At 40.0% G+C, this 70,932-nt stretch overlaps 2 protein-coding genes across 3 annotated transcripts; both read left to right on the top strand.

Moving 5' to 3' along the window:
• The first annotated feature begins 13,485 nt into the window (after positions 1–13,485).
• On the top strand, positions 13,486–19,656 carry PRXL2A (peroxiredoxin like 2A). The gene is made up of 5 exons (XM_061373785.1): positions 13,486–13,698; positions 14,073–14,164; positions 17,720–17,860; positions 18,887–19,051; positions 19,190–19,656. Exons 1-5 carry the CDS (start codon positions 13,521–13,523, stop codon positions 19,286–19,288), a joined length of 675 nt encoding a protein of 224 aa, XP_061229769.1. The 5' UTR covers positions 13,486–13,520; the 3' UTR covers positions 19,289–19,656.
• Positions 19,657–27,304: 7,648 nt separating this feature from the next.
• Positions 27,305–68,401, top strand: TSPAN14 (tetraspanin 14). 2 transcript variants are annotated; one of them, XM_061373784.1, is made up of 10 exons: positions 27,305–27,811; positions 39,155–39,316; positions 44,989–45,086; positions 53,814–53,864; positions 58,333–58,479; positions 59,359–59,529; positions 61,664–61,789; positions 63,347–63,391; positions 63,872–63,991; positions 65,750–68,401. In XM_061373784.1, exons 3-10 carry the CDS (start codon positions 45,006–45,008, stop codon positions 65,819–65,821), a joined length of 813 nt encoding a protein of 270 aa, XP_061229768.1. In that variant the 5' UTR covers positions 27,305–27,811; positions 39,155–39,316; positions 44,989–45,005; the 3' UTR covers positions 65,822–68,401. The 2 variants fall into 2 exon arrangements, with proteins under 2 accessions (XP_061229768.1, XP_061229767.1); XM_061373783.1 differs by lacking the exon at positions 39,155–39,316 and having other exon boundaries at positions 27,306–27,811.
• The last annotated feature ends 2,531 nt before the right edge of the window (positions 68,402–70,932 follow it).

The raw sequence follows: 70,932 nt of genomic DNA, 5'->3' as shown, positions 1-70,932 counted from the left end.
TTTCTGTTTCACTAGCCTCCCTATTTAGTATTTAGGGTATTGCTCATCTGGCTTGGTAGATCTTTTTTTCACCTGTGTTCTCCCAGCTGAAGTGACTTTCATTCATATCCCATAAATCTTTTAGGCTTATAATCTGTGTTTTAACTACACATGAAAAGCTGTAATTTAATAAGGATTTCACTAACTCTGCTTTTCATCAGTCATCTTTTCTTCAAATTTAGCTAACCAGAGCCCCTGCAGGTTCTCCATTATTAGAACAATAGCTGGCATAGGCAGGAAAGCACTTGCCAAATCATCTCAGGGTGCTAACTTGGTGTTCTGTGAGTGTTCTTGGATCATAATAGTAAAACCGCAGGAATGGGGAATGACATGGTTCATTTCCTGAAGAGTTGTGGCTTGAAATGCAATTAGCTGTACCACTCCCCCTTTTACTTGTCTAAGCAACCTCCTTTCCCTTCCAAAAGTCTGAATTTTAAGCCCAACCTGCAAGATACATGAACAATCCTGGATTTAAAAATGCTGTTTTGGTAGCACAGCATACCAGATAGTGACCTGGGAAGTTTTCAACATCACAAGTGCCCTATTTCACAGTACCCGTTAATCTGTCCCACTGTCAACAGCTTATCACCCAAATACAAATTTAGTTAAATCAAGAGCAGGAAACAAAATGCAATAAAACTATGTTTGTTGTTAATTTAACAAAATGGTGTATCCACAAAGTACTTGTTTTACCCCCTACGCAATCATGGTAAATATGTGCTACACTTAAGTTTGACAATTTATACAGTGGTGAAAATGACAAGTGGATGTGAGCAAAATGTGTGGAGAAAATGCTTCAAAGCAAATACACGTTACTAAAGGTAATATTGGGGTTGTTTGTTTTTTGTGTTGGTTTGGGGTTATTTTTGTTTTGGATTTGGTTTTGGGTTTTGGGTAAAAGGAAAACTATCTACATACCTTAAACCAATTACTAGTTTTGACAAGCTGTATCTAATGAACAAAATATCTAGGCAAAATCCATATGAAGTCTTTGTGAACTTGTAATTCTGGCTTGGTGACTAAACCTGTATCGCCAAAGAGTGGCACAGGCTATAACTTCGTTCTAGGAAGACAGGCTAATCATAAGTTAATTGGGTATTCTGCTGGATGTGTCACAGGAAGTCCTTCACATTCCCATTAAAGGCACATAAACGCATATATTTAAGGAACTAGAACGTGCAGAAGTGATGCCATGGACTTACATGTACCGTGTTCAGTAGAATTTTTTTGTTAAATTTATCTACATGATTCATGCCCTTGTCAGCTGTCATTGAAGAGCAACTTAGAGTTGTTCATTGCGGATAGTTGGCTATTATGCATTAGGTGCTTTGTTATGTTGCTCTTTCTTTCAGGTTAATGTGGTAAAAGTTAAGTAAAGGTTGTAGATGTCAGCGTGGACAGTGTATCTGTGGTGCTGAGCACAACCTCCTAAAAAGAAAGTTAATTAAGTGGAAACCATACACTAAAAATAAGAAATACATAGTCTGTGACCCTAGGTTGTTACGTTGCATAAAGACCAAGAATAAATGATAACAGAAATTATCGATAGGCAGTGTTGTAACTGTGTGATAATAAACAACTAAATGAATAAGTGTAATTTATATTTGCTTAAGCAAAAGAAACTTGCACAGATAAATAGTTCAGCATAATGAGAGGATAAAGAGCTTAACTTTAAGGCTATGGTTACAGTGTGGCAGTAGCTCTACTAGATAAGCAGTTTACTGTGCCCAACTACTCACAGTATCACAGTATCACAGTATGTTAGAGATTGGAAGGGACCTCAAAAGATCATCTAGTCCAATCCCCCTGCCGGAGCAGGAACACCTAGATAAGGTTACACAGGAACGTGTCCAGGTGGGTTTTGAATGTCTCCAAACAAGGAGATTCCACAACCTCCCTGGGCAGCCTGTTCCAGTGTTCCGTCACCCTCACTGAGAAGAAGTTTCTTCTCAGGTTTAAGTGGAACCTCTTGTGCTCCAATTTGTACCCATTACCCCTTGTCCTTTCATTGTTTGCCACTGAGAAGAGCCTGGCTCCATCCTCGTGACACTCCCCCTTTATATATTTATATACACTAATAAGGTCACCCCTCAGTCTCCTCCAAACTATAGAGACCCAGCTCCCTCAGTCTTTCCTCATAAGGGAGATGCTCCACTCCCTTAATCATCTTAGTTGCCCTGCGCTGGACTCTCTCCAGCAGGTCCCTGTCCTTTTTAAACTGAGGGGCCCAGAACTGGACACAATATTCCAGATGAGGTCTCACCAGGCCAGAGTAGAGGGGGAGGAGGACCTCTCTCGACCTACTAACCACCCCCCTTCTAATACAACCCAGGATGCCATTGGCCTTCTTGGCCACAAGGGCACAGTGTCGGCTCATGGTCACCCTGTCGTCCACCAGGACCCCCAGGTCCCTCTCCCCTACACTGCTCTCTTAACAGGTCGTTCCCCAGCCTATACTGGAACCTGGGGTTGTTTTTGCCCAGATGCAGGACTCTACACTTTCCCTTGTTATATTTCATCAAGTTATTCCCCGCCCAGCTCTCCAGCCTGTCCAGGTCCCTCTGGATGGCAGCACAGCCTTCTGGCGTGTCGGCCACCCCTCCCAGCTTAGTGTCATCAGCAAACTTGCTGATAGTACACTCAATTCCCTCATCTAAATCGTTGATGAATATATTAAATAATACTGGTCCCAGTACCGACCCTTGAGGCACTCCACTAGATACAGGCCTCCAACTAGACTCCGCCCCATAGACTACAACTCTCTGGCTTCTCTCCTTCAGCCAGTTCACAGTCCACCTCACTACCCGATACTCATTGCCACCTTACCATCAGATGCTGGAACGCTTGTTTGCTGGTTTATCTATTTGATTTCTAGCCAAGTTCTGTAAAAATGACCTAAATCAGCATCAACACTGAATCACAGGGTCGTTTGGTTATTCTGACCTGGATGTTCTTCTCACAGGAGAGCTCATGGATTTTTTTTCTCTCAGATTTTAAATACTAAGGGCAGCTTATCTGCTTCTGGAGAACGTAAAATTTCTTACAGAGGGCCTAGTTTTCTTCCTTAGTGCTTCAACAAATAATTCCGAGTAACAGCTAAATCAACCAGTAAATTGACAGGTTACAAATTGGTCAGCTTCAAGTTTTACATGCTTACATAAGAAAGTATTTACACCAGTTTTTCTAGCTACATACGACCAACTTGGTGAGACACGTGTCCAGGTGACACACCTGGACACGTTCCTGTGTAGCCTTATCTAGGTGTTCCTGCTCCGGCAGGGGGATTGGACTAGATGATCTTTTAAGGTCCCTTCCAATCTCTTAACATACTGTGATACTGTGATATGTTATCTGAGTATAGAAACTAACTGTTAACAGAGAATGCAGGACACTATTTAGTTGTAACACCAGTGCCTTGTCCTTACTAAATGACTTGTATAGACTGCAAGATGCATAACAACAATTGGAGTCTGTAGAAATAAATGAATCATGACAGTTTTGCCCCAACAACTTGAAAGAGAAATAGCCTAAAAACATGGGTGTCTGGATTTTAATGGAAGCCATGTACTAGTTGCAGGCAGTCAGCCAGAACTGCTACAGAATGACTGTTTGACACCCTGATTGCGCAAGTATGCAGTTACGGCTTTTTTGGTGCTATCAATATGGGTATTTAGGGATGTTCAGGAGCCTGTTCTTGCTTATAGAGCCTGAAGCTTGATCACTATTCCAGTGGCTTAAATAGGCATTTAAAATAATTCTCTTTACCAGGCCTCAGTGTCCTACCTGGTATGAGAAACTAAAAAATTGAACTAGAGTAACAGTATAGGTAGCACTGCAGTAAATGGGACAAAGGAAAACTATAAGCCCCTGAGATTCAAGTTTGCTTTAATTACACTTCAGCTATAAAGATACTAAAGACTGAAGGACAGACAGAGGAACTAATGACTTCATCTGCTGTTTCCAGAGGCTTTGGTTATCTATTGTTGTAAATGGTAGGCTTTTCTGTGATTCAGTGTTTATTTACCTATTGCCAAAAGAGATTTGTATAAGAATCTGTATCCCCTTTAAAAAGACTTACTAATTCTTTCTTCCTGTTCTTCTCTAGTTGGAGGATGTTGCACCAGTCTGTTCTTGGGGTTCCACTGTAAACCGGTCATCCAGATGAAACTAATTTCAAAAGACCTATAGAGGTTCTTTGGCTTCTTCCACGACTGCCACACCCTGATCTTACTGAAAATAAATCCAAGGTGCTCTGTCCAGGTCCTCTGTCTGGCTGTAGGCAGACTGGTGCTTTTATTTCCTGAGAATCAGGATGAGGTTGAAAACACCACCACACCAGTACATACTGCTGTAGAGCCTCCAAACAAGCGATGACCTTTGTCTGGCCTTGTTGAAACTTACGACAGTCTTTATCTGTGTAGATGCACCCTTTGAAACACATGGGTTAAAATGTCAAGCTTTATTTTTGTATATCTGAATCCAATCTTACTGGTTCAACGCTGAAAAATTAGTCTAGAAGTCCTTCTGTAGACATAGGGCCTAGATCCTGCCTTAGCTGACCACTGTTTGTTTCCTATTTGCTTTTGAGTTCTCCCATTTCCTAATAGAAAAGACTGTTTAATATATGCCATTTGTCTAACAGTGCCCTTGGTCTAAAGCTGATCTATAGAAGCATGATCCAACAAGAAATAGAAATAATTAACTTCTGAAATAACACACAGCTTTGTCATTCTGTACATGAATTGAAAGTTTTGTAATGCTAGATCATGTTTTAGCATAGAGATAGAGTGTGTGCTGGGTGACCTATGCACGGGCATGCTAGAGAAGCTTAATTAACTGGTAGACAAGCAGTTTCAGACTGATACTATTCAGTTTAACTGTTACAAAACTGAATTATGAAAGCAGGAAGAGAAGGGGTCAGTGTGCTTTTTAAGAACAATATGCAAAACCTGAGAAGATTAAATATTGGTGCCTGTTGCTCTGCGACGTGGTTTTTTTTCATGTGTTAGGAACTTATTTTTAATTTTATTTTTTAACAGGAAAAAAATACGTGAATACCATCTGAATAGGTGTATGGAAAACTAAACTAGTACATAGATCACATAATATGATCTTACTGAGAAGGGGAAAAACAGATACCCAAGGAAGTCAAATTCCCATTCATCTTTCCTGCTATAATCTCGCTACCTTTCTAAAGCAGTGAAGGCGAAAGTCATCTAATAAGGACAGAATAATTGCTGCTGCAACTCCAGTTGTATAACACTCACTTTTCATGGAAAGCAAGCCTTTCTGGCAACGTAGGAAGAGAAGGTTAGATTTCAGTATTTTCATGACGTTTGTTTTATTTTGAATTCTGCATCTACTAGAAATGTATGTGCATTCAAGTGACTTCACTGCCATGTGAAGTAGGAAGGATATTCTTGGATGAATCCAGATGTGCAGGCTCAGACAACAGGGACTAATCAAGTCAGAGCCACTTCTGTGATTAACTGTGTATTGTTCTTGTGATGACCTCCTAGCCAGAGCAAAGAATAAAGATCTTTTCACCTTGTGATAGGTGGTTTTTTTCCCCCTGAGGAATACTGGCAACCTTTGGATTGCAAAGGCCAACTGCCAGGTTTGGAGGTATAATGTGCATAAGTATTATTAAGAAAAAAGTTTGGGGTTTTTGTTTTGTGTTCTTACCATGGCAACAAAAGTAATGGAGCTGCAATTCTACCATAGCCAAATGTTCACAGCTGGAGCAACAACCGTTACAGAATTCAGAAGAAAGGAATGTTGACAGTCTGCATAAATTAAAGGTTTAATTACCTGATGATGGCTGACAAAATTTGTCAATCTTTTTTTGTCATAATGTTTTTTCTGAAGACTGCTGTATCACAGTGGCAAAGATGCATACATTCTAACGCTGATTGCATTTCAAAGCCAGTGAGAAAGCCACTTCAGTGTATTATGGTTCATACTGACAGAGAACCTTCCCCCACTGGTTAAAAAATAGAGAAAATGTTGGCTTTCATGTATTTCCAAGGAAAAGAAGCAGCCCCAAACCCTACAGTCCTCCTAGATTTTCCAGCTTTTTCAAGTAGTCTGGTAATGCTATTTCTGCCATGAAATTTCCTGAGGTTCTTTTTTAATTGCTGGGAAGTGTTTAAGTGCTGGGACTTAAGTACTTTTTATAATCCATTTGATTTCTAAAAGCATGTTAGATAAAAGCACAGCTACCACAATTTTGGGCAAAAAGACCCAAAATCTTTTCTCTGCAACTGCCTGAGGCCCTGGCATTTAGGCAAACGGTAAGCGTCATGATACAGCTCTGTCCCGCAGAACTCCTGTTCCTGTGTCTTCCCAGCTGTGCAGGGCCACTATGCACTCCTGTAGGAGCAGGACAGCATGGAATGAGCAGCCAGCGTCTGGGAAGCGGCATAGTCTTGTGCTCCAAGGCAACTGCAAGGTGATAAATTCTGGTGCATCACAGCACACGTGGCGTGTTGCCTCTAGTTTGATCTGTGCTGTATCAGAACTGTGATGCTCTCCTTGCTTCTGATTAGCAGAGAACTTGTTTTGTGGTAAGATTCGTCAAAATAAACAAGCTCTGTGCTAAACAGAAACTGTAAATAAAGGGTAAACCAAGCAGGTCTAACCAGAGTGGCTGGTGACTCCCAGTGAAGAGAGATAAGAAAGGGTGATTTGATCTAGGTAATCTTGGGACATGGTGAAAGCCAGTGGCTCTGTGTTGTTTGGAATGTAGATTGTCCAGTATCATCAGAGGTTGTGTATGTTCTCCTGAGCTGCTGTTTCGTTACTGCAGAGTGTGCTGTCATTGCCACTACCATTTTTGTTTGGTATTTTAAGCGCCAGCTTAACAGGAGACCTCAAGAAATAGTCCTACGGTAGTGAAGATGGGTCCTCTAAGCTTCTGGCTGGCGTGGTGCCCAATGACCACAAGCAACTGAAGAGTGTGTTCATAAAACGATGTTGCGACATGTTTGTTCTTGGCTGGCTTATCTGAGCAAGTATATTCTTGAATGTAATGCATATGTAAGCATTTTAAGTGCCCCACTAATCAGACTACTTGAATGATAAGCTCACTGCATTCTCTTGCTTAAGTCTTTAGTGTTTGAGTTTTCTTTCTTTTGAGGGGGTGGGTGGGGGTGCTTTTTCACATATTTCCCCCCTCCCTCCCCCAGTATGTTTAAGCACTCTATCTTGTAATATATTTCCTTTCTTCGCTTAGCCAGAAGCTAAACCAAAATCCCAATGAGGGGGAAAGTGGCTCCCGGGAGGGGACAGAAGGTATTTTATTCATTCCCATCCGTAAGAACGGGATAACGCCCCTCAGCGCGGCAGCTCTGTCGCAGCCCGAGCAGCGCAGGGCACGCAACCGGCGGACGCCCTCCGAAGGTCACGCAGCTCTGCGCGGTGGGGCGCGTGCCTGCATGCCGCATGTGCCCTGCGGCGGGCACGGTGCCGGTAGCGGCGTAGGGGTGTCATACTGTGAGTGAGTGCGGGGCCTGGGGAGGGGGGAGGCGGGCGGCGGGCGGGCGTCCGGAGGGGAGGAGCGCGGGAGCCGGTGCTGCACAGGCCGCTGGGCCGGGCTGTCTCCGCAGTAACACAGGGCCTGCCCGCTGTCCCTGCTTGGCGGGCGGCTGCGCTCGCCATCCCCTCTGGTCTGTTCGCCGTGCGCACTGGGGCGTCTGGCTCCCTAATGCGGCGGGGAAGAGGCGGCGGCGATTCGTTATTCTTGAGAAATGAGGGGCTGGGGCGGCCGCGGGCTGCGCCGGGGGAGGTGAGGAGCTTCCCACCCGCGGGCTGCTGCTGCTCTGCATCTGCCGCTTCCCTCGGCGTTTTGGGAGCTGAAATTCACCTTATGCCTGTCCTTCTGGTTTAATATATTGGTTGATCCTTGCATCCTCATGTAACTTCACCTGCATGTAAGTGGGCACAAGATAGGCAAAGACGAAGAGACTTAGTCTCGTGTCATTCTTAGTGCATTTGGTGCAATCTTGTGTGTGACCACACTGCTCAGACTTAAGAAGTCCACAGGAACTTCAGGCTGCTTGAAGTACCGGTTTGGAGTCCTCCAAGCCTTCTCTTTTAGAACCACAGGGACAATGTTGCTATCAGACCTGGCTCAGCAGACAACAGGGTGAACTAGGTTGTGAGGAAATTGTTCTCAACTGGGTCTATCTACTCAGATGCACGTGTTACACCCTCATGCAAGTACTAAGAATCTGAAAAGATGGAAAATAATTCTTAATTTAAACTTGAATCTGCAGGCGTTGTGGTTGGATTGGAGCAGGAGAGTCAGCTTGCAGCCTTGTGGGTCGCTGTGTTATTGGTGAATATGGATTTGTGTTTTTAGTGGGTCTGTTGGCATTCCTCTTCCTCCTCTATCTCTGCAGGCTGCCACAGCATGCAGCTTTTCTGCTCTGGATCCCCAGCAGCAAGTTTAGCCTGTATTAGCTTCTTTCTGAAAGAAAGCTTCTTACTAAAGCTGGTAACTGAGCACAGAATATCTATTAGCTTCACCTAGCAACTTTTTGCTACTTATTCCTATCTCCATGGTCTCTCCATTTTGCTGGTTGAGCACAGATCTGAATTTTCCTATACATGATATTTAGCTGCCTGTTCCCTCTGAATACATCTAGGGAGTTGGAAGATTTACATGGTATTGTGCCAGAGCTCTTTGTTCTACCTTGCTCAAAAGAAAAGGGTTGTTGAGATGTTGGGCATCTTTAAAACAGCCTCAGAACGGGGGAGATTATTTGGGTTAACAACTAACTTGCTTTCAAAGGAAGGAGTATGGTTTGCCTGCTTGACACATCAACTTTTTCTTCAGCTAAGGCCAAGCACAGCATTGCACTGAATTCAGTAATGAAACAATGCATAGAGTGGGAAGAAACCTAAAAAGGGAGCTGTTATTCTTGACACAAGGAATGGTTTGTTACAGGACCTTTACAATGGCGAAAATAAAAAATCCCTCATGTTGTGAAAATGACTTATATCCATGCGATCAGAAATTTTAGGAGGCTTCTTTATGCATCAGTCTTGGCACGTGAAGAACACAATTTAGGTCAGAAGGGGCCTCTGAAGTTTCTTCAGTCAAATCCCCAACTAAAGCAGGGCTAATTTTAGAGATTGGTCAGGATGCTGTGTTTTGTAATCCTTACTGGTATTTAAAAGCTCATGAAATCTTGATGAGCATGTTACCAGGTTATTGTAAATGTTCTTTATAGGAGTGAGATTACAAAGATATTTGTAATCACATGACTCATTTTTGGGGGAAATGTCTCATAAAAAAATAATCAGCTCAACTTGTTTGGCATATGCAAGTTGTGACAAAGCTCTCAAAGTTTTTTAGGCTTGGTATGCAGTAACTTGGGGAGGATGGGAATGAGAGAGAAGGGAAGAATAAGCAATGGTCAAAGTTGTTTTAGATCAGGGTATACATGCTAGTGCAGTCCAGCTTATGAGAGTCCCCACTGTTTCCATGTCTGCTCAGCTGTCTTTTAAGGAAAAGTATGTAAGTAAATCTCTGTGCTACCCCGAGTTTTATTGACAACTCAAAAACCCAGACTTCCCTTCTTTTTCTTTTTCTTTTTTTTTTTTTTTTTTAACACAGCTGCAATGGGTCATGTTTACACTGCTAAAATAAATGTTTAAGGATAGCTGTCCTCTTAATGACAATTTTTTCTCTGGTTGTGGGTGGGAAGGAAATGAGACATGTAGAAAACCATGTTTTAACTGGTCTTCTTGACACACAGTGAAGACCATCAACTGGCACTTATAACAGGATTAAGACTAAGCTTGTTTAAATTCTGGTTAGCTGAGTCTTGATAGACCAGAATGTAACTCACTGTTATCTTGGAGATCTCAGATCTCTTCTGGTCACACAAAAACACACAAAAATATGTTTTCCCTTTTTCTTTGGCCTCTGCTCTCTGAAACCTCACTCCGTTTTGGAGGTTTTAGCAGAGCTGAGAGCTTGCAGGTCTGATAATTCAGAGAGAATGATGTTCTTTAGTGAAGGGATGTTGCCACTAAAGCAGGTAACTGAGCATAGAAACGCTGGGTTAATTCACCATATAGCCTCTGTATTGAAACTTTTTTCTCATGTTGTGCATTGTGATAGCTTTTTAACTGTTTCCAAGGTTGGTTGTATTGTTTTGACATGCAGTGTACAGGGTGGAGGGTAAAAGTAGAACAGGCTGAACCACAGGGAAAATACTACTTGCAAAAATGCATAGTTCCACAGAAAAGTGCAGTTTTAACATGCAGATCTTAATGTTCAGTGGTAAGTTCCCAGTTTCAGAAAAGTTTTCTGTAACTCCTGTTCCCTGTACCCACCCACCCATAAAGAGGGTAACCATGTGTTCAGTTTTAAGGAAAAAGATGAATGATTAAGATACCTTTAAAACAATCTTGCCTTGGGCTGCCGCAGGGTGACTGTGGCACATTCAGCTGAAAGAGTGGAGACCCAGATCCTGGCTACAAAGCAAAGGCTCCAGAGCTGGACTTCTGCCTAGTCCTGCCCACTTGCCACACGTGATATCAGTTTTTCTTCTCTCCTGCCGGAGCTTGCAGTCACAGGGGGAACTGGTGGTGGCTGATGCTGCTTGGGTTCTGGTGAGTGCATGCACCTAAATGATAAAGGCTTACGGGATGCTCGGTTGTATCTTCTTGTTGTGGGTTGTCTTTTGATGTTTAAAAACTCATAGAGTTTGATCACAAGGCAGTAGCATTTGTTTTTTTAAGGTGGGGTGGAGGTTTGTAAAGTTAATTTAAGCTTCACATTTCCTTAATAAACAGTAACTAAGCAGAAATGAGGCTGCTAGCTGCAAATGTGCAGTTGTTTTCTATTTAATCTCTTCACTTGGCGTTCAGTGATGTAGATGTGTTAGGCCAGGTCTTGTTAGCAAATGTTTTAATAGTCCTGGCTGTGGCCTCCCATATGTATTGTTCAAAATGGCTTGCTATGGTGTTTGCTTAGCAGGGAAGGAATTTCAGTATCATGTACAGCTGCTTCAAACATTCCCCCTATGTATTTAAATAGCAAAATATTCACTTATTTGAATAGGGTTGGGTTTTTTTTGTCACTGAGTAGAGTCCAAAGCATTTAGCTAAACTAAAGAGGTATGTTAACTAAGCTTAATGATCTCTCTATCAACTACAACTGAGAAGAAGTTGGCTTTTAGCGGTGCTAATAACAATTAACAAAACAAAAAAAAAAAGGTATGTGAGAAATACTTATTAATCAATTACTACACATTTGGCAACATTTTTGTACACATATGACATGCACAAGAGATTAATACTTGTTTTTACACCACCGCCACCCCCCTTTCTTCTTGTAACAGAGAGAAATAGAGAAAACCGATAGAGAAAACTCAATAGAAATAGAAAAAAACAATAGAGAAAACTCAATAGTGAAAACCAGCTCTTGACCTGGTAAGATTCGGATCCAAAGAATAGTTGGATAATCAGACTCTGGGAGGGAAAAGGGCTATATAGCCTTTTGGGTATGTCACAGAGTCTTTTAAGTCTTAAAGATATTGCTGCATTACAGCAGTACGTTTTTAGTTACATTTTGGTCTTTCCAAAGTCTGGGGTCAGGATGGTCTCTTATATCAGTAAGGGGCAAATATAAAAAAATTTGTTATTACAGTAGGACTTTATGTTTGAAGAAAGCATGTAGAGAAAGCAGATATGGTCAAGGAAGCTTTTCCTTGATTAAAAATAAGTGGTGGAGTGGGGTAAAATCTGTTCCTTTATCTGCTTTATGTTTGTGTAAACTGGCCTTGTTTCCTGCTTGGGACCATGGATTACTCACGTTTCTAGATACTGTGATACTGCCTTCCTTGGAACCAAGTGTGCTAGTAAAAGAACAAAGTGGTCTTTTTTTCCAAATGTTTTCTAGCTATTTCTGCAGAAAGGCAGTTGGTTATATTTGTTTATCAGTAGTATTCTGGAGCCAGTTTTAACGATGGAAAGGGATTTTCTCCCAGAAAATTCTGTACACAAAAGTGAGGAGCTACTCCTAGTTCTTATTTTCTGAATTCTGGCAACAGCTAGCTGTGGGTGTAAAGATTATGTGTGTCTCTGGTTTTATTGCCAGTCAATAGTTCCAATGTATTTTCTTATATTTATGAGAGAGAAAAACCTTTTTCTATACAAAACCATATACAGAGGGCAATATTTACCAAAAGTCTATCAGGGAATAGGGTTTTGCGGATGACTGGAAAAAAAAGTGATTCTCTGTATTACATAATACTAAAGTTGTGTGACTGCAAATCTACAGCCCTTTGTAACACATAACTGTTGCAATAAGCGTGAAGTGACTCCTTATACTGCCAAAACTCCAATGACTCTTGTGCCAATTACGGCTCAGAGCTGGATCTTGAATTTTGTCCATGAGGCAGGGCTAAGTGTGCTTTCTTGAATCCTCATAACTGATACAGCCTCACTGGAAGGAGGCTGTCAGCCCCTACCAGGCTTGTGAAACATGCAAGGGTCAGGATTTGGCTGGGGGGGGGATTTGTGAATGGATGGTGGTTAAATAAAATTGCCACCAAATTAGTCACTGGTAACAAGCAGCAGTGTTTGTACTGTCAGACTTGAGCATGCATATTTAATGGTTTCTGTCTCAGTGTTACCACTTCTAACCAAAGTTGTTTGTTCCTGATGTCATTTCTGCTTTAGCAAGAGTGGGAATTGGTCAGTATATAGAAGATGCTGTCCGGTGCATGTTTGTAATGTTGGAGCACAGCATCTAATAAAGTGGTTGCAAGACTACGTATTTCTGTCTGCAGGCAAGACTGATGAGCTCTCATACTGGCTTGATGCCTGCTTTGGTTCTAGGATGAAATTGTAGGGAACAGAAAAGGTTACCAGTTACAGTGAACCAGATACAGATTTTGTTTGTTGGTTGTTTTTGTTTTTTTTTAAGTCTTCTGTGGCGTAGTTGTAAAGTTCACTGTTTAATATAGATTGGGTGTGTATGAACATTTAATCTTACAAATACTTCTATTTTGAAAGATACCACTGTCTTAGTGTAATAATTTATGTTACTGGCTAACATTTTGTTAGATGGTCTGTGGTCTCATTGCAAGGGGTGTTGGCCTAGATGACCTTTGAAGGTTCCTTGCAACCCAAACTATGATTCTGTGGTTTATGACGCACATACACTTCAATCATCTTTCTCTTCATTGCATTTGAGCACTTTAATCATTAATATTTCTGTAATTCTGGTAGCAGGAAAAGGGAAGAATATCTTGTTAATAGTTTTGATGTGGGTCAGGCACAGAACTGGAATGTTATCTTGCTCTTCTAAAATTCAGTTCAGTACAAGAATGCACAGATCATCTCCAATCAAACCAAAAATATCAGTGTGAGCTGTTAGTTGTTGTTTTAATCCAGTTCCCCGTTGTCTGGCATTATTGGTGCCCAATGTTAGAGCTGTTTTCTTCTTTCTTTTTCCAGAAATGTCCTTCCTGCCTGACTTGGGAATCTTCACCATGGGCATGTGGTCTATTGGTCTTGGAGCTCTTGGTGCAGCTGTGACAGGGATCGTCATTGCTAACACTGATTTTTTTTTGTCCAAACCAGAAAAAGCTACGTTGGAGTTTTTAGAGGGGATAGAGCTAAAATCTTTGGGATCAGGTAAGATTCTGGATGTTTCAGTCCACATTCCTTTATAATTTGGTTTTTATAAGAACCTTTGTAAGGAAGAGAACCTTTGATGGAAGAGGTTTTCTTAGTCTTTTCTTGTTATGACACATAGTTGGTGTCTTTGATAGCTGATAATTTTGGTGAAGGAAAAGCAACTAAAGCTTACTTCTGGATGAAACGTGACATGCTTCTAAAAATCAATAAAAGAATAATACCCTGATATGCATACAGATTTATTTTTTTTCTGATAGAACTGTTTGAATGTGGAATTCCCTGCAGTGCTTTTTGTTGGTCCTTATAGCATTAGTCATTATATGCAAGAATGGCTGATATTATTGTTGATGCTGTTTCTCCTGTATACACAGAACAAAGGACATTCAAAGCAGGTGAACTATGGAGGAAAAATGGTGCAGTGATCATGGCTGTGCGAAGACCTGGATGTTTTTTGTGCAGAGAGGTAATTGTTGGGCTTAGGAATTAATTAGGAAGAGTTGAACTCTACTTGCATAGATACCTTTAAATAAAGGGACAGGGTGAATAGGACAGATACATATGAATTATATGAAAGGGCTTGTTTCCTAGCCCAAACAAGTCACCACCTAACAGCATACTTAGTTTTCTTTGCAGCTGATTTGTATAGCCTGATTTGTATAATTTATGTAGCTGATTTGTATAGATCCTGAAATTTTCCTTCTGAAGGCAATGGCTGCATCATTTTTACATCTGTCAGGGACCTAGCCAATGATAATTATAAAGGAAGACTACACAAAATCCAGCTAGTAATGAGTCTTACGAGCTAGTTGTATTCCCTATGTCCAAAATAAACCTCCATGAGCCTCTTTGAGTCTCTGGTCAAAAGTAGCCTAGGACTAGACTGGCAAAAAGCCATTGTATAAACTTCGTCAGCAAAAAGATGTGCATACCTGGGAGTCCCTCACTGTTCTGGATGCTGAATGTGAGGCAAGATGGTGAAGAGTCTGACGACAAGGAGTTACTGTTCGTAACAAGGAGGGTTTGGAAACAAAATCTGATCCTTAAGTTGGCATTAGGCTCCTTGGGTGGAGGTGGGAGAAGACACTTAAAATATGATTTGAATGTACCATGTGCCTGGGAAGAGCCATAACTTGCACCTTGGCCATTATTTTTCTCATAGCTATGGGGTTAAAAAATAGCTGTTACGTTGTTACTCACTATGACATGGAGTAGTTAATGTTGCAACCTCTTAATTAAGGGATCTGCTCCTATCAGTGGGAACTGCTTAAGTATATGTACAGTTCGTGGAAGGTCAAATATTAAAGTCCTTTGCTGTCAGAACAGGTGTAGCGTAGGCAGGCAGAGAACACACTATGTGCCTGACTGTGCCTTTCACATACAGTCAGACAGGAATTCATTCAGGTTTTGGGGTTTTTTTTTTAATACTACCTTCCTAAGTAGAAATAAAGTGCCAATTCAGGGAACTGTGGGTTGTTGTTATTTTTGTTTGTTTGCTTGTTTCGGGAAAATATTGAGGCGAGAAATTTAATTTTTCTAGTTCTTTTTCTTGGTTCAAAACTTCAAATTTTTAAGAGAGGCAGTCATTCGATCAGCTAATTAGGGCAAATAATTGTATTTTAACCATGAGACTGTTTAAAAAAACTTTTAAATTGCCTAAACTGAAGTTATTTTTGATTGTGGTGTGTTCAAAGCATTTGGGTGAGTTAACTCTCACCTTTCTCCTAAGAAAAAGTTAGCCAGTTCAGTCTGCTATTTGTTTTGGTCCATTAATATTTCTCCATAGTGTTAAAACTGCTGCTTTCTCCACTGTCACTGACTGAGCTGATGGAATGGTTCTATGTAGTGGCTTGCCATATCTGTTAACCTGCAGGAAGTAGGCTGGCTTGGGTTGTTTGGGTTTTTTTGCAAGAACCAAGGTACAGTTGGTTCCCACTATCTTACACCTTGGAAAGGATATTGAACTTTGGCCTTGTTGACAGCACCAAGAACAAATATATGCTTCCCTGGACACAGGGGCAGCATGTAAAGTTGCCATTCTACCTCACAGATCACCAACCTAATCTCAGTGGTGAGGACACACATCCTTTATCCACTGCAGAGGATGTCACAAGTCCTTTTGGATCATTGAGAATTGAGGCTTGTAGACTTAAGAAATACAGTCTTTTATCTTTATCATCTGCATCCTAACTCATCTGCTTTATTTTTTATTTTTTTTTTTAACATAAGACTATATTTAACAGAACTGCACTTCTGTATCTCATAGTCTGGATCCAGCCATGCAGTGATCCAGTGCTCCAGTCATTGTGAAAGTGCTGTGGGCTTGCTAAATATTGTAGGTATCAGCTCAAGCAGTCTAAAGTAGTGAAGAGCCTTAGTTAAACTATTAGAGGGATCAGCTGAAATGGGAATTGTTCTTTTGGGTTGCCCCTGCCTCAGTGGAAAGAGAAACTTTTGCTAGGTTGTGCTTGTCCACTTTTTGCAAAAGCAAGATAACAGTTTCACAGACCAGATGAAATGGTCATAGTCCTGTGGTAAGGCTGTACAGCTGTTACGTGATATATTTGCCCACAAAACCAGACTTTTTTGGCTTTTTCTTCTCCAAAAGGCTAATCAGGGTTTGATGGTATTGCTGTCTCTCCAGAGACAGTCATTTCAGGGCACCCCTGTACTAGCCTGGAATGTCAGTTCTCAGAAATGTTACGTCACAATATAAATCTTTTTTGTTTTGTTGGTTACAAGATTTTTGAATTATATAAAAAAATCCCAGACAAAATTGTTCTGTTGTTACTAATGCGCCTTTTAGGAAGATCATCAGGCATTTTGTTGAGAGAAATCAGAAAGTTATTACCAGATCTCTAAGAAGAGAAACAAGGGAAAAGATCTGCGTGTGTAAGCAATGATCCTTTAATTCTCACCACTCACTACTCTGTTTGCTTGTGATGCTGATGAATGCTTATCCATTTCCTCTGAAAAGACAGAGTACTGAACTAACTGCAAAGCTGCCTTTACCCTTTCAGCTACTGATGTCTTTCTCCAATGTCTTTTCTCCTATCTGTCTGCTACTTGGTAAATTCTAGATGTCCTGCAAGCCTTTGAGTTAAGACATTTTGGTTAGGTGGCTGAGTGTGTTCATGTCAGCTGCATAAATTTTTTACAAGTGTGGAGTGCTTTGTGGGAGTTTTGTCTAGTAAAAATGACCTTTCTCCACTGGAGATTATAGAATGGTTTGGGTTGAAAGACACCTCAAAGATCAGCTAGTTCCACCCCCCTTCTATAGGCAGGGACACCTACTAGATGAAATGAAACAAATTTATAATCTACAGTCTCATCTGTTGGAAACCTCAGAGGTCTTTGTATAAACTGTGGGATCTGGCATTCCTTCAGCAGAACAAGAAGTCCAGCAGATGAATGTTGACACCTTGCACTCACACACCAGAAGCAGCATTATTGCTTCTCGGATACTGAAGGTGGCTAAAGAAATTCTCTGATTATTTTCACGATCTAGAAAGGATAGTGCATCTTCACTCCATTACTTAATCTGCACTTGCATAGCCTGCTTCTGCATAGAGCCCTCAAAATAGCGTGCAAAAAGGGCCTGATAATGATGGCTATTTGGAAAAAAGGATTGGAAATTCTGGCCTGGGAAGGTTAAGTGATGTGTAGGCAGTACCTTTTTAATGTTCTGTAAACACTTGAAAAGATAGTTGAAGTCCTAGCACAGGCAAGGTATACCTACAGCTTTGAGTTAAAAATACGTTTTCTCCAGGATTTTAGTATTTTATCCAGTAAATGCTCAAAAAAATCTCCTTACTCCATGCTTACTGAATAAAATTTTACTAAATCTAATGAAGACCTGCCTGTGAGTAAAGCTAGCTTAAAAGTCTGATTTATAGGTCTGTTTCTGTTTTGTGCCTCAAGCTAGAACTTATGTATGTTTCTGATGTCCTTGAAATTCAAGGTGAAGCTTTCAATTTCCATTTACTGCCTAAAATGTTTGGGTTTTTTTTTCCTTTCTTAGGAGGCTTCTGAGCTCTCCTCTCTGAAACCTCAACTGTCAAAATTGGGTGTCCCTCTCTATGCTGTTGTGAAAGAGAAGATAGGGACTGAAGTGGAGGATTTTCAACCTTATTTCAAAGGAGAAATCTTTCTGGATGAAAAGGTATAGTTAAGCTGGTGTTCTCCTTTTGTTTAAAAACAAACTTGTGAATGTCCTTTTTGAAGAGCTTGTATAAATAATAGAGATGGAATGTGGTCTGAATGAGAAAAGATTGAGTAGCATTGTAGTTTAAGAAGTTTTAAGAAGTTTAAGTAGTTCAAGAAGTTAATTAGTTCTGCTTTTATGTATATATATCCTGCTCAGCTTACAAAATCACCTGTAGCTATGCACTGACAACATGCTTTTGCAGTATTGTTCCTCCCCTCCCCTTTAACAGGTAAACAAGATGGCATATTATTTAGTCCTTTCTTCCACTGGCAGTGTGACATTTGTGGTGTATGAATCAAGGTCTGAACATAATAAACATAATTAATTCCTGATATACAGGCCAAATTGCAGTGATATGGCTTGTCCCAGTACAGCAGCACATGCTTTATTCCTAATTTCATATCCTTCAAAACTACGGCCCTGCTTATTCCTTAACCGAGAAGATGCATTCAGAAATCATTTGGCTTCTGAAGGAAAAAGAATATGTAATACTCAAATCAATAGCAGATATGTTAATCGTCCCTCCACATTCTGCCTGTGTGAAAAATCAGGCTGATTTAAAAAAAATAATCAACCAGATTCACAAAACGGAAACCCCAGACAAAACAGGTGGTGATAAAAGTTTCAGGACTTGTACCCCTACTAGGATTTTTATTGTCATACTTCAAAAATAAAAAAGATGTTTATCACAAAGCACCCTTTTTGTCAGCAACAGGGATGTAGATATACACAGGGCTGAAATACCTGTGGATCAGCTTAAAATCCACATGAATAGTGGCAGTGCCACTAGTTGACTGTGGAGTCAAGTGGTGAGGTAGTGTGTTAAGGAGGTTAGTTCAGATGCAGTTTCTTTTTAGCTATGCCTGGTTAGCTGTTGTGTGGTGTGACCTTTCTTGGATACAGGGCTGCCTGGTTTCCTGAATTTCATTTGAGAGGAAAAGTTCTTTTCGCTTTGCTGAGATATGTTCTGTTTCCCTGCAGAAAGGCTTCTATGGACCACGCAGACGAAAAATGATGATATCGGGTTTCTTCCGCTATGGAGTCTGGCAAAATTTCTTCCGTGCTTGGAAAAGCGGGTATAGTGGTAACCTGGAAGGAGAAGGATTCACCCTGGGAGGAGTATATGTGATCGGTGCTGGAAGACAGGTACTGCAGACCATCTCCCTGGGCTTTTATGTCTTCTGTGAGACTAAAAGTTTCTTCTGCGTAATTGTTCAGTTGCTGGCCAGTTGATCTGCTGTAGGGATACTAGTGTAAGAATTTCTCTCTTGTGTCTTTGACTAGGGTGTTTTACTGGAGCATCGTGAAAAAGAATTTGGAGACAAAGTCAACCTTACATCTGTCCTTGAAGCTGCTGAGAAGATAAAACCCCAAGGTTCATAAGTGGAAAAATGGCTGCACGTGTTTCTGACCACAGCTCGAAATGTTGAATGCATCTATTTCTTGAATGTTGCAGTTAATTGCTTTTTAACTATTCAGTGATCAGTGCAGAGGACAGATTCTCTATTCAAATACAGAAAATCATGAAAGTCCTCCTGGATCTTCTTTTGTTGCTTTGCAGCCTTTCAGGTGGTCAGGATTTCAACTGCTTTTTTGTGCCTGGCTGTATTAATGAAAGGCTGGTTCTAAAATCCGTCCTAGTGTAGATGTTTCCAGTCAGTCAGTTGAAAACCTTCCTACCTAGGGGAGCACATCTTTGCTAAGGCTGAAGTAATGGGGTTGAAGGATAATAAAACTTTATATAAATGAAATGCCTTTGCTTTTTGCTTTTTTCATTAACTTGTAAACACACTGGTGTTTGTAGAAGACTAAATCATGTCAGACTAGATTATTCTAAGATTCTGCATTCAAGAAATACAGCTATGTCTACCGATTAGGTTTCTTGTTAACTGCTGGCTCTAGATCTTCCAGCTTTATGTTATTCCCTGCAAAGAAGATTGAAGACATCTGGTGTTCACTTCAGAAGATAACTGTGGCATGAGTGCAAGTTCCTTCTTGTGGTTTAAGATTCTAAAAAAAAAAAATTAAAAATATAGGGAATAGTAGCAGAGAGCAGATTAGGTAGATCCAGTCTTGAATTCTGTAGTAGAATGACTGGGCTGTTACTTCTAAAAATAGATGTAGTGTTGCACTACATTCATGACAGCCAGCACCATGCATAGCCAAATATATACACCTAGGCTGAAGTGTGAACACAACAGCATGAATTTTCCAAATGTGCTAATGTTTCAAAGTCTAAACAAAATTTTAACATTTCACTTAGAGAATTATCAAGTGTTGAGTATCCTTCATTAGCTGGTGTATGTAAGAGGCTAGGTAACTTATGAAAATATATGGGCTGGGACATACTAAGCTAGCAGAAGTATTCTTTTGTCCTGGCAGCAGGTGAGTCTGAACTGTCATTCTGCTTTCTTCTAGCCTTAATGAAACCTTTGTGTATCATTTGTGCTGAGGGCAGGGACACTTTGCACCTCTGAAACTTTGGTAATATGCCTATTTCTGCTCTGTGTGCCTGTATGTCTGTATTGTTGAGCTGTGTGGAAAAAAATGGTCATACATGAGCCTGACTGTACGAAACCTAAATGCTAGAAACTCTAGAACTTCACAAGCAGCAAGGCCTGGCCTTGGTTTGTATTATGGAGTAATCAGTTATGGAGGGTTTAAAATTGCATCATTACAGATGAAATCCTGACTATTATTATTATTATCATCATTATTATTTATGTCCAGGCAGAACTAATTTTAACTGAAAATACTGATGTGCCCTTCAAAGTCTGTTCTTCACAGTTGCCTAAAACAACACTAGCAGTACGAATTTTGAGTGACTTACATGCATCAAGATATTTCATTTGAAAACTGAATGGAAATTGGACTCATGTGCTATCAGGTGAAATTTGTGTTTAACTGTCCTGGGGGATGGATGAAGGATCAAGAGTTTGGAGAGTAGAGCAGCAGAGTCTACAACAAATTGACTACATGATTCAGACTTTCTCTATAAAGGCTCTCCTAGGAGTCATGGACAGGTGCAGAGAACCATGTATTGTGTCTGTCCCATGTTCTGAGCTGCTTTTGTAAGTATGCCCATAAAATGGTGTCAGGAAGCTGTTGGGTGCTTGAAGACATAAAAAGGCTGACTGGAGGTGGGCTCCTCTGAATGGCATCCAGAGCAGCCAGGCAGCTGCCAAAAGTTGTGCTTGAGGGCTTTTTTTGTCCTGGATTTTAGCACTGAAAGGAAGTATCCATATCATGAGTGCTTTCCTGACACAAGGCACCTAAAACTCTACAAACCTGCAAAGTTCAAAGCATTGTGTAAGTGTCCACTTGTGTGCGGTAGGCGTATTGTTACTGTGGAGTGCAGTAGGAAACATGCTGAAAGAAATGGATGTGAGCTACTGTTTCTTAGTTGCAAGATGCAATTAATTACAGAAATCTTGCTTACAATAGGAGATTTCTGGATCGTGGCTCCTGTAGAGTTTTGAGTTTTCTTTTCAGCGGGAACTGGAAAGCTTTGCCATTTACAGAGAACAGGTCTTACACAGAGACAGGCAAAGAAGTTACTGATCTTAGACCTGGATTTCAGGCCTTGTTCCAAGGGCTGTGTATGCCTTTCACATAAACATGAAATGTGAAAAACATAAACAGTCCTTGGAGAACAGAATCAAAGCCAGACAAATTCCAAGAAATTTAAGATAAACTGAAGTGCCTTTAGAACCTGCTAAATCTGGAGAGCATCTGTTTACAATCTTGCGTATATGTAATTGTATTCCAACCACTTTAACAGAACTGGCCACCAGTTCTGTCACTGAGGCTGCAGAAAGTCCTAGACAATGACAAGGATGCTACACAGGGTTGCAGTGTTGCTGTTAGCTGACCCAAAGGGAACTGTGTTTTACGATCTTGGAAGCCATCATATCCAGCATTTAGAATGTTTAGCTGAGGTATAATGGCTGTTAAACATACTAATGCTACAAGAAGATGAAATGTTCTTCTAGTGTAGAAACATTTTTAGATAGAACTGTGAAGTCCTTTTGAGCATATTTATTAAAATACTCATGGAGACTAAAAGTTCTCTGCTCTGTCAGTTTCAGCAAAAGCACATATACTGTAACCACATTAGACAGATTCGGGAGTGTGTTTTCTTACTGCTAATAGCAATAGTTCCCCATAACAGGTAGTGGGACAGTGTACTTCTTGATTGGAAAGTTACATAAGCTTACCCACATTTTGAAGTTTTCTAACCCTGTCTTTTGGTCAGTCAGAGATCAAGTCAAAATTTGGAGTCACAAAAGTTCCAAATGGTATTTGAAAACGTTCTGAAGAATTACTAATAAATGTTTGGGTTTGGGTTTTTTTAAGCCAACCTTGGGATTTTTTGGAGTTGACTCATGCTTTCTGAACTCCCTCTTGACAAAATACCAATGGAGAGGATAGAAAATACATAATGCTTAGGAGCAGTTAATAGGAATTGGAAATAGGTGGTCTCAAAGAAATAAAAATGACAGCAAAATAGTAAGTGAGGAACAAATGAATTCTAAGTGAATTTCTGATGTTGGAGACTGTGAGGGTTTAAAAAATGTTTTCTTTAGAATGTTATTAAAAACCGATTTATTTAATTGCTGATTTTGTTGTACCAACAGCTACCTCTGCTGGCTCAGTTCCTTGTGTGCATCTAAATGTTTTGGCTTTTTTCTTTTTCCCCTTTAACACAATATGTACACGAAATCTAAATCATTTCTCAGTTCATCAAATATCACATCACAGTTCAACATTCAGCTGGTTACTGGAAACTCTTTAATAACTTAAAGTTTGCTTATTGTGACTTGAGAAGGAAAACTCCCTGGTAGTAATTTCTCTTCAGTTGACTTTCCCTTGTTTGTATGCCTGTCCGTCCTCTTTTTTTCAGTGCAGAAACAGGCTTGGGGAAAAAAAAAAAAAAAAAGAAGAAAAGAAAAAAAAAAAGCTGTGAAGTCAATGGTGTAGATGTAATACAGGAAGGTGCTTTTTACTTGAACTTTTAAAAATAGCGATTACATTTCCTAGCAGTGATGTCCTTATTTGCCATTAGAAAAATGGTCTGTCTTAAAGGGTGTTTTCTGGTTTTTGTTTCCCCGTGTGGGTTACCCATTTTCACAGCTGTCAGACTGCCTGCAGCTGGTGCTAATATCCACAAGGAGAAGGAAGTGCCAAGGCATCCCTGCCATTTTCTGATGCCTTTCCTGTAATGCACTGTGGTAGGAAGGAAAAGAGCAAATTTCTTTTTCTCCTTGAACCACTGGATGTCACTGCTACCCCAGCCAAAGCGAAGGTCAGCACTAAATCCACGGTTTTTTTCTGCAGTAAAAGATTTGCATAACAAAGATGCCAGGAACAGACCACAATAGATTCCGATTAGTCTGGAAGAAAGCTGTTAGAAGAAACACATACTCCTGCGATCTTTTTACTTGGGTGGATGTTTTCCTTTCAACATAAGGAGCTTAAAGGAAGGATATATATTGTATTGAATGGTGCAGTCTGTGATATATAGATTTTTTAAATGAGTGTGGAGGGAATAAATTATTAACAGACTCACTGTTATTCTTACCAATGGTTTATGGTTTTAGGCTGTCTTTATCCCACAGGCTTCTGTCAGACACTGATGAAGTGGAGCCGGAGTAGACAGGTACAATCACCATCATCATGGCTTGACTTCATGAATGAAGATTTGGGAAGGGCTTTACCCACACTTACTACAAGTGTGCTGATGACTAAAAAGGCCAGTGTGGGATAGGCAAATCTGGTTGCAATAAGCACAACAAAAAGTCTCCTTGGGTGGTATAGGCAGGGTGCGATTCTTTCTACATTGTCTTTTCTCCTTGAGACTAGGTCTGCATGTGTTCTCAAAGGAGACAACGGAATTATGTATGGTGTGTCTCCAAGTCTCCTGGCTGGAGGCCAAGGTGGACCACTGATGGTAGTCAATATGGCCAAGGCTAAGGTATTGTTTCAGGGAATCCTTATATCTCTTCTTTGGGGCACTTCTCTTGTGGCAACCAGTGGCAAGTTCACCGTAAAACACAATCTTGGGGAGGTGATGATCCTTCATCCTAGAGATGTGCCCTGTCCAGCACAGCTGCAATTTTAGCAATATGGCCTCAATACTGGTGACCCCTGCCTGCTCAAGGACAGTGACATTTGACACAGTCAGTCCAATGAATGTTTAGAATTGAACGGAGGCAGCGCTAATGAAAGCATTCGAGGAGTCGCAGGTGATGGCGGTAGATAACCCATGATTCAGACCCATATAAAAGAGTAGACAGCACAATGGCTCTATAAACATTAATTTTTGTACTTCTCTTCAGGTGTTTGTTGCACCAGACTCTTTTACGGAGTTTTCTGAAGGCTCTACATGCCTTTGCTATTCTGTTATCTCTTTGTAGATCGTGACATCTGAGGAAATAATGCTTCCCAAATAGCTGAACTGCTGAACAGACTTAAGCTCTGACTCACCAATGGTAATGTGGGGATGGTGATAATCTTGTGGTGCAGCTTGTTAGAGCAATACTATCTTCTTCAAGCTGACTTCCTGCCCAAAAAGCTCATCTGCCTCTGCAAAGATGTTAAACACTGCAGAGCTGCTTCTGTGTGGGCAACAAGGGCGGCATGGTCAGCAAAAAGCAGTTCACGGACAAGATGATTTAAGGTCTTAGTGTGGGCCTTCAGTTGCCTCAGATTGAATAGGTTCCCATCAGTATGATATTGAATATAAATGCCGTTTTGTTCATCAAGGTCTACCGTAGCCCTTCGGAGCATCATGCTGAAGAAGATTGTGAATAAAGTTGGTTTCACACCATTGGTTATTGGGAAGGGCTCAGAGAGTGCATTGCCATATCTGACTTGGACTTGCTGATCCTCATGTAACAGAATAATCATTTTGAGGAACTTGGGAGGACAACCTAATGGTTCCAAGATCAGCCACAGGACTTTTCTACTCAGTGTCAAAAGCTTTGGTGAGGTAACAGCAGAGGGAGCTAGGGAGATGAAAAAAATATTGCGGAAATCATGCATGAAGTTAACGAATAAAGTTAAATTGCTGATTCAGTCCATTCCACTCTCATTTTATCTGATACCTGAATAGTTGAATCATAATTTATTCTTCTTCTAATTGATCTCTAAAATTTTATAAAGTATTTCCCTAAAATATTTCTACTTTCTCTTTTAGATCCATCTACTGATTTCTTCGAAGTCATTTAGTCTCCCAGCAGCTTTTTTCTCCTTCACCCACCTCTCTCTTAACCTTGTAGTTATCAAAACTACATGGTAATTCCAACTGATTTCCAGAAACCTCCCTGCATAAATAAGAATTTTCATTGAAAAGTTGTGTTTGATGATGATGCTGAGCAGATACAGTGGAATTGGTGAATAGACTCTGGTCATACCATTTTCCACCAGCTACTCCTCATAATGGATCAGTCATTAATTTCAAGAAATGTCTTGGATTAGTCAGAGGAAACAGCTCTGACAAACTATACACAAACTTTGGCCTGCACAAATTCACTAAAAAAAAATCAGACTATTTTCATTCCTGCAGTATTAATACACCCTTTTACTGTTGAAGTGACTGCCTTTTAGAAGTTTTCCAATTTGCCTTAGCGCTTAGATAATGTTTCTTTGATGGTTTAAATTTTTAATCTTATTTGCAGCACAGTGAAGCACACAGAACAGAGATAACATCACAGGTAAATAAATGGGACATAGTTTGTTTGAACTAAGTCCATGCTAACAATGAACAATTCAACTACTTTGTGAACTGCTAACACTAACTATTTTAAGTGAGTATTTTAAATTGTAAGAGAACCTGATTTGACTGATGAATGCCCTTCCTAATTTCATAAGCCTTATATCATAAGGCTGCCGAGTTTCCCTGAAATTTCCCATTTCCCTTGCTGAATCTTATCAGTTACAATTGCACTCTCCATCTTCCCATCTCTTAGAGAAGCAGCACACTGGAGCTTTCTGTCTTGGTTCTGAACTTTCTGACAGTGTCACTCAGTGCTCTGTAAGATGACTTAGGTTCTTCTGAGATGGAGTCTTTTTACCACCTGATAATTGACTGACCTTTCCTAGCTCCACTTCCTTACTTAGATCCTTTCTAAAATTCAGGTGATTCTTTTAGGATTGTCTTCCAGCTTTACCAGTCAATTACATTCTACTATGGTTTCTAAGAAACCTTGACCAAGCTTGGGGATGCCTTGCAAACTGCTCCTGCCCATCCCCCCTTTTAAAAAACAGTTATTTGAACAACTGCATAGAAAGCAAGAGAAGGAATTTTGATAATGCGACCAGTGGATGGGTCACACACTGCTGTCTGCTTTCTCTGACTTCAGATGGGTGTGGACGAAGGGAACTGTCCATTTATTCCATATCAATTCTATGATGCTTTTGTTCTCCTTGACCTAGTGAAGAATTATCACACAAGAGAACTAATAAGCTGACACTGTTTTATTGCTCCACAGTTCCTTTCACCCTTCAGCTAAGCACTTAGTGGGAATGCTGCTGACTTCGGTGAGCAGCACCCCTGATCTAGGGGAAATAAGGAAGTCCCCAAAGTCCAAGCCCTGAAGTAGGTGAAGCGAATGAAGCAAAGCCCTGAAGTGTAGCAAATGTGAGAATGCCTCTGATGTGGAACTGCCTTCCTTAGCCTAGCTTTGCCTTCTTGCACAAAACGTATTTTCATAGTTAGTGAGGCACTGCAGAAAACAGTTTATATGAGGAAGAGAATGAAGATGACAGAATTGTTTCCCTGTGTCAAGAGAGATCATTAGGTACAGAATAGATGGGAAGAGAAGCAGTGCATGGAAGTTAAAAGCTAAGCTAGAGAGGGAAGGGGAGGACATTTCCACCTACCAGGCAGAGACTACCTCAGGTGTGCGCTATCACTTGCTCAGCACATGGGTTTAAAAACCACAGCTCCTCTCTTCTCACCCTTCTATGTTCCCAGCACCTTGGAAGCGAAATTTAAAAGCCACAGGATGCTTTAAGACTTCTTCAGGGTATCCTTTTCTTTTCCTTTCCTTTTCTCCCTCTGGCTTTTCAGGTAAAGGTCGATTGCTCCTTCACTATTACCCTGGGAGTGCTGTCCCTAGCATGCTTATTCTCGCTCCGAAGGCCCTCGCGTTGGGAGGAAACACAGCTGAGGGGACGGGCCAGCGGCGCAGGCAGCTGCCGAGCTCCCTCAGCCCAGGGCGGGGAGCGGTGCAGGTTGGCTTTTCGCGCTTCTTCCGCAGGACGGGGGACACGGCCATCTCGACCGCAAAATTAGTCTAAAATAAACGAAGCTGACGGCCTTACTGAGGGGCACGGCCTTCCACTCGCTAAGCCGCCGGAGGGGGCTGCGGGGACCGCCCGAAGGGAAGCGGCTGAGGTAGCGTGACGGATGGTTGTTCCCGCCGCTGGGGCGGGGCGAGGGCCTCTGCGCTCGCAGCTCCGCCCGGCCTCTGGGGTCCTCCTAGGGTGCCGGCGTTACCCCGCCAGCTGGGGGGGACGCCTGTGGAAGTCACGGCAGGAGAAGTCAGTGGAAAGCCTGCAGGACCCTGTGGGGTTGGAGGAAGAGCTGTGTTTCCTGTGCGTCCCCTTTGTGTGGAGCACGGCTGCGTGTGGGGAGCAGGCGTGGCCGGAGGAACGGGTGTGCATTTCCGCGCTTCTCGGCCGCCGGCGGGAGCAGGGCAGTGGCAGTGCGGCTCGACTCTGCAGAGGTAGCCCGGCCCTGGTGGCTGGCCGCGTCTGCTGCGGGGAAGTTCCGGGAGTGTTGCCGCGCCGTGCCCATGGACTAGCCGAGGCAGCGGAGGGAACCCCGGTTACGCCGACCTCCGTCTCACCTCCCCTGCCCAACTTGGCGAAACTTAGCGAGTGAGCAGGCTGCTGCCCCTGGTGAGTTCCTGCCCGCGCAGCCGCCGACCCGTCGCCCCCCTGAGCCGTCCGACCCGGGGGTCGCGCCGCGGCCCGGATGCACGGAACCCTTTCTGTTCCTTGTTTTTAAGCACGGGCATTTTGATTTTCCCTGGACCATGGCTCTCTACTGCAACGTTCTTTGAGAGCTATCAGCCATTGAACTGGGCCGGGAGCAGGCGCTCCTAGACTGCCTTACTTCGGGGTGGGCAGCAGCCCTCCGACTTGCAAGTTTCTCTAAAACGCGGGGCTGTGGTGAGTTTTTGCCATTGTCCTTGTCCGTTAAAGGAAGCCGGAGAGGCTGGGCGAGGCTTCCTCTGGGAGTACACGCGGAGTTCAGTGAGGTGCCACAAGGGAGAAAAACAATTTTGTTTTCTAATTTTTTTAAAAGCCTTTTGGGGTGCTGCAGGCGCAGGGCGGCCTTTGGCAGCTCCTTACTCCGCCGTCCCACCGGCTGCTGCTAGCCTCTCAGTCCAGGCTTTGCGGTTAGAAGAAGCAAGTGTACTGTGTTTGCGAGAATCGAGGCCTGTAACTTTTGTTTATTATTATTTTAACTTTAATTGCGTGCAAGCAGTGTTAGCGAGGAACCTTTCTGATACCTTTTCACCTGCTTGCCGAAACAGGCCTGGCCGCTGAGCAGGGCGTCACCTGAGGTGAGGCGGGGCGAGGCGAGGCGAGGCGAGCCGAGGCCTCGCTGAACTGCCGGCCTTGTTCCGGCTCCTGGGGGTTCCCAGGAACGGTGTTTGGATAATTGTCGTATCACCAGTTCCTGTTTGGTCATTTACGTTCTACCTGGTTGTCTTTAGGTTCAGGTGAATGTCTTATTTCTGGTCTGTGACCGCTACAGAGCGCTGCTGAGAAGCCACTACATACAGACCCTATGAGAAGAGTTCAAGTGAAATGTATTATGTACAGTTCATGTGGAGAAAGTGTTGGTGTGGTTTGTTTTGTTTTTTTCTTATTCCCTTTGTAAACTTTTTTTATAAGGAAGGGAATGGCCCTTGTGCACTTCTAGGGAGAGGGTTTAGGCTAATCTGGAAAATGCTTGGTATAACAGAAGACCTGTGATGTTATACCTGCCTAACTTCAGTACTGTATTTTTCTGTGTGTGTGTAGAACAAACCACGATTTTACACTTTCAGATTATCTGCAGAAGGCTGTTAAGCATATATCTAACTTCACATGCTTCATGTAGACTTTGTGGTTTCATTTTGAGCCTTTCTGTATTAAAAAAAAAAGCCACCACACTGTAAGTTATTTATGTTGATTTTCCTTTCCGCATAGGTCCTCAAAGGTGATGGTGGTGGAGGGAAGGATATTTTAGGATAACTGACAGGATAAGATTTTTCCAGTATTGCCTTTCTCCTCTTTCTTTCTTTCTTCTTTCTTTCTTTGTTTCTTTCTTTCTTTTTTGTTATAGGGACATAAAGCTTGTGACCTAGAGCTCTGGAATAAAATGGAAGGAAACCAGCTCCTAGAGAGTGGAATTACAGAGTATGACTTTTTCAGAAATGCTCAGTGGGGTGCTGATTCCTTCTGGCTATCTCCAGCAGTGAGTTAGGCATCAGTACTCAGATGTTCTTAGAGCTTCCTGAGCCACTTTATATTTACAATAAATGTGTGAAACTTTTAATGCTTGGATGTGGATAATTGAGGTGCTACTACTACTTGGTTGACAGAGGAATTGTGTGGGGAGAGAAGTGGTCAGGTAGGAACTTAAGTGTAGTCATTGGTGTAAAGTAGGAATGAGCTGTGGAGGGAAAATACTTTGCAGCTTTTGGGTATTTTTGTTGTATTTTTAAACAAATACAAGACATCTCTGTTGGTGGAACCTAGTGTTCTTTATCTTCTGGCTAATGACATGGGAAGAGGGTACTTTTAGGGTATGATGTCTTTTAGCTCTGTTCTTGTGGGGTGGATTGGAACAAATGTAGTAATATCACCTGTCCTTTAGAAGATTCTCATATTCAAAATTACCATGCCACTGAAACACCAGTTTTTTGAAGTAGATTCCCGAAAGTTTGGAAGTGCATTTGTACTACTGTGGAAAACCAATGTGCAAGTAAGTTACATGGTTGGCATTTTACTTTTGTTGAATTTGCTCATAGATAAACTTGCTAAAGGTGAGGTCTGGAACTAAATCAAAATAATTAGAAGTTACTCCTCTGTCTGGTGTGTGCTCTGTGTAATTTTTATTTAGTGTAAGTTGATCCAGTTAGCTTAATTTGTAGATTCCTTTGTGTTATTGTTCTCTCCAGTCCCCAGGTAAGAGGACCAAATCAGAAGAAACCTCACGAGTCTAAACTGAGTTGTCGTCTTGTCTTGTCTCTGGGCATAGGCTTTGCCTCACATTTAGTGCATTGTAGAATAATTAATCTTGTGCTGTTTGCCTGTTTAAAGCCTCTTTTTTTTTTCCCCTCTCTTCCTTGTCCCCTTGCACAGGGGAGGCGGGGTGGCAGAAAAGAAAGAAAAATACATTTTCTTGTTAGGAATAGTGGCTGTGCAAGAGCCTTCGTGTAGGTAACGTACCTGACAGGACTGAAATGGGTTATATTCTGGGCTTACATTTTTCTGCCTTTGTGCTTTGTAATGCTTAATGAAAAGATCATAAAAAACCCTTGCTCTGAGCCCTAAAATGCTATCTAACTTTCAGAAAAGCCCGCAAGTAAAAGCCTTCTTGATTCACATAAGGCATAAATGTCTCCTTTGTCTGAGCCCTAAAATGCTATCTAATTGGGCAAACTGCAGCTGAGAAGGACCTGGGAGTGTTGGTAGGTGATAAGTTGACTATGAGCTGGCAGTGTGGCTTTGCAGCCAGAAGGGCCAACACTTTCTTGGAGTGCATCTGGAGGAGTGTGGCAGCAGGTTGAGGGAGGTGATCCTCCCTCTCTACTCGACCTTAGTGAGGACACATCTGGAGTACTGTGTCCAGTTCTGAGCCCATCAGTACAAGAACAAAAGAGCTACTGGAGAGGGTCCAGCAGAGAGCCACAAGCATGATCAAGGTTCTGGAGCATCATTTATGAGGAGAGACTGTGGAAGGTGGGCCTGTTTATTCTAGAGAAGAGAAGACTAAGAGGGGATCTCATTAATGTATATCAATATCTCAAAAGTGGGTGCCAGGAGGATGGTACCAGACTCTTTTCAGTGGTGCCCAGTGACAGGACAAGGAGCAATGGCCATAAACTAAACCAGAAAGCTTCACCTAGACATGAGGAAGAACTTATTTATGTTGAGTGTGGCAGAGCAATGGAGCAGGCTGCCCATGAGGGTTGGGGAGTCTCCCTCTCTGGAAACATTCAAAACCTGCCTGGATGTGTTCCTGTGTAACCTTCTATAGGTGACCCTGCCATGGCAGGGGGGTCAAACTAGATGATCTCCAAAGGATCCTTCCAACCCTTGTGATTATGTGATTCTCTTTTGTGTTGAAGATGTAACTTTTTGGTCTTAGATGTAGCAAGAAGATTGTTGACATGGTTTAAGAATTTATTTAAGATGGTTGACATGGGTTAAGAATTTGGTCATGTCCAGATGCAAATGAGTTAGATAATCTGTGTGAAGAAATTGTAGGCTCATTTCTAATGAATAGCTGAGGAATATATCCCTTATAGATTGTGTTTTGTCTTGAGGCTGACCTCTGATTTTCTTAGAGGATAGTTATATGTAGCTTATGAAACTATAGTGTGTGGCTACTCCTACAATGAATTCTCATAGTCTTCTGTCAAGGTTCCCATTGTGTGTTATGTGTGGCACAATTTGATCACTGCTTAGCACAAGTAAATTAAACTCTTGTTCTCAAATAAATTAAACTCCTGTTCTAATCTTACTGTGTTACATTAGAAATCTCTGAGGTGTGTGTGGGAGAAGTGGAGTTCACAGAGCTATCGTGGAAACTGTTCCTATGGATCCTCCCTTTATGTCTTTTTTCTGCTTTTACAAAAAAACCCACAAAAAAAACCAAACAAAAAACCACCTCCACTTGGGTAGGGTATGGTAAAGTATGTGGGTTTTAGACACCAGACAAAGGAGACATTTATGCCTTACGTGAATCAAAAACATTTTTACTTGTGGGCTTTTTGTGCCATTCTGCTTTACACTGGCTTCCTGGGTCAAAACTTCCTGGGTCTGGTAGAATGGGCTTTTGTACTTTGTCATCTATGATGTGTTTCTAGGGCTAACAGGCTGCAGTTCACAAAATCTGTGGGCATGCTGTGGTTCTCATGTTGCTTTACACTCAAGTACCTCAGAAAAATGAAACCCTCAAACAAGAATTAATTCAGAGAATTGTGCAGGCTATTGCTAAGGGGGAGTTAAGAAATGGTCCTTTTCCAGGTGATGTCAGATTATATGTCCAAAGGACAGTCTTATGTCTTACTCATTAGTATTGCAGAGTCCGAAAATCTACAGCTTTTCTAGAGCTGTAGCATTGGTAGCTTGTGTGAGTAGCACAGCTTGGGCAGGAGCAGAATCCTTCTCCTTGACTCTTTGGCTCTTGCTCAGGCAAAAGCATCTCTTAAAGGAAAGGTTAACAAGAGTGTTAGAGATGATCAGGGTGAAGCTCATGAAGGTTAGATATATGTAAGTTTAAAGTTTAATAGTTTGAGTTCCCCCCAAAAGTCTGAGATACGATTTTAATCTATCAATCCAAAAAGGAGGATCAGGGGAATGAAACATCTAGGTTCAGATAACTTCATTTTGAAACAGACACAATCTAATTAGTTAAATGTAGTTGAACATCTTGTATTTAATTTTTTTTTTTTTTTTTGCGTTGTAAAACAGCTTCTCTTTATTCTGGATGACTGAACAAAACCTTTTTTCAGTATGGTTGGTGAGCTGTAAAATCCTTGTTGGGTAAATTCTTTTATTTTAGGTGTATCGCAGGTGAGGGTTTAACCTGCAGAAAATGGTGATCTTAAAATATTGGTGAGATAAGGGACTGCAATGTTAGCAGTTGAAACTACTGACTTCAATTGCCAGGCTTTTGCTTCTTTACCAGTCTGACCAAAATCTCAGAATTTAAGCCTTTTGAGAGAGAAGTATTTTTCTGCTAGATTATTCTGTTACCACTTATGCAGAAAACTTTTAGCAAATGAAAATAAAACACGCTGACCACAGGGGAATTGTATCCAAACCCAGGGCTCTTTGCAGGATTGAAAAGTGAGTTTATTTTCCTTTCTGGTTCAAAGTGTACCTCAGCCCATTTGGAGGAGGAGATCACCACTTGTTTTGCTTTGGTGTTTCCTCTTTTTTTTTAGGGAGCAAAGCAACAGTGTTTTATCACTTTCTTTGTAGTACAGCTCAAATCTGATACGTGTAAGTGAAAGAATTTCTGTTCTTTAGCAGAGTGGCTGCTTACATGTTGTCAGGGCCCAGTTGTAGAAAACCACAGTGCTGGACCCTGTTTCATGATCCCAAGAGTGAAATTAAGACCGATGAGGTCAAGTACTGCAATCAATTAGTTGGTTTATTACAAAAGGACACTTACTATCAAAAAAGGAAATTACTGTAATAAAGGGGACACCTATAGGACAGATTGGAAAAAGGATGGAAAATGAAGCAAGGATTCAGGGGACAGCAAAGAGAGAGAGAGAGAGTCACCATCATGGATACAGCAGTGTCCCAGGATACGTTGTTGTCGTCATTGGTGGTGGTAGTTCTTCAGGGTTCGTAGTTAGTATCGAAGCAGAGTGTCCCCCAAGAGTCTGTTGGCGGTGGGTGTCCTCGTGGAGACATCCTTCTGGAGTCCCCTTGAAGGTGTCCCGTGGAGTGTGTCTCCATGTCTCCATGGAGTGCCCTCATGGCGATGTCTCATGGAGGGTGCCCCTCAGGATCTGTGGTAGTCATCGGTGGAGAGTGTCCTTCTGGAGTCGTTCTCATGGTAATGGCTCCCTGGCCATGTGCCCTTTAGAGATTACCTTTTTCCCCTTTTATAATGAGTTGGTGGCAGTACCTCTGTTCTTCATGTCACGTATTACATGTTCCTGGTTAATCACTTTCCCTGGTGTTGCAGCCAGCTCTTCAACTGCGTGTGTCTGCACACACCTGTCTGCAGCAGTTGTTGGGAAAATGGGTAGCAATTCCTCACACCAGTCGTCCAGGTAATGGAGGGCAAGAGTCTTAGCTCATTCCCACTCATCCCTCAGGCAGTGGATGGTGGAGTCTCATTTCAACTCCTCACTCCTTTCTCCCAGGCAGTGGATGGAAGAGTCTTACCTCAACTCCTCCCACCCATCTCTGAGACAAGATACGTGGAATTCCATGTCAGCTTCTCATACCAATCTTTGAGACAATGGACAGTGGAGTCTAATTTCTTCTGAGAACGTTTCTTCTCAGAGCTGTTTTCTGTGTCTTTGTCTTTAGAAGTATGTGCAAAAGCTGAAAATATTAAGGCTGTCTTCATTCTTGATCTGAACCTGAATGTGAAAGGCAAGGGTGTAATAAACATAGTGCTTTGCTTCCTCTTGATCTTCAAAGTAAGTGTTGTTGAATGTTGTCCTGGTACTAAAAAAGAGCTTCTCTCTGTTACATTCCTAGTCTAGAGAGCAGATATTCATAACAAATTGATAAAGGTCTTCCATGTGAAGATCTGTGCTAAAGCCCCCTGATGTTGTTGGGGATCTTCCTTTGGCACTTAATAGGCTTAGGCACTTGCTGAGCTTGTCAGTGAGTATGAGATTTTGGCTTTTTTGTGATTTATTTTGGCTTGTGTAGCGTACAAACCCAGATTTGTTCATGTGGCCCTACAGCCCTTCCCAGAAATCTTTTTTTCCTGTTTTGAAAGTTTTTTGCTTCCTGCTCAGAGACTAAATAATTGATAATTAAGTCTCTCTGAAAAGGTGATTTCTTTAAATAATTGATGGATTTAGAGGTAACGAGGCAGCTCCCAATTGCTGCAGCCACAGCTACAGGAAGCAGAATGAAGTACAATATTCAGGATTCACAGAATGCTGTGAATTTTAATATTTAAAAAAGAGCATGATTTGTTCTGCTTGGCAAGAGCTGTCTACTCTTTGCTTCGAGGCATAACATCAGTGCTGAAACGTACACTGGCATTTAGAAGCTCCTGAAATAGAAAACAAAGGGAATAGCCTCAAGTAGCTTGTATTTGAAGGAGGATACCCTAGTTGTTGGACTGGACTATAGGCTTTATGCAACAGCAGCCTTCTGACTGCTGGGATATAGAGCTGATTCTCTTGATGCCCATTTCATTCCCTTCAATTTGTTGTTAAATGGTGCTGAGGGAAAAACTTAATGTTGAGTGGAATTTGAATACAGTGGTGTAGCTATATATAATAAAGGGTACAAAACAGTGGAGATTTCTACCCTACCTTGAGTATTAAGTTACTTCAGTTTGTCTGCGTGGCAAGCCTATGGAGGAGGGTAGTTCATCGAAAAAGTTGGTTGACTTGAAACTAACGGATAGGCAATTTAGGGAGATGACTCAGAAGACAAGAAGAGGGCTTTCTTTGCAAAGCATACTGCATGCTGAGGTGGCAAAGAGTATTTTGAGAAAGTGGTCATAGCAGTGACCTGCTTCTGTAAAGCAGAAGGGACTTTAATTGAAAGATTTTGTCCAGCAGGGACAAGTGAGAAGGGAAGGTGTTGTTCAGTTCTGTTCTTTCTTCTGAGCTGTGCAGCTTCTGTAACCAGTCAGCCTGTTAAGATGGCAGTTTCCTGTGTTCACCCCCCCCCCGGAAGGTATTTGGTTTTTTGTTTTGTTTTTATTAAAGGCGCAGATTAGGAAGTGTTTGTGTCTAACTTCTTCATCTTCTAATTCCCCTAGTGCATCTGTTAGCTATTGCAGAGACAGATGTCTGCACTGGAAAGAGCTCCAACACACGGCCTTTGCTGCCCTGATCTCCTAATGGCACTGTGTTGCTCTTGGAATACTCCTAAGAGGTGGAAAGCCTGTTTTTCCTCCTTCCCCTGCGGCGGATGCAGTCTTCCAGTGAGACAGTCAAGGGTTTCTCACAACCTGCCTGAGCACTGGCTCCTGGGGGAAGGGCTGGACTTGTTCAAACATGGGCTTGGTCTGCAGCAGCTTTGGTCTTTTGTCTTTTTAATTCATTTAACTTGTGTTGTGGTAGTGTGTGCAGAGTGCTCTGTGAACCTAAGTCTCTTGAAGCATTAGCTTATTTCTATCTTTTGGCTGACATCTCATGTGCTGAAGAGCTGGTAGTGGTTAGGATTGTGAGGTGTTTGGTTAATGCCATTTTGTCGCATCTGTAATGTTTTCTGGTGTTGTGTTAGAGGTTTGCCTACTAGTTGTTTTTTGAAAGTTGCACAGGTGTTTCTTTATCAGAAAGTCAGTTGGTAAGGAGAATAACTACATGATTTCTGATCTGTCTGTGTGGCCACAAAGCTGTTTCTTTTGTGGCTGTGAGCTGGTGATTGTCCTGCTTGGGATGTGAAATAAGGTCTCCTGGGTTGAGAATGTGGTTGGTGTGCAAGGTGGAGGGGCAGTAAAAGAAAGCAAGTGTTGAAAGCGTTGTCCCCAGACCCATCATGCATTAACATCTTGTGCCCCCAGTAAGCAGCACTTCCTGGTGCAGGGAGGGTTTGCCTCATTTGGAAGGAGTATTCCCCTGGTGTTTGAAAACATGGGTCCTGTTACTTGGGGGGGGGGAGAAAAATTTTCTGGATTCAGCCCTACATCATGTCTCCATGGCATGAAAACAGCATTTAACCAGAAGAGCTGGTGAATGTAACTAGTACTGTACATGCATTTATTTCTTAGCATGCTTATTACAAGAGATCAGATATCAATGTTGGTATTCTTTTTTTAACTTAGAGATACCTTGATCTGGTTTAAATTTTTAAAATATTTAGTTATACTTAACATGTCTTTATATGTAGGAACATTCAGTGTAGAAGCTAAGAAATACAGTGTGGACGTGGACAGACGGCATGTTATACTTTAAGCAAGAAATATTTTTAAGAATAAAAACAACCTTCAACAAACCCCAAAACAAATTATATGCTTGAGATTTCTTAGTATATATTACTATAATTAGTTTGCTGGTTTTCTCTCTTATGAAAAAAAGAAAATGAAGGGATATCCTTTCTGGCTGAAATGTAACTGGAGATTTGAACAAGTGGCATTCCTGGAAATGGAGGAAAGCCACAGCATGTGTAAAAAATTCAGGATGGTCTTGGAGAAAAAAAAAATGGATTTATCAGCAAAGAAAGTTGGTCTTTTTGTTTCCTGTCTTCTTTCCTCAAAGTTGTGACTCATTTTTGTGATATAAAGTGGAGGACCCATTTTGGGTGGACCCAAAGTGAAGGGCCCATTTTGTTCCTGAAATACTTTGGTCTTTATGGAGGTATGGGAGTGAGCAGACACATCTGGAATTGGTTCTGTTACTATTGGATTGCTAAATAAAATAAAAAATTTCCCTGATCACTAAATAGAAATAAAATTATTCCCCAAACTGGAAGTTCTGGCTTCTCAAGTAAAATATTTACTTCGTAAGGGTTCCAAAACTTTCTGTTGGAATGAAAAGAAGAAAATAAAGTCAAATTACATGCTTGCTTTAATTTGAGACCATGAGTTTTGCCTTGCTGCTGTTGGTGTTATAGGGAGTGTGAATGTATCTGCTTTCATGAGAGGTAGTGGGAAGCAACCAAGAAATTTTGATCAGTTCAGATTATTCTGGCTACTTGTTCTGACAGGCTTTGATCTGTAGAGTCAGAATGACTGACAGGCTTCTTTGTGTTTCACTGATAAGCCATCCATTGAACTGTAGTGACAGTGTCTAATGTTGGTTTCACTTATTCTGGTGTAATCTGAGTTTTAACTTGCATAAACATGGGTTAGCCTGTACTGCTTCTGAGGATAAGGTCAGTGAAGGCCCCACCTCATGTCCTTGTGCTGTTACCTGCAATTAAATATTAATCAAGAGCCTGAGAGCTTACAGAATGATCTTTCTCTCTTCTGTCTTTTGCTCATGTTTGGATGGGTGCTGGCATTTAGGCTATTTCCTTGTGATGCTTATGTTTCTTTCTGATGCCTGTGCTGTCTCTTGCTTTAAGTCAGAATATGGAGTGTACATTTTGTTTGCAGTCAGCTACTTGGAGCCGATTTCACAAACTAGGTAAGGGATCTATGTTTTACTTGGTGCCTTGTCACGTGCTGTTGTATATTGGAGTGCAAGATTTTATCTGTTTCCTCTTTACTTCAGTGAACCTGATTCTAGTGGAGCAGAAGTAGCGTAAACCTAGGAACATACAGTGGACAGCTGAGTAAAATTGTACGTCTTCTCAGTGTCAATAACAAAAAATATTTGCTATTTGAATTTACATACAGTAACCACCTACATTCTACAGTGTCATCAGCTTTCATTCTGACCAGTTTGTATAAAGAAAATACAGCATTTTTGGAGCTGCTTTTATTGTGAGGATTTTTTTTTTTTTTTTTTAATTCTTGAGAACAAGTCCCCGCCAACTGTATCTTTTGGTGAAAAGTGAAATAGTTACAATGGCTGTTGTCCTCTGTCACTGCTTTTTAGCTGTTGTGGGAGTAATCCCTAATTCTGCTCACCCTTTTCAACTCTTCCTTTAGTGTATTTCTGTTAGTTTAAGAAATCAAGGGGAGCTGAAAATGTTCCGTGGGTGATAGCTTAACCTGCCCCTTGAGTTACGGTTGTGCAGTGTAGAGCTTTTATGTCAGATTGTGATGTTAGTCAAGTCGGCAGCTCACAAGAGGGTAACAAATGATGCCCACATAGATTATTTTTCAGAATTTAAGATGTCAATATTCTGAATGCTAGTCTTAAGTTCAGAGTACTTTTACATGGTATTTCAGATGCAATTTATCCATGTAAAAGTAGTGGCTTGGCCAAAAGCAGAAGCATAACTTCAGAGTGAGTTGTCTAGAGAGCCAGAGTAGAGCTCATCAAAATCACTGCTTCTGTGTTTTGGGTTCAGGAGCACTTGTGTGTTCCTTAAAAAGTTTTTCCAAGTTGCAGTTTATACTGTAGTGAATAAAGCCTGGTCACTGAAACCTGAAAATTTATAGGGATCTGCTCTGAGAGATAGTTTTGTGGAGTTCGTATTGGAGCAGCATGCACTTGAAATATTTCTCAGGTACTTTGAGGACTTTGAGCCTTCAGCACACTACAAAAAGATGATGTCTTAAGAAACCGGTCTGGCTTTGCTCTAGACTGCAGCAGAAGTAGATATGTTGTACTGGTGGTCCTGAAGGGAAGCTTGTCTTTTCTTTGCAAGGCCCCAGTCAGAGTTCCTTGAAGACGCAATTGCAAAAATAAAGATGGCGCTTGCAGTGAGTTTCTGAGTCATCAGAAGGGCTACTGTCCCTGTTTCCAGGAACCTGTAAGAGCTCCAAATCCTGACAGTTTTCCTTGCCTTTGTGCTGCACCAGCTTAGTCCTTACACATGAAGATTTGATGCCCAGCACCCAGGTGTCATACTGAACGTAAAGATTCCTTCAGTGATCAGCTTCTCCCTGGGATGTGGAAAGAGCAGTCTGTAGGTGTCTCTTAATTCTCTATTTTCAGAAGGTCCTAAGAAAATCTGTGAACTATTCCTGGTAAGGGATAAGTCTTTCAACTCTCTCCCCTGTTCCCCCCTACCCTTGATTGAGCACCTTCAAAGAATATGACAGTTATTTTGAATGGCACCATGTCTTGAATGAACGAACTGATATCTTTTGATACAGATTTGCTGTTGATGGAGAAATGGAATTAAGTAGTCATATCACATGTCTCTTCCTGCATTTTAAAAATTCTTGCTCCTTAGTTTGTTCTTCTTTCAACTTTGTTGGTTTACTTCACCAGCTTTGCATGACTTTATGCTTTGTATCTACGAATGATGAGGAGAGCAGCTAACAGCTTACCAAATGAACTTTCTTCTTTGTTTTCTCTTGCCTAAGTTTTGCCCCAGTCCCCCAGCTTTAGCCATTTTGGTGCGTTAGCTTCAAGTGTGGTGTAGCTTGTGGTGCTGATGTAGGCTGCTGGCATTCTAAGGGTGGTGCATTTCCATGAGTATACTCAGAAGCTAGTGCTACTTCTGGCCTCCTGTCCTTGTTCTGCCACCTCTTGACTGCGCCCACCCTGGCATTTGTATGAGCTCTGGGGAGGTAGACTGGAAGGCTTAAAACTATTCTTGGCTCATGGTACAGGTTTGATCAGTTGTGCTATGTGATTTGCTGTGTGATTGTTTGCTCCACTGAATAGGATGGTTAATGGTTGTGGATTTTAGGAAGGGGATCAGGACTGCATATGGTAGCAGTACTAGCTGAAACTGGAATTTCAGTACAACTTACTAAGTCGTACTGAAATTCTTTACTTCCTTATAAAGCTAATGCTGTCTGAAGGTCAGAAGTACTTGTGGACCTAGATCTACATATGGGCATTAGTGTTCCAGTTGTTCTAGAATTAATATATTATCTGTGAGGATTTCTCTGCATATCTAATTTAGATTATTTAATATATCACACCTTTCTGTTTTAGGAGAGTAAAAATCCAATGACTTCGAATATCACTGCTGTAGCATTTTGGAGTTGAGGGTAGAAACTGTGGGTGTAGAAATGCTTTGGAAAAGGCAGTAGCCTCTTGATAAACAACTGCTTTTCCTCCCCTCCCCCCACTAAAGCTGTAAACACCAAGACAAAATTATATATTCTACTAAAGCAGCAGTGCTCTGTTTAATTTCTAAAAATTCCTGTTGTCATGAGTGGGTGGTAAACTGTCAGCTGACACAATATGACTTGCTTTGTCTGAAACAGAAGAGAAAGTTGCTAGCCTGTGCTGCCTACTTTAATCTTCCAAGTGGTTTGTAGTATTGCCTAATGATAGTTACATAGTCTGTGATGTAAGTGAAATGAAATACTGATGTAGCAGATTTCTAGACTGCTAAAAGATGCCTTCTATATTAAGAAACATGACTGGTCTTAGTATAAACACAGGGAAGGTGTCTGTTTGGCCTTGAGTGGATTGCTTAGTCTGTTTATTTGTAGGGTTAGGGGAAAAAGTCAGACATGCCTACACTTTCAACATACTATGTCAGAATGTCAGTCTCACACCAGTAGTGAGCATCTCCTCCATATGGTGTTTGGTGGTCCATCAAGAACCAAAAGACTCCTGATGAGGATAAGCAAAGAGAGTAAGTCAAATCTGCTCCTTTAATGTAAGTAGGTGTTTCAGAAGGTAACATCTGTCTCTGGAGCCATGAGCTTCTTTGCAGCAAGGAACCAGTACTGGTAGTCCTAGGCCCCCTGTCCCTTCAAAGCATTAAAAAAAAAAAAAAAGTATATGGGGGGAAAAAAATAGCATTTTGTTTTTTCATTTTGTGAAAATACTGTGATTGATATTGACTGGGACATCTTGCCAGTTGTATATGGTAATGGAGAGAAGTGTCTCACAATGTGATGGTCAAAATGATGAGGTAGGTGGGGAATGGTGTTTATTAGTAAAAGGTACTTGATGTTGATGTTTCACAGAAGCTGGGACTTGGAACAATTGGATCCGAGTCCCAGTGCCAGGGAGGGCAACCTAACAAAAAGTAAAACTTTGGAGTGTGTTTGTATTTTAGGTCCTGAAATGGTATGCTTGTCTTTATGTCTCATCTTATGTTTTAAGCCTCTTTGCCTAGTAGAACTCAATTTTTATGTAATTTAATGATATGCTAGTTACATGCCACCTGCTGCCTCCTCTTTTGTAGTGGTAGCAGCAGCAAAAGCAATGTTTCTTATCAGTAGTGTGTGCATTTTACAGTTAGCACCTCTGACTTTTGCCAGGATCCTGATTTTCACATGGAGGCAGGCAGAACAGTGGTGAAGGCATTCATGTGCCTGTATCCAAAGAATGTCTGTCCTGGGTTCAGCAGTAGCAGTCATTTTTCTCCTTAGTAGCTGGTGCAGTGCTGTTTTTGACTTTCAGCCTGGGAACAGCACTGACAATGTGCTTGTGTTGGTAGCCAGTGTATTGCTGTAACACCAATTTAAACTGATGCAAACGGAGTCTTGGACTTTGCTCAGATTAGTGGTGTTCTGCTGTTGTCTCTAATGTCTCCTTTTTTTCCCCTCTTCCCCAGACCCATCAGACTTACTGAGTTGAATAAGTGTATGACTACCGAGTACTGAAATAAAAATTTTCATCTGGGGCTAGAGGCTGAGATGAAGTTAGGAAAGCCAAGTGTTCATTTCTTCTCTTGTGTTCTCTCAGCCTGCAGGCTTAGAAAAACAGGCGAGTAGTGTTTAAGTAAGTTTTCTTTACTATGTCTTTTAATAGTAAGATTTCAAGATGTTCTCTGTGAAGTTAGATGGGTTGGAAAGGTCAGTAACTAAAGCTGAACCAGGGCATGAGGAAACAAAACTGTCTACTTACAGGAATGTATACTGCAAAATGCAGCTTATGTGACTGATCATATCTAGGGAAGTCCTGTCCAGTCACTGCTTGTGCTGCTATAAAGTACAATTTTGTTTTAACAAAGGTTAAGTGCTTTTTTGCAATAAATGAACTTTGAGCATTAGAACCTAGTTATAAGGTGAAGTTTTGGAAGGCAAAAAGACTTGTTTTCTGTATTTGGTCAAAACGGTATGGAAATCACCATCTAACTGTGGCAAGATCAAGCTCAGGTGTTAATTCTGAATGTTCACGCTCCCTAGCCTAACAAATTTTGCAGGTATTGTTTCTGTAAGAATGTACAATATATACTTTATTTTTTCTTCAGACTCTGCTGTTTCTATGGAACCCACCAAGTAGTTCATTCTGTATGTACAGTCCCTTTACTGGGGCTGTTGAAGAAAAAAAAAAAGCTTTAGTTCTGACTTAACTCAGTTTTACTCCAACTTGTATAGAATTTTTTACTCCATCTTGTATGGCATCAGGTGGAATAATTCCTTCTTTTAATGATTTTTCTGCTGCTATTGTGTCTGTTCAGATGCGCCGATCTGGAGTCACCTAGAGACTCTAGAGTATTCACGCTCCCTAGCCTAACAAATTTTGCAGGTATTGTTTCTGTAAGAATGTACAATATATACTTTATTTTTTCTTCAGACTCTGCTGTTTCTATGGAACCCACCAAGTAGTTCATTCTGTATGTACAGTCCCTTTACTGGGGCTGTTGAAGAAAAAAAAAAAGCTTTAGTTCTGACTTAACTCAGTTTTACTCCAACTTGTATAGAATTTTTTACTCCATCTTGTATGGCATCAGGTGGAATAATTCCTTCTTTTAATGATTTTTCTGCTGCTATTGTGTCTGTCCAGATGCGCCGATCTGGAGTCACCTAGAGACTCTAGAGTAATCTATCTTAAGCAACCTGTATAGGTAACATATGCCTGAAGGCTATTTAGGTGATGTCTGGTTTTATTATATAAAAATTAATCTACTTCATGTCAAGTGGATCAGTATGACTTGTATAACACCTATCAACTTTTAGTATGATCTGAAAATTCCTCTTGTGCACATGCAAGCCATTTTAGCCTGAAGAAAAAAAAAAGGGCAAAAATTATTCTTTGTCCATGTCTTGCAATCCTACTTTGGTGAAGTCACATGATTTTCTGATAGAGTATTTTACCGTTTTAAGTAGCTATGGAGAAAACTACTAAAATCTATCCTTAGTTTTTCCTGCATGGTCTCTGCATTTCTGAAAACTATTTCCATTTGTTGGGCAGCAAAGAAACTTCCTGTCTGGGCTTGAAGAGGGACAAGGGGTGTGTCTGGACCAAGGAAGGACTCTCAGTCTGTTTCCAGATGAAAGCCAATCCTGGCATTGGGTGACCTCTGGAAGGAAAATCAAAGTCTGTTTGGGATAGGAGTTTGTAGTCTTATGGGCTGGAGGTGTCTGTTGTGTGTCCTTGATCTGTCTGTGTGTTTTAGCTTCAGGGGAAAAAAAAGTTTGAGACAAGGCTTGAAATATTTGTGTTGAGATTTCAGAAAACAAGCTCCTCCAGTAAGACACTGATTGTAGTACTCCATAATTGTCCTGGAAAACAATTGGTATTTCACTTAAATTAAAGAGCTTGCTTTAGCTTTTATTGAATGGGATTCTCAAAGTTGACAGGTATTTGCTTCTGTTCTTTCTTTCTGTGGGGCTGTTCTTTGTACACCCAGGTGCAGGCTGTCTTCTAAAAAAAAAATAAATATATGTGGTGGTGATCTTCAGTTCTGTATTCCATGGTGCTTGGTTTCAGACACTGCTGGGTAGGCGTGGTTTCTGCATGCTGTCTGTGAATGTCCAAGCCAGCATAGTCCTTGAAGCCTTTTCCTTAGTTATGAAGTGTATAAAAATCCTCTATGCTTGCTTTTCTGTTGCAAGCTTTTCACTGATGTTTTATGCGAGGAAAACGTTTACCTCAAGGTGAGTGTAGGGTTGAAATATGGAACTGTTTTTTGTCTGTCTTAAGCAGTACTTCTGTGGTCAGCTCTCTGGAATGCAAGATCTGTGGAGTGCTTTGTCTTCCCTGCTCCATCTCTCAGTTTAACAGCTTATCCTCTGTTCTTTTGTTCCTACACATGGCATTTCTGCAGAGGTGGCTTAGTTATGGTACTCTGAAAAGCTGTAGTTCTCTGCAATATTTGAGCAACAGTTGTAGTTGAACCTTACCTCTACTGAATGTACAAAACCACAGAAAAAACTGCAGAGCAGACCAGCTTTTTAATGTTTGTGAGGATAAGACTTCTTATAGGGTAATGATTTGGTAACGAAATGTTAAAGTGTGGAAAAGATAGAGTACAACTGTCTATTGTATTTAGCAGTCTGTAGACGTTGAGGTTTTCCAGGTAACAACTTCTAACATCTTACTAGCTGGGTGGATGTGTGATCTACAGGGTATGTATTTACACTTCTGTGTAAGTCCAAGCAGCTGTCTTTAAAAGTAAAATGGTTTTGAACGAGTGAGAAAACAGATGAACGTCAGCTTGCTGATGCAGAACTTCTAGGCTACTTGTATAGCTAGTTTCCTTTTTGTGTGTCCCTTCCTGTTACCACATCAGGGTGCTTAAAGAATATAGGGTTATTAAGCAACAAATACTTAGGGGGAGTTTAGATTCAGCAGAAGTTTCTGAGCTTTGAGCATACCGCTGAATGTCATATGGTGCATGTTACTATAGTCACTTTCTCAACAAGAGATCTAGAAAAAGATTCTTCTTAAAACATTTCACTGCCTAATTATTCTCATTCTCTCTCTTATGTGCAGACACTGTGCTATAGAAAATGCACTATTATCGATATTCTAATGCAGAAGTCAGCTGTTGGTACAAATACCTGCTCTTCAGCTACAACATTGTCTTCTGGGTGAGTACAAAATGTAGAGAATGAAATAGCTTAGACATACCTCGGTTTTACTAACTTCCTTCCTCTGTTCAAGAGGCTGAAATACTTACCTGAAAGGAAATTGGTGTATGGTATGCCCTGGGTGTTTTGGAATTGAGAAAGCCTATCCCATGTAATCTTTCCCTTTGTGGCACTTTCCTCCTATCTTACCTTCTGAGTGAAGGTAAAGGAGATAAGAAGGTAAAAAGATAAAATCATGTTGGTTTGTTTGTTTGGTTGTTTTTTTTTGTGTGTGGGTTTTTTAGGAGAAAGGAAATATTTGCTTAAAGGATTTTTCAGAAGAAAATAGTATAGTCTCTACTGTTTCTGACAAGGCCTCTATCTTTTGAATGATGAAGGCTATTCAACGCTGGTTGTGTTTGGGCAAAAGTTAAAGCTACCTTACTTAAGTGGTACATTGAGTTGCTTCCCTGTTAAGAGAAGCCTCTTCTAATATCTCCTTTCAGATCATCTTTGATCTCTGTGTTTGAGTGGTATAGCTTAAACACACTATGCAGAAGAGAAGAAAGGAACTGCCCCAGCAATGTGTCAACTTGTGGGCATTGCAACATACTCAAGATTTTAAATGTCATGCTCTGTGGGCAGCAAGATTGTCTGATACACTCTTGAAATACTTAGCTAGGGACTAGCCTTTCTATAATGCTTGTTTAGAATTGTGAATGTGAAAAGGGTGAAAAAGCAGGTGTGTGGTTTTAGATGTGTATGATGGTCAAAATCACTGAAGCACCTAACTACCTTGGAAAAGAAGGCTGTTATTCAAAGGTTAGTGCATAGTGTTGTGTTAAAAATAATCAACATGTCTGTGAAGGAAAAGTAAGGATGCGGTTCAAATAAACTTGATAACTCTTTTCAGAACTTGCAGGTAAAATGTTAAGAGCTTGCACCTGAAGTCACAGAAACTGCAGACATGGAAGGGCATGGGTAGTCATGAAGAAATGCATGTCTGGTGATTTGCCTGGTGCTAGCATCTTAGATTAATGTTCTGACTCAGAGTTGAAATATTTCTTAGTATGTATAGCTCTTCTAAAAATGTTTAGATTTTTTTCAAAGCTGAAAGGGTCAGATAGTAAGAAAGTATGGTGTGTGGTTGAAGAAACTTCTTAAAGCCAAGAGTGAAAATTAATCCTGGTTCTGACTTGTCCGAGATAAGTAGACATGCTAGAGTGGACTGTATTTATTCTGTTTGTTTATTGTCATTCCTTAAACCATGTAAACTTTTTACTACCTGAAGTTTAAGATACATGGAATTGCTACCCAAATCAGTGTTTAACTTGAGTAAAAAATGGGATTTAGTATCTGAACATAAATTGCAGATTCTTGTTTGTTTTTGTCAGCAATGATTTTGTATTTGCGATTTACCCACATAAATTTCTGGTAAACTAGATTGGTGATTCTGTACATTTTGTCTGCTTTGGCAGTTTTTAAGGTAGGAAATAAGGTTTTTTTTGAAAGCTGTATGTATTATGGACAAAAATCTGAATTATTTTAGAATCACAGAAAAGACTAGATTTGTTCCAAATGGAAGGCCAGGTTGGATGAGGCTTTGAGCAGCTGCTCAAGTAGAATGTGACCCTGCCCATGGTGGAGGAGTTGGGACTAGATGATCTTTAAGATTCCTTTCAACTCAAACCATTTCGTGATTCTGTGAACTTCAGGGGTCATCTTGCCCTATTTTCTGTTGAAAGCAGGACCTATAGGGTAAGAAATAACTGCTCAAAGACAAGAGCTGGGGGTTTTATGAGCTGCTTACTCATTAATGTTTTGCAGTCCTCAGCCTTATAAAAATGCTGGAAGGCCACGTAATGCTGGGACAGCATTGGTATGGTGGATGAAAACCATGGAAGTTTTTGTTACTGCACCACCTCTTGTTTACTAGTGTAGTGTCTTGACATGGTATTGCATCAGTAAGCCACAGGGGTGTTTACTTGTGTAGGTAACAGGGCAGGAAAGATGTGTGTGGTTTGAGTAGAAACTTTTTTTCCAGGAAGGGTTAATTTGCCACAATGTTGCCCAAGTGCAAATGTTTGTTAGTGATGACGTTTTGCCACTAGCAATTGAGGATTCCCATCATGGGCTTGTTTCAAAAAGTGTGTGCTCAAAGGCTACCAGCTCTGCAGTTACTTTTCTTCTGTATATAGTACAACTCCTATGTAACTGCAGTGGAGTGTGGTGCAATGAGGAGTAATATTCATCAAGCTGCTCTGGTTCTCAGAGAAATCGCTTTGTAACTGGGTGGGTGCTCTTCAGCAGGTGGCATGCAGTATATGAGAAATTGATTGGCTCTTCTATTCATGAATGTATTAGAATTGTTCCAGACCTCTGCTTACTTTCTAGTGAGTGTCTTGTGAGGTGGGGTCTATTACTGTTTTTGATGGGTAAACAACCTTTGAAAACCTGATTTATTTATTTTTTTTCTGAAAAGCATTTGCCTCTGCTTTTTCCCAGGAATTAATTTTGTCTTTATTTTATTTTTATTCCTTGTGGAGTCATAGTTCACTACTTTCAAACTTATTTTTTACTGTATTCTCTTGAAATTAGTGATGACAATCCACAGATATTTTTTTTTTTCCTATTCCTTAAAGAATCTTTTTTAAGAAGACGCAGAAAAATGAGGAGAATTTGAAATACAGTTTGCATTTCAGCTATCTGTTCACTTTAGGAATTGGTTTTGTGAACAGGTACTATTTCTTGGTACCTTTCTCAACAAATGGTCTGAGGCTTTGTTGTGGCTTAAACCCAGACAGCAACTAAGTACCATCCAGCTACTGGCTCATCCCCTCCTCTCCTTGCCCTACTAAAATATCAGTGTGTTATCAGCATTATTCTAAGACTAAAGCAGAAGCACAGCACTGTACCAGCTACTAGGAAGAAAATTAACTAGCCCAGCCAAAACCGGGACAGGCTTCTGAGAAGTTTTCAGCCTGACCTAGTAAACTCTGTGCAGCTGCAGCTCTTATGGTGAGAGTTTAGTACCTTCGGTTGTAGAACAAGCTATGTAAAATGTTGAGTGGGAGGGTAGACACTCCTATAGTCAATGCATGAATCATTGAGCTGAACTGGTGATTCAGAAGCCTATGACATCCTCCTGGCTGGGATGACTGGTCTAATGATCTCTTTAATTGTACAAATCCATCGTGTAGAACGAAGTAAATTTTCTGTGTGCCTTAAGAACAGGACTACAAAATCGGAAGGGAAATGTAAACATGACCGGAAAAAAGCAGGAGTAAGGGAGGGAATATTGGTCTTGAGTTACTTTTCTTGGCTTGCAAGACAGGTACCTGTGGGAACTTGTTTTGTGAGTGTGGCTGCTACATAATGGGTATGAGGGATAGTGTTTATGTAGGTGAGCAGACAGCCTCTTGCCTATTTAAGCTGTTAATGGAGATACAATGATAGCTCACTCACCTTTATCTCAACTCCTGACACAGTTTAGTCAGGAACTAGGTGATTTGCATGTAAATAAAGTTGCAGTTGTTCATCCCTCATGCTTGCTAAAGATGCATGTTGACTTCCTCATTGTAGTTCTAAAGATAGTATCAGTGGCTATAAATTTTAAAGTGAATAGTTTACAGTATATTTTTAGTGGGTGGTTGGTTACTTCAATTTGTATAATTTATCAAATACAGTTCACATGGACTGGGGTTGCACAAAATACTGAACTACAAGGACAAATATGACTTACAGTTTAATCATCCTTTAGCAATCTGTAATTTATTTTTTTTATAAGGTTGGTTTGTTGTGGAGTTTTTTTTTTCTTCACATATGCAACTTCTCAATAGAAGGTTCAGTTCTGATGGCTTCAAGTTGCTTGTACACAACTGGCTTGCAAAAATGACTTTGTGCTTGGCTTTCCCTTGTGAGAAAGGGAATGGAAGTCATAGGAAGGCTCTTGTCTTCCTAGGCATGATTTTAATGTGGAATTGCTTTATTCTCTTCTTGTCTTTTAAGCATGCTAATAAGATTTAACTCTCCAAGTACACTTGTTTTAATGAGTAGTGATGAGGCAGTATTGCAATCATTAAGACAGCCCTGCAGGGAGTGCTCAGAAGTTTAAGTGAAATTGCCTTATTATGGCAAGACTGGACCTCCTTTTCAGTTGTTAAAGCTTTCCCCCTCCCCAAATATCTTCGTTTGCCATTATGAAATTAAAAGGCCCCAGTAATAGAAGCTGAAGAGCTTGGTTCTAGCACCTTGCTGTTCCAAGTCATTTTGCAATTGCGTGAGTTTTATGAAAGCCTCAGTGGAGGGAGGAGGCAGGGGTGAATAACTGACCACAGGGGAAGTGCAAGGATGCCTTGTCTTGGGTTGCAGCACTGTTCTTGTGCCTTCCAGCCTGGGAATTCTTGGGAAGGCCTAGACAATGAAAGGCACTGCCTCTGTCATCTGCCTCTCATGCTTGCTGCTTTGTCTCCAGTTGAAGGATTTTTTTTGGGTGGTCCAAAAATGGCACTTTGGCCAGGATATGGCTATTTCACTGAAGTATTGCATGTGTGCTCTGCCAAAGCCTTGTAGGTTACATATGAGCTCACTGTCTCTCAGATGAGTTGAAAGGAGAGCATAAAATAGCTTTTAGTTGCTGTCTTCTTGATTTATCTTCTGATGCTTTGTAGCTTTGTTTGTAGCTCTTAAGGGGGGTTTGGAGGAAAAAAAAATATTTTTTTCCCCTCATCCTATAGAAGCTGTGGCATTTTTGCTCTGAACATGAAGGGCAAAAATTCTCTTAAGTCGGGAAAAGAATACAGAGTTTGTTTTTGCAAAGTAGGAGAAGACCGAGAGTAGTGTAAGATTTTCTTGTCTTTTACAGTTCATGTTGTTTCTCAGGAACATCTAAAAAAGCAAGGAAGAGGAAAGAATCCACCACCAAGTGGTTTCCTGACCCTGAGAGGAAAAGTCTTGGTGGAAGAGACAAGGGTAGGAAGGAAGGAAGGCTGTAGGCTGCTGTTTGCTCCAGCATAGGTGGAGCTACAGAATAAAACAAGATTGTCCAGGGGATGGAAGAAGTGTTCTGTGAGAGTAACATTTTGTGCTTACAAAAATTGAGTGCAATAAGAATGCATTCCCATTGTTTCTGATAAGACCATGAGGCAGGCTGTTTCAAAATCAGTTTGTGTGCAAGGGTTGACTTGCAGGAATTATGCTTGCTGCAGTCTACATTTGAGAAACAAATTAGATCTGTTTTCTCAGTTAGTAGGGTGATTCTTAATAGCATAGACAAAGGAATTCAAAGTGTGGTTGGGAACGGATAATGCTTAAGGGGTCCTTGTACATGGTGTCTGTGAGTTGGTGTAAGTGTTGTACATCTCCTGAGCTGAGGCTACATCTCGATGCGATATGTTAATAATACGGATTTTTCAGTTCTAAAGCAATAAATGACCAAGTGCTGCTTAGTTTCCTGTTCAAAGGGGTATAGCTGAGCTGCTTTGTATATGCTTCCATCTAATCTTTGGTGCAGTATGTGGTTAAAATGGCTCCATAGCACAGAATTGAATTGGGTAATCCAGTTTGTTCTTGCTCACATATCCAGATTCTAGTGAAAGGCTGATTCCAAAATGCTTCTCTTGAAATAAAGCTGTCTTGCTCACTTTCCCCCTGGGAACACGTGGTTAGCATTTCTACTTCTCAGCTGCCTGTTCTCCCATTTGTGTGGCCAGTTAGTTCAGTGAGCTGATTGATGAAGCCTAAAACTTTTCTTTCAGTTCAGGCTGGATCGGTTCCCTTGTCTGCATCATAGCAGTTAGTGGTAAAGAGAGGGTTTTTTTCCTAGTACTAATTCTCTGTAGAACTCTGTATTGGGCATGCTCAATCACACTAACTTCTGAGGTAGTTTTATCACCATTGTGTGTTTTACAGTAGTTTCCAGTGAGATATTTTACAGTATCTTGTAATTGGTATTTAAGGCAATCTCATTCAGTTAAATAGCTACCATCTTACTTCCTTGAAAATTGGTTGTCTTGGTAATTGCTCCTGTAAAGCTGATGGCTTTGTTTCTTCTGCAAGTACATCATACTTCACTGGGTTTTTTTTGCTAAAGAAACCTAATGCATGTGATTTGCTTCTAGTTGTGTTTCTGGTGAGAATTGTGAATTGCTTAGGTGAATTAAGTTACAGATTTTTTTCATGTTGATTCTGTAAGTTGATTTTTTTCTGCTAATAACTGTTTTATTTATAGGTAGCATGCATATGTGCCCATGGAAATAACTTTGCAAAAATAGTGCAGCTTTGTGAAACTGAACATTTAATAAAACATGAGTTTGTATTCAGAGGTGAGAATGAAGCATGCTAGTGAAAAATCTACTTAATCTATTACAATTTAAGACAATAATTATAATGAAAGGCAACCAGTCTGAAGAGGACACCTTATTTGTATATTCAATAGCACATTATTAGTGTTACAGTAACATTAGCTTGTAAACTGAATGTGGAAGTCTTCCCAATTTTCCCCCTCATTTCTTAAGAAAAAGTTCCCAAATATCCAGCTGTGTCTACTGTGTAATTCACCTTGATTACTGCAAATTATGCCAGCTGTCTTCACCTGTGTCTCAGCATTTCTGGAGCATTGGGAATGAGAAAGGGTGAAGCATGCATTGATTGCATTTGTTGTAAAACTTGATGACATAAAAGTTGTGAGTATAGATTTTTATTTTTTATTTTTACTTTTTATTGCTTCATCATCTGAAAACCACTGGGTTAAGATTTAGGGGTAATCTGGGTCAATATTCTGTTTATATACTTGTGGGAGTTTTTCAAATAGTATTTTTAAAGCTGTGCTTTGATCCAAATCATTACTTTAAATATTCTTAACTATTTAGAGTCTGAGATGAGTAGTTATGCTGCTGCTTATTAAGCAGTATCTGGAAATTTAACTTACCTAGCACTTCTTTGCCCCATTGTAGCTCTTTACATCTATTAGTAGTTGATTTGTTTGGTTAATTCATGTGATTAAGACTTAATATACGGTGTATAATACTTTATGCCTAGATGGAAGTGTCAGGTCATTTGAGTAATTTTTACTGAATGACATGAATGACACAGACCTTATTGGCTCCCCCCCCCCTTCCCCCAGCAGAGCAAACCCAGAACAGCTTAATTTGCCCTGACTGCAGTTTAGGGTTAGTAGTAAGTGAACCCAGTAGTACATAAAATCTACTTATATTTTCTTGTGTGACTGTGAGAAAGTCTCATTTTTTTTTCTTCTTGCCTGTGCTGTGGGGAATTGCTTTTGATGCTTATTTAGTTCAAGGGCCCCCTTTCCAAGGCATTTTTTCATTTGTTGGGCTTTACTTGTCAATGTGTGTAAGGCTGGGTGGGTTGGGGGTGGCAAACTCCGTCCTTTATTTAGCATCATTTAGGTTGGAAAAGGTGTTAACTTAACACTGGCAATTGTGTACCTGCAATTGGTAGCCACAGTTACATAGTTACTGCATGTTGGGCTGGGAAAAAGGGACCCTCTTAAAACAATAAGGAACTCATTCATGGGCACAACCACATCTTGGTTGTATTTGAAGGATGAAAGGAGAATATCCAGGATTGGTGGCACCAAAAGGATAAATTATTTGACAGCTTGGTGAGGTGACCATTCAATTACCTGACTTGGCAAAAGAACTAACTTCTGAGGTGTCCTAAAGTGAACTGCCTTCATTATAACATTAAAAATCACAACCACAGGTCAGAAAGACCCTGGCCCAGGTGACAACCCTTCTCCTGAGTATTCCTGAGTAACTAGAGACGACATCACAGCAAATATTAATTATATGTAAATTACAACCAGTCGTTGTAACTGGGAGTTTACTGCCTTATATGTTTTGTGTATAAATATAATGAAGAAAGCTGGCATTGGAGTGCTTGATTTGGAGAACAGTCCACTGAGCACCCAGGCCTGAATAAACAATATCTCTTCTGAGAGCATGGAACTGGTTTACTGCATGCTGAGCACAAATTCTCTTTTCGGACAACAATAGCAGAGTAGAACACCATTTTAAATAATGAGGAGGAGCTGCCCTCGGTTTGCAGAGAAGTCATTTTAGTTTGAGTATTGAAATGGCTGTTGATTGTTGAAATGGCTGACAGTGGAGAAAAGAAATAAAAGACTAGAACAAGGATCTCTTGCTTCATTTGGATTAATATAATCCATAAATATTTATTTTACAAACATTTGGTGTAGGATATTTACATTGTCAATAGATTCATTGCTTATTAAAAGTAAGTGGGTGGACCATTATTTCAGCCTAATTCAAAGGGGCTTTAAACCATATCTAATTGGAGAATAGGCTAATATAGTGAGCCTTGATAAGTTTTGAGGAGCCAAGCATGGCTATTGTCTCGGGGTGGCACTGTAAGATGACTAGGGAATGACCTCAAAATGCATTAAATATTCTGAAATCTTCTGTGCGGGCAAAAGGCTTAGAGCAGGTCACTGGGAGAAGGATAATTCCTCCTTGTATGCTACTATGTGAAACTGTTACTTTAGTCCCGTGTGCTTCTTGAGTAATCATGAATAATCAAATTGAAATACTTTTAAAAAGTAGATTAGGTAATGCAACAATGCTATGGAATAAATTACTGTTTATATAAATTACTGTCTGAGATTACAGGCAATACTTGGTTTTACTTTAGCAACAGTGCGAGTGCCTAAGTGTTTTGAGAAGGTGTTGATTATTGTATCTAATTCTTTTTTTCTCTTTGTTTTAGCTAGCTGGGGTGGCCTTCCTTGCAGCTGGTCTGTGGGCATGGAGTGAAAAGGTAAGGGTAGAAATGACTGGTCTTACATTGGTGGCTGTCTTCTCTTACCTCTGCCCCCCATAAAGCTACTTCCACAGGAAGCAGCAAAGATTGAATGTAGCATCTGAGCTCAGGACCATGTTTGAATGCTAAACCCGAGTTTAGTTAGAGTTTTATTCTTGATCAGGTATTAAGCCATGGCCCGTGATGTTTCAACCTTTTTTGTAAACTTCTAAGAGCAGGATGCTTGGGAGAACTTAATTTTTACTATTAGTCCTTACAAACTGGTTCTCTTTTGAAAGCATGCTTTCTAAAATACAGATCTCTACCCACCTGTTTTTGCTACAAACAAGAATCATTTGGGAGAAATGTAAAAGATACCTGATTTTGATTAAAAAAAAAAAAAAGCAAGCCCAACTAAACAAAAATCAAACAAAAAAACCCCCACAAACACACATACTGGGGACTATCATTCTGAAGTATTCCAGTCTTCAGGCCATCTACTGTCTTCCTCTTGGAACTTCCAATGGAGTTGCTTATGTTACTGTGCCTCTGTGTAGAGGATCAAACGTGGGGAACATGATCTAACTAAATAAGGCTTTTATATTTGTCAAAGGTTTCTTCTAGTGAACAACTTCCTCAGAGGAAGTCTGTTGTGAGCACGTACCTACAGAGATCTCTTGTTGCAAAGAGATGGTATAGGTATGGAAATGAATGGTTCACTCCCTTGTTATGAACGTAGAAGCATGGTTTTAATATGACTGCAAGCAGTAGGAAAAAGTGACAGTTACTAGCAGATTTACTGATCTTGAATCTTAATTAGCAGTGGAAAGCGGGTGCCCTCACTTGTTGTAATGCTGGGTAGGAAGAGTTTAATTACCATTGTGGTGTAACATTTCCTTAATCAGAGCGCTTATACACAGCAGCTACCCACATACAACAGGGAGGTTCTGGGATTCCACATACAGAAAGGTTCTAGGATTCTTCAATTTTTTGGAAGTGAAAGATTTTTATGATGATCTTAATGCTGAAGTGTGTATTCTCCTTCTCCCCACTCCCTATGTGTGTACAGGTATTCTTACAACTAAATAAGTGATGTGACTGATACATACTAAGCAGCCTACTTCCACTCAAATGCATTTACCTCTTAGCTTGTTGTTATAGAAGGATTTTATTTCCAGTCCTTTAGAGAGAGTGTTAATCTTGTCTTGAATTTGTATTCTCTCAAGTTCAGACATCATCTTCTGTTCTGTGAAGAATCACATAGGGTATATGTGATTGAAATGACTAGCTCGCAGCTACCTCTAATTGCCAGAGGGACTGTATGGTACACTGAAGTTACTAAAAGGCAAGGACAGATTCTTTCTGTCTTTATTCCTTAAATTTTGCCTGAACTATTTCTGTTCTCTGTTCTAACTTGGAAATAAGTGCTTCAAAGCTTTTCTTGTGGTTTTGAACTTCTGAATGGCTTGTAAAATCTGTACATGTCTGTTGTTCTTTGTGATGTGGACAGTCTTTCATACTAGTTTCTGTTCTTCAGTCATAGTGTCTGTATGGATCTGTTTGTTTACAGATAAATACCTTGGTGAACAATAGATAGGAAGTAAGAGAAAAACATTCCAAAAGCTGTGCTGCAGCAGTAAACTGAAAGATAAATTACAGGTGGTGGAAAGGTTTTGAACATCCTGTCTGTTAAATGCAACGTGAAGTGCATTGGGTCCCTTTAACTTCCCTGGTTTTTCTTTTTCCATGAAGACTGTATTATAATGAGTTATTATAATATTACAATGTTGTGACAATCAACATCCAGTTTACAGAACTTTATTATAAGTAATCAGCTCTGTCCTTGTCCGATGTGTTTTATGGTTTCCATACTAATGTATCTCAAAACCGTAACTGGTTTGGCATCTGTTAATGGGATGTATTAGAGATATTTTATCTGAAGACACCCCATGTTTGCCCTTTGTTGGCAACACACTTCAGCTGAGATGGTGCCATAACAATTACAAATATTAAAAAAAAGGAAAACAAATGAAGCACGTACAGTTGAACTCTTAATAATTCACTGTTCCAGGTGACTGAAAGGAAGACTTAAAGGCTGAGTTTTATTCTTGGATTTTTTTGACAGTGACCAGGTATCAAACTTCATTCCTGTATACCTGTAGGAAGTGGAAGTGCTGTTTTAAAGGGCAGTCTGGGCCTCAAAGAGCTTTTACCATCCTTCAGTTGGCACAGACAGAAGCATCCTTAGAGAAATGAGTGCGGTGGAATGAGATAGTGCCCTGAATTAATTCTCTTGTTTACTTCCTTCCTTCAGGATTTTTCACTTAGCATCTTCTGTTGGGCAAAAAGCACCCTACGACCTTCTTTGCAAAAGAGAATGTTGTAAACATCAAACATGAACATGAAGAAACTGTTGTGAACTCAGCAACATCTGAGGGTGAATAACAGCCCAGTTCCTGCCAACTGTTCTTCATAAAATGTTTTGATCAGAGGAAGCTTTCTTCCAAAAAATGTTGCTTGAGCAAGTGAGATTGTCTGAAAAAAAGCTTCTGTTTGTGTTGGAAAGGAGATGGCTGGAAATAGTTGTGACAGTTTCAATATCCTGGTCACAGTGTTTGGTTTCTTAGTGTATGGGTTCTACAAAGATATTAGCCTAGCTAATCTTGGCATGTCTTCCTTCATTTTTGGGTTCTGAGACAAGGTTTGATTAGGTAGGACTCTCACAATTAATCCAGAAGACCAAGTTTAATAGCTATCTGTTGATAGTTGTGTTATAGTTTGTGAGAATGGAAATGTGTTACTGGTGACACTAACTAGAAAAGTCTTTGCTTCCCAGGACTTTGAATGCTGTGATATCTATAAACTGTGACCAATTTTTAATAGGCCGTTTCAACTGTTAGTCAGCAGCTATTGCAAGGCAATTCTAAATCCTACAATTCAATTTTTATTTATTTACTTTCATCCTTTCAACCAGTTTTGATAAAAACAACCTTATTTTCTTGCTGTTGCCAAATCAGCAAGTCTTAACGAGATCTGTTATAGAACAAATTCTGAAAGAATCAGTGTGTTTTCATCACCTGAAGTTTCTCTGTGTGCACATTTTATTCTAGTGGTGTATTTTGGCGACATTATTTTTATTAAGTAAGTATTGAAATAGAAAGTGACACAGTTTTTTCCAAAGTATTCTCGTAGAATGTATATTCTTTGAACTTAACTCACGCTACTCAGGTATTTGTGCTAGGTAAGAATTTGCTTTCTCTTGATGGAATTAAACTGCTTATATGAATTACTTTGGGTCTTGCTGATATCTTTCTCTTGCACTAAACAAAATCAGCTTTGGAATATACTTTATTAAAAAGATAACAGACATGTAATGATGGGATATTGTATTGCGTGTTTTGTTATTTCTCCATTTGAAAAGGAAAGTATTTCCTTATTAAATGTTCTATGTATTGCTGATGAGTGTATGACGAAAACTTAATACTATTGCAAGGCTGCCTGGATGTGCTTACATATTTTTTTCTTGAAAAGCTTGTTATGTGTATTTGATGGGATTTTAATGGTAGCTGGTGTATAAACTTAATTTTTTTTTTTTAAACCTAATCTAGAAATAAGGGCTTCACTGTGTTAGCATTATGTTTACATAGATTTAGAAATTCTGTCTTAAGATTTAGACAGACAGGCTTAGTAGGTGAGAATTTTTTCAAGATAAGTGGTGTATCTGGATAGTGAAGAAGAAAATATTGTTGCTGAATTAGGAAAATTGGAAGTATCTTACATGGAATAGATAACTGGTTTTGGTGTAAGAATTTTATCTGGGATGAAATGGGAATATTTGAGCTTTACTCTCTATTTTGCCAGATTTTGGAGGAGCATTTCTAAGACTGTTCAGCACTAGAAGGGGTATAAGTAAAATGTTGAGACAAAAGAAAACCCCATCAATCTTCCCTTGAAAACTAAAATAAGGTTTTGTTCCCATCCCTTAAAATGTCAGCCGAAACCTGCTTTGTAGTTTATGTCTCTCTCTTTCTGCCACAAAAACATAAGGATTGGAAAAAATTCCTTAAATTTTCTTAGGCTTCGTAATGCCCTTCTGATTAATACATTTCAGGTTAATATAAAGCAGTAATTCTTTTGCCTTGAAACTGAATGAATATTCAGTGATAATATCAAGCTTTTGGCCCCATCTTGTGGAAGCTTGTTTGGCCAATAGACCTAGAAGAATGCAAACTGAGACTGCACTGGTTTTACTTATTTAAAGTATTATTAGCTATACCTTTGCATTAATATTTCTTCTGCTATGGTGAAGAAAATTGGCATTGTCAGTAACCATGTTACAGTAAGAATTTTCCACGAGGATTAATTGTTGGCAAGCTCAGTGGTTAGCAGCTAATTCGTTTGGAGTCATGTGGAAAGCATGGACATCCAGAAGAAGTACATGCTTAAAGTGGTCACCTTTTTCTGCTACCCTATTTTTCTCTTTCAGGGTGTATTGTCTGATCTGACAAAGGTGACTGGTCTTCATGGTCTGGACCCAGTGTTGCTTGTGTTAGTGGTTGGAATAGTGATGTTTACTTTGGGATTTGCTGGTTGTGTAGGAGCACTGAGAGAAAACATCTGCCTTCTGAAGTTTGTAAGTAACACCTTTATATGAGTGGATTATGTATGAGGAAGTTGGGAATGATGGGCGAAGAACTAATAGCAAACTCAATTTATTTTTAGAACATTGTTACAATGTATCACAATGTTTGTTACAACTTAGTCCTCTAACAAGCTTCTCAGTAATGGTATGAAAGCAGCGTAGGTCCAAACCTATATATATATATATTTTCCCCTTCCTGGAAAGTGTTTCTTCCCTTTTTATTTATTCTGCTATACAGTGGTGATGTTAAAGTATTGTATAACAGAATCTGACATTGTGTATGTAATATCACAGAATATGACGTTTGGAACATACTCAGTGTTCCAAACTGAGCAGGAATTAGGAGTTGCTGAGAGGAAATAGTATAGTGGCTTAGGGAGAAAAAAAAAATCCCCTAAAATTTTTTTCTTTTTTCTAAATGGACGAAACATGGGGACTTTGACAAATGTCAGATCTCTTAATTTTTTTTTTATTTTTTTTTTTATACTGAGGCTGCTTGTTTGCTTTAGAACTGAAAACGAGCTGAACAAAAAAAATATAAAACTGGAAACAATTCAAGAAGTAACATCAAGACTACTTCAGCCCTGTACTTTGCACGTTCTTATTTATTAATATTATCACTGCTGTGTATAATGACTGTGGTGTGGTGCTTATTTTACTGTCGAGTTTAGGAGACCAAAATAAAGACAAGTCTCCCTCTTGGGTGTTTCTTTACATTGTATTCTCATTTTAACAGGCTGTGTTCTCGTAGTATTTGTAGTGAGTCAGAATTTTAACCTAATTCTCTGTGTCTATTTTCTGGTGGAGTTGGAGTAGGAATGCATTCAAAATGAATGGATATTTTCTAATTTGTGCCTTTTATTTTTACAGTTCTGTGGAGCAATTGTGTTTATATTCCTGCTGGAGGTGGCAGTGGCAGTTCTGGCTTTCCTGTTCCAGGACTGGGTGAGGGACAGGGTCAAAGAATTCTTTGAGAATAACATTAAATCCTACCGAGATGATATTGACCTCCAGAACCTCATTGATTCGCTGCAGAAAATTGTAAGTTCATATCCTATCACTAGTCTTATGTGTTCTAGGAGAGTATATAGATTTTGAAGTTTTCCTTTTTGTTACAGTTTTATCATATCCTGTAGTTAATAGTGCCATGTTACAGACATGCTGGTTTGTTCTTTTTGCACTGAAAGCATCAGGGAGGCAAGATATTCTAAGAGACAATGCTGTTCTGTCAGTATGAAAGCTCTACCAAGCATCCATCTGTCTTTGACCTTCTTCACTTGCTCCCCTGTTCTTATCAGTGTTGCACCAGTTTAAGAGGTGAGGAACAAAAACACTATCCTGAGAAAATTGTGCACAGCGGTTGTGTAGTACTTGGTTGCCTGCTGGGGTTAAATCACAACAGTTAGCTGTATATTGCCAGCAGGTTACCCGTCCTGTTCATTCAGTCTTCTGTGCATTGTTATGGAAGCATCCTCTGATTAATCTACGTGGTTGGATTTCAGTGCTGTTTTGCTTTAGCTTTTGGTGCTAAGGGTACCTTTTTGTAAGGTAGGGCTCCTCCTGGCCATGATCACCACCAGTAATTTCCTCAGTGTTGCCCACTCTGTTGTTCTTTGTTCGCCTAGTTTCAGTATAGTCATCCAGGCTAATATACTAAGCTGATTTACAGTTGAACTCCAATTAAATACTTTTCAATGAAAATAAAAGGCTGAGCATACTAAGAAGAGTTCAGTAGCCAGACTAACATGCTAATAAGCCTGAAAAAGGAAGGACCAGAAAATCTCTCCATTGGCCGGCCATTGATTCATATGTGAAAGTACTGAGGAAGGAAGGATGCAGTGTGGATAAGCAGGTGTAGTTCTGCAGGGGCTGAACAGCAAGATGGAGCAGTGAGTTCAAGTGCCTCAGTGAAGCCCATCTTTTAAGAAGCTGTGCTTCTTAGGCTGACTTGCTCTCTTCTCAGTGTGTGCCTTGGGACCCTGAGAGATTTTTGTAGGCAGCTTCCTGCTCTGGCTAACTTTATTGCTTTCAGGCCTGTAAATGACCTCATAGTCTGTACCTTATGGAATTAGATTAACATGCTTTTGGTGGTTGCATGTCTTCTTTACAACAGTGCAGATGTGTCAGGGAGGAGGGACTAGAAAGACAAGAACAAACCTCTTCTGCTTTCTTTATGGTAGATGACTGTTTCTGTTCAGCTCTCCTTAGTTATATATACACTGTGAAAACTTTACAAAAACAGCTGTCTGCATCTGTTGCTGTCACAATTTGATAAATTGTGAATCCATTTACTAGCTTCAAGTTTTTGTGGTCTTACAGGCAGTTAGATTGATATTAGTTTTGTGAAGATGGGTGCTGGGCAGAGGAAAGATTCTAGTGGTATCTCAAGAGCATGGAACTTAATGAAGTACCAGGAAAATCTGTGTGATGGTATAACATTTCAAGTACTCAAGTTCTAGAGAAAGATTTGTGTCCTCAAATATCCAGGCTAGTAAGCTATAAGGCTTAACCTAATAAGAAACTAGCTTTCATTAGTTCAAGAAATTGAACATTCCTTGTAATGGTGTGATTTCACCAAACTGCAAATCGTGATAACTGCATTACACTGTTAAAAAGTATTTCACATAGGTTTCATTACCTAAAATTGACTGACCTTTGGGCTAGTGAGACTTTACCAGCTAATTCATTTGGATATGAAAACCTTCTGATTTAAAAGGAACAAAGTATGTTCTTAAGTGCTTGAATCTGTGTTTTTACAGTAAACGTGAAGATTTAAAGATGGGGTTGCAAATTTAAAGAAATTTTTTTTTTTATAATTTTTCTGATTTGGTAGACTTGGAAACAATGGGGTAGAAAACATTTGTTAAACTACTTTGTTGCACCGTTTATGGATGTTCACTGATTGCATCTAGCAATTACCTCTGAAGTGATAATTTTTATGATTCTGCCTGTCACACTGACACCTATTTCCAGGAGCACTATGCCAAATGTATTGCTTTGATTTCATAGAACTACTTTATTGATTACTAATGTTTTACTCTGATGCTGCTGTTAATTCTGTGCAGCGTTAGAGGAAGTGAAGATGATAAGCAAGAATCATTCCGGAGAATGTCTTCAGTAGATAAATTGTCTCTAAAATATCCCCAAATGCTAAGAGTTTGTTTATCTGTTACAGAACCATTGCTGTGGTGCCCAAGGGCCAGATGACTGGGACTTTAACATATATTTTAACTGCAGCAGTGAAAGCAAAAGTCGTGAGAAGTGTGGTGTTCCTTTTTCCTGTTGTATACCTGATCCTGCAGTAAGTTGTTTCCTGGTTTTGTATTGCTCCGATGTTGTTGGAGAGTTATGAAAGGAAGCACTTCCTGGATAAAGTGTGATGACTGGAAAAAGTCTCCTGAATGATCAAAAATTACTCTTGTGCATATAAACTCTTTTCACGTTTCTGTTCTATACTTTATAGAGTCCAAATGTGGCAACACCTTCTTCCATGTCTTGAGTGGCTGATTTTTATTCCCCTACCCTAATGTGTTAATTCCTTGAATTTCTGTCTTCTGCCTTGTTTGTAAGGACCTGAAAGCACTGTCTAAGCAGTGCTTGCCCTAGTTAATATAACAACACCCCTCTGCCAGAGAAACACGAGTAACTATTTGCTGGTTGTTTATCAGCAACTAATAAAGTGCTTATGCACAGTCTCAGTTTAAAGCATGTTGGGTAAATTCTATGATTTTGCCAAGATTTAGGTGAGATCTGTTTACTAAACTTCAGGAATCTAACCTTTTCAGTGGAAGCCAGAATGTGGAGGTAGGACTAACATATAATGCTTGACAGTATTAGTAGGAATAGTTACAGCTCAAAGTTGGTCCAGAAGTCTTTGTGCGGAATAGATAACCCGTGGTAGGTTATTCTGAGGCTTTTGATTGCCTTGGAAATCAGCTAAGGAAAGACTTTGTCAGGGAAATATTCCATGTTCAGATTTCCCAGTAATTATTTTCTACTTTAATTTGGATCAGTACTGTTCCATTGCTGTATTTAAGGAGACATAAATGTGGTTAAATCTTCTTAAGATGAGATTTACTCCTAATAGTTCAGTATAAATCACTATGCATTGTTTGAATTGTGCTATAATTGTGTAGTACGTAAGTTTTCATAAAGCTCATGCAGAGAAAACAGTAAGTCTTAAATGGAATGTCTTTGCATCTTTGGAGATGAATATTGTCATTGGGTTGTGTAGGGTTGTGATTCGGAAGGTGTTTGTGGTCTTCCTACTTGGGATCTGCAGCTGGAATATTTTGTCTTCATGACTAGGTATATCTTGGAGCTGGGTTATATGTGAGCCTGAACTATCAACTGAGGGGGCTCAAGTAGCTTGCAGCTGTTACTTATTTTAACTGATTGGAATAGCAAGTTGTATACCACTTGAAACGTTGGAATTGTAAGGCATGTGTCTTCACTGCAGGTATAAATGAATCAGCCTGGTATCTTTATTGTTACCTCAGTGTTTAGGTGTTATGTGTGATACCTAAATGAACCTGATCTTGGAAATGCAAATGTGTTACTTGTATGCTGGCAGTACATTTGCTATGCTTTATGTTAAAAAGTCCTTGCTAGTTGATAGCCAAGATAGAAACAGCTAGGATTTCTGGTGGAGGATATTTTCCTGTGTTTATACAACTCTGCTTAGTCATTACTTTTCTTATATTCTATTAGTGCTTTGCTCATTTTTAGTAAAAATACTTCTTAGAATGTTTGGCTCTGACAGTCCTGATTTGTTTGTCTGTGAAATCTAAAATAAATTTCTGTAAACAGAAGTGAGTAGAATTCAGCTGATTTATTTTAAATCTCTCTTGCTTTGCAGCAAAAAGTTGTGAATACACAGTGTGGCTATGATATCAGAAAGAAGGTAAGGTATTGGGGTCTTGTCTGTCATTCTGTGCTTGCATAAGAAAAATCATGAAAATGGTGAAATTGCTGATAGTTATGTCAGCTTAAAATTCTGGGAACTAATTGACTGTGCCTCATACTGCAAGTAAACCTCTAATGCGAGAGGGTGGAGAAAATAAGTGATGGAATGAATAAAGGGAAGGGTGTGTTTCAAAAAGGGTTAGGAGTTACATTTCAAATGTGCATTTCAGTTATTAGTTATAATAGTCTAACTCTGAATTCCATTATCTGCTAATTGTAGAGTATTCTAATAACAGGATTTGCAGAAAGATAATAATGCCAGTGTCTGACATTCCCTGATTTAATCTGGGCATACATGTATTTCTAGAGTCTAGTTAAAAACATTACTGCATAAGTGACAAATTGTCTACCTATATCATGTGATTGTTCTTATAATAAACTTGAGCAGAGAAGTGATATTCTTCCTCTCTACATTCAGAGCAAGAGTCAATGGGATGATCAGATTTTTGTCAAAGGATGTATTCTTGCCCTTGAGGCTTGGTTACCCCGAAATATCTACATTGTTGCGGGTGTCTTCATAGCCATCTCACTGCTCCAGGTTAGTTGCTTTTGGTATACTACTTTGAAAAAAAAAAAATCAAGTTTGCAGATACAGACCTGATAAAGGGAAATGTAATAATGGTAAACATAGAGTTAATAGTTTGACACAGGATTTTTTTGTAGGTATGAGAATAATATGGCAAAGAAAAACGGGACTTAGAGTGAAAAAATGGGGACTTAGAGTGAGAATTCCTGATATCAACTAATTCTGTTGAAATTATATTCCTCAAAGCAATGAAGGTCACTGTAGAAGTACAGTGTTATTATAATCCATAAATCATATTATGATTTTATATTGTTAGCATATTGCTAATATATAATTATTACATAATGTGATACAATACTTCTTATGTTTCAGTGTTCCCTGAGGCAAGGGAGATCTGGTCATCTGTTCCAGTAGCTCTGACCTATAGCCTTCTATCACAAATGTGAAATGATTGAAATACAGTACTGCCCATGTTAAAACTACCACTCAGCTGGCTGTGATGTATAGCATACTGCTCAAAAAAAGTTGAGACCATGAGAGCAGGGAAATTGGTGAACAGGATGCAAACATGATATTAGCAGAACCAGATGAAGCTGCTGTGGCTTCTTCCAGTACTTTTGTTGGTGCTTGGTACATCAAAGAACCAAAAATTCCCAGTAAAACATATCGGATTACCTCTTTCAAAGAGGATCCTGCTTTCATTTAAGGCAGCTGTGTATGTTTACCTAAATTTTTTTTATATGGTACCACTAAGGTGGGAAATAACTAAGTTGTTGGCCTACTACAAAATGTATTTTCCATTTGACTGAAAACAATGTAGTGCTGGCAAAATACCTTTTCTCGACCATGGCAATACTGCCCTCTGTTGCTGAGTTTTTAGTATTTTATTACCATCTAATTACATGTTTCCTTGGCTTTGAGAGATGCTGTCCTGAGAGCAACACCTTTAGTTAGGAAGATGTTCAAGATACAAATTCACATCTTTTGGCAGTGTGTTGACTGACAATAACTTCTTGTTATTCTTTTTCATGTCCTGAGTCTCTGGGAAAGCACTTTCACAGTCACTTGTCTTTCCAGATTGAGTCTTTCTTGTGCATTAAACTATTCCATTGTGAGACTGAGAGTTAGACATAACCTGACTACTTATATAAAAAATCTTCTTGGCTTTTCCAAAACTTCACTCCAGTCTGTAGTTTTTTAATGCTGTTTCAGGAAATATGCTGAGTTATGGATATATCTTAAATTTATAAAGGAAGATTTCCCTGAGAACTTGAGTGAATGTTAAAACTTCAAATTTCAATGTCTCAGAATAATCTGGGACATCTCTCACTATTCTTTGTGACAAGTATTTCATGTTAGTACAGGTGTTCGGTTTATATGCATTTTAAAAAATTGTTCAGAAATTGACTTGGTTATTTAGAGTTGCAGAACAAATGAAAATGCCAGATTTGTAGCTTTAGCGACACCTAAGTGTAAGTGTTATAAGACTCAAACTTGGCTAAGTGGATTTCTTCCAGCTCTAGGGCGTCAAGAAGCTTATTATTATGAATGCTTCTGAAGTGTTACATGAAAGTATCTTTTTCTCAGAAATTTTATTTCCTGCAAGATTCTGCTGCCCTTATTACTTTTTAGTAATAGCTGTGCTTTGATGGATGTTCCTAGCTATGAAATTATATCTGAACCTGCAAACAAACATCTTGCAGGCTGGTATATTACAAGTGCTTCATCTCACAAATGTTTTTTTTTGTTTGTTTTTTGTTTGTGTTTTAGATTTTTGGGATTTTCCTAGCCAGGACATTGATATCTGACATTGAAGCTGTAAAGGCAGGTAATGCCTTCTGAATATAAAAGCAAAAAAAGTGTATTTTATAGTTACTGGTTGGACACCAAGGAGGAAGAGATACACAGGCCATGAAATACTCCTGTTAAAAGCCTTATGTGGATTTTGCCCAGCTCATGCTTTTTTGTTAGAAGCTGGTACAAAAACAAGATCTCTGAACACACACCTGTCTACCCTTTTTTCTGACAAGACGACTCAGTGCACCAGCATTGATCTCTGAGGAAGAAATGGAATTTCTCAAGATACTGGTGGAACATATTTTGAGGATTGTAGCAACGAGTCATGAAACTGCTGTAAACTCTTTCCTTGAAAGATTACTGTGAAGACCCTTCTGTTTTCTCTCCCAGCTGTCATCAGTCTCAAAATGTAATCTTTTAGAAAAGTGTGCTGATTTCTTCAGAATGTTGAAATCATTTTAATGTCTACGGTAGACTCATGCAGTCATTTTTGGCAAGATACCCAGCAACCATAATTGTAATGGTACTGGAAGTTGGCAAAAGAAAAAAGTCATGAATTGTCTAGTTCTTGAAATGATTTTCAGTTGTACAGAAGTAAGGGTATTTCTGTTTGATTGGGAATTGTGTAGATGTCTCAGGAGCAGGAACTTGTGCTCAGCATCAGAGTTTGAGTAACCCATGCTGTTTTGAAAATGCAAGCCCTTTTTCAAGTGGGGAAAAAATCTTACTATCTGTAGCATTAGATGTTAGAAATCTTCCAGCAAGGGGTGCGAATCCTTGATGCTGTTTCCTGTCTAAAAAATTTTAAATATTCTTTATTTATATAGAGAAAAAAATTCCTTAAAAATGCTTAGCTTTTTATTGATTGGTAATATCATTTAGAAGTTCTGCCTGCAGAAATTTCAAAATGCAACTTGCTTCAGTAGGTAGCAACCATGCTATGCTATGAACCGCATGTTCATGGGTTTTTGCCCTTACCTCCATTTTTTTTCTTACAACTGCTATATTGATCTTCAGAAGTCCTAACTGTTAATGTCAAGACTGATGAAAAACATTTCAATTCGGCATTGATCCTTACTGAAATCTGTTTTTCATGAGAAAACACATATTTACTAAAAGGTTATAGTTGTTGAATTTTTTTAATCTTCTGTAAAGCTATCGAATTGTCAGTTCTGCTTGTATTCCGATACACAGTTCTAGTCACAATAGCAATCCAGAATGATTTCTTCACAGTAATCTTTTACATCAAACTGAACTACTGCTGAAGTAATTTCATTTCCCCCCCCCCCTTATTTTTATGAGAAGAAAACTACTATCTCTTTCCCATCATACCTTCTTGGGGTTTCAGTAGATGGATCTGTAGTCCAGTAGGAGTTCCAGTCTTCTGTAAAAGATTTTGGCATAGTATTTTTAACTTTAAGATAGAATTATGTGACTGAAAAATTCTTGGAAGTAGCTGTCAGGTTTTCTGTGGGCCATATAGCTAACATTGTTTACTCTTCCTGTGACACCCAGTTTTTTCAGGGAGAGCCAGGTTTATTTACAGTGCCTAACACTGTGTAAATTAAAAAAAAAAGTATATATTTTTATAGTATTTTACTACATGTAGTCTACCTGAAGGATTTAATACTTGTATTTCCAAAGTATATAGCTTTTTTAGGAAGCCAAACTTTTAAATCTCTCTCCAATGTCCTTTTTCCTATTATGCATGTATCAACAAACATTTCACTGGCAAAAGCTGATCAACAGTAAGAATCTTAGTATCTGTACTGATTGTCAGGATGCTCTTCCAGCTTTTAATTTCTGAAGCACTTCACAGACAATGCTATGTTTCTCATATACTTCAGTTCAGCTTTCACAGTTCTTTTTCTGGCTAGTGATTGAGACACAACAGGAAAAGGAAGCTTGTCTAAGGATGGCTGATTTCCCTACAGTAACAGAGAGCACTGCTATTAGTCATCTGAAAACATTAAAGAAAATGCTAGAAGTGCACTGTCATTTATTTTTATTTAGGTTTGATATACAACAAGAAAACAATAGCAGTAGATCACTGAGGGGAAAGCAAGAAGCATTTCTTCTGTAGAACCTTGAATTTGAGGTCTGTGTTCCTTGTTTGTTAAATCTAGTCCATTAGGAGCAGGCAAAAAATTGCTGCTGTTACTGCTACTTTGCAAGCAGCAAAGCCATGTCCAGCAGCCTTTGCTTTAAACTCTGGTGCTTGAAACTTTACAACACCTCATCAACCAATTTATTCTGTTAAGGCTATGTGTAATAATCTGATGTATGTAAAAATTGAGAAGAATGTTTTCTATTTGTAACTTCTTATTCATAAAACATTGCCTTGAAAATTGCATATAGGGAGCATGTTTCCCTTTGCCAGTTTTTGACACAGAAAGCTCCTAATGCTGTGAAGTAATTTCAGCAGTTGGGAAAAATCATCATGGTGTCAAAGATACCTGTGGAATTCATGCACTGAAATTAGCTACTGACAAGAACCAGCATCACAGATCAGAATTCTAGTGCCTGCAAATCTTGCCAAATTGCCTGTAGACAAATGAATACTTGGTTTCATTTTGAAGTACTGTTTGTATGCAAAACAGATTTAATGGAAGTGTTGTCTTTCCAGTGTGTTCTTACCAGCTTTGGCCATATTAATTTGATGGATGGACCACTCGGTGGATAAAGAACTGGCTGGGCGGCTGCATGCAAAGAGTTGTTGGTTAATGGCTCAGTGTCCAGCTGGAGACCAGCAACAAGTGGTGTCCCTCAGGGATCAGTGTTGGGACCGGTCTTGTTCAACATCTTTGGTGACATGGACAGTGGGGTTGAGTGTACCCTCAGCAAGTTTGCCGATGACATCAAGCTGTGTGGCTTGGTATGCTGGAGGGAAGGAATGCCATCCAGAGGGACCTTGACACACTTGTGAGGTAGGCTGATGCCAACCTTACGAAGTTTAACCATAGCAAGTGCAAGGTCCTACACCTGGGTCGGAGCAATCCCAGGCACAGCTACAGGCTGAGCAGAGAAGAGATTCAGAGCAGCCCTGCAGAGAAGGACCTGGGGGTGCTGGTCAATGAAAACTAAACATGAGCTGGCAGTGTGCTCTCACAGCCCAGAAATCCAACTGTATCCTGGGCTGCCTCAAAAGGAGTGTGACCAGCAGGTCAAAGGAGGTGGTCATGCTCCTCTACTCTGCTCTCATGAGACCCTGCCTGGAGTATTGTGTGCAGTTCTGGTGTGATCAACATAAAAAGGACATGGATCTGTTGGAACAAGTCCAGAGGAGGGCCATGAGGATGATCAGGGGACTGGAGCACCTCCCATAAGAAGACAGGCTGAGAAAGTTGGGGCTGTTCAGCCTGGAGAAGAGAAGGCTGTATGGAGACCTCATAGCAGCCTTCCAGTACCTGAAGGGGGCCTATAGGGATGCTGGGGAGGGACTCTTCATTAGGAACCGTAGTGATAAGAGAAGGGCTAACGGGTTATAACTTAAACAGGGTAAGTTTAGATTAGCTAAAAGGACGAAGTTCTTTACTGTGAGGGTGGCAAGGCACTGGAATGGGTTGCCCAGGGGGGTTGTGAATGCTCCATCCCTGGCGGTGTTCAAGGCCAGGTTGGGTGAATCCTTGGGTGACATGGTTTAGTGTGAGGTGTCCCTGGCCATGACAGGGGGGTTGGAACTATTGATGATCTTAAGGTCCAACCCTAATTATTCTATGATTCTGTGTTTCTATATTAGCACCAGCTTTGTATCATCAATGCTGCAGTTACTGAGAAGTGAATTCAGGAGAGCAAGTTCAACCTGTTTGAGGATCTATAAATTCATGCAGTGATTTGTTTTCACTGAGGATAAATTTCTCTGCCCTTGCTCTGTGTTACTTTTAAAACCCTAGCGCTCTAGGTTGGTATACCCCAAGGCATTTTGAAGTGCACCCCTATTGGTTGTATGTATGGTTAATGTAATTTTGGACTTGGAATGGAAATACTTTCTTAAAACTTTATGTCTGGCACCTTCTCTGTGGACCTGAAGTGACTTCATGGTTAAAGATTTAAGTTATGGTTTAAGAAAAGTCTTATCAGCAAAAGCAGTTGAGTGTGAACCTGCCTCTAAAGCCTTGAAGGAGAAGCAATTCAATGATCTCACGAGGAGAGGTTTGATAAATTGTTGGTGTTGAGATTTCAGTGGTTACATTTGGAACGACTCCTCAAATAATACAATGGAAATGAGTTTTAATTATATCGAATATGAGATCAGACTTGAATAACTAGACTGGAAAGGAAACTTCAGTGTGATCACTTTTATTGCTCAGAAATAAGCACAATCTATTTGTGTGAAGCAGTGTATTTCTTTGTCAATATATATGACAGTACAACTGCCCTTTTGTTTTTATTAATATGCCTGCACTTGGGGCACAGCTTCCTTGTATGGGAAGAGGAGGATGAATATAAACCCTAAAAACAAGTACAGAGACAAAGGAGCTTCGATTGCCTCCGAAAACCTCAGTATTTCTTCCCAGCAGGTTTTGTTTTGGTGATCCTTGTGTGGTGCCATGTGGATAAACTTGTACCTCCAGTCCACTGAGGTTGATGTGATGATTGGCTCATACATAGAACTTGGTTTTGGTTTTTGTCTCCCTATTCCATCATTTCCTTTCCCTTCTCCCTGCCACCTGTGGTTGATCATGCAGCTTGAACATTGTTCAGCCAGTGGAAGGGGAGGTTCTGTCTTCTGAGATGGCTTTTCTGAGTGACTTTCAGTATATATTTTTTTTTTTCCTCAAGCCTTATATTTGATTAAATAAAATTTAATGTTTTGTACTCCTGGAGTTTGATTTCTAAGATTTGTTGCTTGCAGTCAATAGTGTTTCCCCATCTAAAGTTTAGACTGGCTACTGAGACTGCAATTTGTGGTTAACTACAGGAACGGTAAGGGTCTGCTGGTGTTCATGTGTATATTTTGCTGAAACTAATTCTTATTTCTTTTGGGTTCCCCCCCTACCCCCCCAAGTCTTGTCAGCTGAATAATAGGTAACACTGGTACTTTTTTCTTCATTGCTAATCGAAACCCATGAACAAGTAAAGAGCTGCAAAAAGGTGTAGAGAAATAATTAAATATCTGGACATCCATAATGTTTAAACTGCTGTTAGCACTTTGA

This window comes from Neopsephotus bourkii, unplaced genomic scaffold, assembly GCF_033783945.1.
Source record: "Neopsephotus bourkii isolate Nb327-2 ecotype Australia unplaced genomic scaffold, CSIRO-AGI_Nbou_v1 NB_1634, whole genome shotgun sequence".
NCBI lineage: Eukaryota > Metazoa > Chordata > Aves > Psittaciformes > Psittacidae > Neopsephotus > Neopsephotus bourkii.
The sequence above is the reverse complement of the archived record's forward strand: the minus strand, read 5'-3'. Positions and strand labels throughout refer to the sequence as shown.

Excerpts from the sequence above, each read along its gene's own strand:
- PRXL2A (XM_061373785.1), top strand. The coding sequence starts at position 13,521 with ATGTCCTTCCTGCCTGACTTGGGAATCTTCACCATGGGCATGTGGTCT. Across the intron at positions 14,165-17,719 it reads GATGTTTTTTGTGCAGAGAG|GAGGCTTCTGAGCTCTCCTC; the intron begins GTAATTGTTGGG and ends TTCCTTTCTTAG. Across the intron at positions 17,861-18,886 it reads AAATCTTTCTGGATGAAAAG|AAAGGCTTCTATGGACCACG; the intron begins GTATAGTTAAGC and ends GTTTCCCTGCAG.
- TSPAN14 (XM_061373784.1), top strand. The coding sequence starts at position 45,006 with ATGCACTATTATCGATATTCTAATGCAGAAGTCAGCTGTTGGTACAAA. Across the intron at positions 45,087-53,813 it reads GCTACAACATTGTCTTCTGG|CTAGCTGGGGTGGCCTTCCT; the intron begins GTGAGTACAAAA and ends TCTTTGTTTTAG. Across the intron at positions 53,865-58,332 it reads TGTGGGCATGGAGTGAAAAG|GGTGTATTGTCTGATCTGAC; the intron begins GTAAGGGTAGAA and ends TTTCTCTTTCAG.